The 71738-nt window shown below is 46.1% G+C and overlaps 3 protein-coding genes and 1 pseudogene across 4 annotated transcripts; 1 reads left to right on the forward strand and 3 right to left on the reverse strand.

Annotated features, from left to right (window-relative positions):
* Window positions 1-13957: 13957 nt before the first annotated feature.
* LOC133782499 (uncharacterized) lies at window positions 13958-38587 on the reverse strand. 2 transcript variants are annotated; one of them, XM_062221818.1, is made up of 2 exons: window positions 38428-38587; window positions 13958-37173 (listed from the first exon to the last, which is right to left on the reverse strand). In XM_062221818.1, the coding sequence occupies exon 2, from the start codon at window positions 30202-30204 to the stop codon at window positions 28804-28806; it is 1401 nt and encodes a 466-aa protein (XP_062077802.1). In that variant the 5' UTR covers window positions 30205-37173; window positions 38428-38587; the 3' UTR covers window positions 13958-28803. Both variants share the same exon structure in this region, with proteins under 2 accessions (XP_062077802.1, XP_062077803.1).
* On the reverse strand, window positions 38001-39666 carry LOC133785432 (uncharacterized protein At5g49945-like; annotated as a pseudogene).
* Window positions 39566-40514, forward strand: LOC133782502 (protein NDR1-like). The gene has a single exon (XM_062221821.1). It carries the CDS (start codon window positions 39754-39756, stop codon window positions 40396-40398), a length of 645 nt encoding a protein of 214 aa, XP_062077805.1. The 5' UTR covers window positions 39566-39753; the 3' UTR covers window positions 40399-40514.
* Window positions 40515-41131: 617 nt separating this feature from the next.
* LOC133782501 (putative multidrug resistance protein) lies at window positions 41132-46496 on the reverse strand. Its single transcript, XM_062221820.1, has 7 exons — window positions 46278-46496; window positions 46055-46109; window positions 45767-45954; window positions 45018-45475; window positions 44366-44906; window positions 42129-44104; window positions 41132-41776 (listed from the first exon to the last, which is right to left on the reverse strand). Exons 1-7 carry the CDS (start codon window positions 46458-46460, stop codon window positions 41404-41406), a joined length of 3774 nt encoding a protein of 1257 aa, XP_062077804.1. The 5' UTR covers window positions 46461-46496; the 3' UTR covers window positions 41132-41403.
* Between the last annotated feature and the right edge of the window lie 25242 nt (window positions 46497-71738).

Raw genomic sequence — 71738 nt, forward strand, 5'->3', positions numbered from 1 at the left:
CTGACTAGTAGTGACTAGAGAACGAGCCAAAGCAAGAGTGAGAGTTGGAGGATGTTATAGTAGACAATACTCTCGAAGTTTCTTGTTTAAAATCAGATACCACTCAACTTGGCCGAAATGAGTTTCTGAATCAGATTTCTACAGGTATTATAGCTTTATATTCTTCAGATTACATCATTGATGATTGGCTTTGTATTCCATTAATAATCAACTCATTTTGCATCATTTTTGTTTTGGGGTGAAAGATCCTATGAAACAAGCGCTAGGTAGGCTTGTTTTGGGTTGGAATGCAAGATTGCCTTCTATTTCTTTTAAAAAAGCCATCCATCTATTTTAAGCTTATACTATTAAGATTTCAAAATCAATAATCATGATCATTCATGTATGTTAGTATTATCTGCATTATCTGCATTTAAATTACACTGTTCTGATTTTTCTAATGAATGAGTTTTCTATATAATTGATTTCTTACTATTAACTAATCAAGCTTTGTGTGCATATAGTAGAGAAAAATAGTACTAGTGAAACAATTATATCATCAATGTTGCTTAGTTTATTCTTTATAAAAGGGATTTGATTTCTGTGTTCAATTAAATTGGGTCCTTGACCTTTTTTAGTTTGGAAATACATTATAAAGTTTGATAGAAATTTTTCTTTTTCTGGAAAAGAGAAATCAGAGGGAATTTCCATTGCTTTTGTATTCACATTTTTTATTGTCCTTGGATTTGCATTTGTGATTGTCTTTTGTATTTGGTGTCCTCTCTTGGAAATAATTTCTATAGCATTTTTCTTGAAGTAATTTGTGATGCTAGATAATAACAATAAAATATATCTTAGTTTATTTTGTAGATGTGACAAGGGAAATAGAAAATTATACTTAATTTTGAAGGCTTTACGTTGAGTAGCTGTAGAATATTTTGTGTTGAAAGTAGTAACTTTTCAATATGTTTGTTGAGGGTCAGAACTCGTCAACGAAGTTAAGTTGGAAAAATTATCAAATCAAAATCACTAGCGGGAACTAGGATATCACAACAATGGAGAAATTAATCTTTCATTCACACTTAAGGCTCTGCTACAGTAAAATTTCCAACCCCCTTTCAGGTGGTCTTAGAGTTCCTTTTATAATAGGCTCTAATGGCCTTAGGTACATGATGATCCAGGGGACCAAGTGGTACATACGTACTGTATTAGAGGAATGATTTCAGAGGTAGTGGTTGTACATCCCGTACAGGAGCTGGTGTCAGGGGGTGTCTCCACTACTTGTCTGTACCCCTGCCTGAGGCGTGGTGACAGGCGTATTGGCGCAGGAGGTAGTGGTGTCGGTTCTGACCTATGGCCGTAGACGTACGGACCATGATCCTTACCCCAGCAATCTTACTGGCACTGGTATCCGTACTTAGTACTTGGTCGTACAAATATGTCTCATTCGACTCGTACCGGATCTCCTAAGCATAGGGACTTCGAGGTGTGAAAAAGGGGATCCTTGGTGCCCGTACTGGCCGTGGCGATGAGTAGGGGTCTTGGACCCATACGCGTCAAGTCACGGGGTGTCGGCCTCCTGAGAAGATTGTGGGCTGATGGACCTCCCGGGGCGTGCGCGCGTGGGACCTTGCGCAGCCTCGCGCATGGGGCGCCATTGACAGCCTCGCAGCCTCCCTCGGCCTCGTGCGTGGGGCGCCATAGACGGCCTCGCAGCCTTCCTCGGCTCCGCACATGGGCATGGTGGGAGTGGCCCAAGGGCCTCGCGGATCGGTGGCCTCGCGGATCGGTGGCCTCGCGGAATGGGACGGCCTCGCCCATAGGATGGCCTCGCGGAATGATGGCGAGGGGACGGCCTTCGCCCATATGATGGCCTCGCCGGTTTGATGGCCTCGCGGAATGGTGGCCTCGCGAGAAAGGACGGCCTCGCCCATATGATGGCCTCGCGGAATGATGGCGAGGGGACGGCCTTCGCCCATATGATGGACTCGCCTGTTTGATGGCCTCGCGGAATGGTGGCCTCGCGAGAAGGGACGGCCTCGCCCATTTGATGGCCTCGCGGAATGGTGGCCTTGGGAGACGGTGGCCTTGGGGCTCTGCTTCGGCCTTATATTTTCTCTTGATGAGATTATGAGCATCAACACTTGCCCCCCTAGTCTAGGAGAGGGCCTTTAGGTGCTCTTGTAGACTATTCATCTTGGTTTCTATAAATAGGCCTTCATGCATGGCTTAATATTTACATCTTACCTCCTTGGCTTAGTGGTAGTTAGACCCTTGCTCCTTTCAAGAGGTAAAGGGTTCAATCCCCCACAACCACACTTTCTCTATAATTTCATCACTTTTCCATTTTTTCATCATTTTTTTTTTTTTTTTTTACATATAAGCTAGTTTCTTGGTGTGTATATTTTAGGACTAACACACATTTCTGGTTAATTCTTGCAGACGCGCATTTTCAACGCTTTGGTGCTTTTCGCCTCCCAACCTTCCTTGGACTCTGACCTCGTTCTTTCAATCGCTTGAGGTATATTTTCTTTTCTTCTCCCGTTTATTTACTTATTTTATCAGATTCAGACCAGCAACACTTGGGATGGGGTACATTAGTCCGAGCTTGTTTTGACCATATGCACGCCCCTCCTCTTTTTTTTTTATATATATATACCCTGTAGTAGTCCATTTAGGGCGTTTGCACCTAGAGGTATTAAGCCTATTCCTTTGTGTTTTGTAGTCTTCCCCTTGTTTATACGTGAGCCCCTTTTTGTTGTTGGGACGTGGTTTCATGGCCAGTGAGGGCCCGTCCGACATACCCTCGAGGGCTGAGTTTATCGACCTGTCTTCAGACCCCGAGTCCCCTGAGGGCAACCCTTATCAGGACTATGATTCTTTGAGGCAGGCCCGCATTCGCCACCTCGAGTGCATGGCTGATCTTAGGCATAAAATTTGGGTGGTAGAGAGCGAAATTGACTCGGTGTCGAGGGGAGACGGAGGACCTTCACCCCCGGGCCTTAGTGACCATATAGCGCGTCTTAGGACGGCCCTTTTTGAATTGCGGTGGGAGTTAGAATTTATGGAGGGACACATTCCGCCAGAACCTCCCACTCCCCCTTCGCCTGATGACGGTCACGGGGCTATTAGCTCCTCTCCTCAGCCCCTAGTCTCAGTTGACCCTGGCTTAGCGCTTCCGCCATCGCTCCCTCGATGGAAAACCCTTGCTAGGAAGAGAAAATGGAGGGTTAAGTGCTCTGCCTCTTCCTCACATGTTCCTTTTGATTTTGCAGATATGTCGAAAGCACGCAGACAGGTGTCCGTCCAGGAAGAGGACGACGCCCCCCTACTGGCGTCCAGCCTAGTGTCTCACATGTCTTCGAACAAACTGAAGGCCATCGTGAGGCGCTACCGAGCTCCTCCAGAATACGCCCTGCATGTTCCTCAGGAGACCTGCCGGGCCGACCGCCCTGAGAAGGGCTTCGTGGCTTTGAGTGAGCAGATTATGAAGGCGGGTGGCACCATTCCTCTGCACCCGTTCTTTGTGGCGGTTCTCAACTATTTTGATTTGGCCCCTCTCCAACTGTCGCCCAACAGTTTGTTGACTTTAAGTTGCCTCTTCGTTTGGTTCAAGGATAACGAGCTACGCGCCCCGACGGCACAGGAGGTGCATTCCTTGTATAACCTCATTGGAGTGCACAACTCCAAGGGCTTCTGTGAGCTTCCCTTAATAGATGGCTCGGTGTCCAACCCGGGCCCCTGGAAACAAGAGTTTTTCTGGGTACAGGGGCCTCTTTCAGTTCGTGAAGGCTTTCGCGCTGGACCTAGTAAGTATCCGGGTCTTTTTCTTTTTCTTATTAAAATTCACTGTTTTGCACTCTTGCTTGTACTGACATTGGCGCGATTCTTGCAGGGCAATTTGCTGATCCCTCGGTCATCGGGTCGGAGGCGGAGGCTATAAACAGACTCATTGATGCAGACCCCGCCCTGAAGAAGGCAGCAGTCCTATTTACCATGGCGAATCTTAACCGCCACCAATTTTCCCCGGTCTCTAACCCCAAGTTCCTCTGGTCAATTACTGGGGCTAAGAAGGCTATGGCTGTGCCGGCTGGGCCATCATTACACGATGGTGAGGCTGAGGTGGAGATGGAGGATGCCCCCCTGTCCCCAGGGGGATGTCCTCCTTATGACTCCCATGATCGGGACACGGCCTTTCACCCTCTGGACCCGCAGGCCGCGGCAGGATGCTACGCCCCTCCTGGCCGCGATGGCGGTGATGCCTTCCCTCCGATCCCTCATGATCTCGGCGTACCGGATGCTGATTACGTCGGGCTCGCGGAGCTCCCTGCTGATGCACCAGAGTCTCAATTTTTCTCTTTTGCTGCGCCTCCTCCTGCCTCGGCGAGTGGGTCGTCTGTTCCTGTCCAGCCAGATGTTCCTAGCGTGGAGGCAGAGGCTTGGGTGACCAGGATGGCCTCAGTTTATGGGCAGCGTTTCGTTCCAATAGCTGCGAGTCTCCCTGTCTCCGACTGGAGGGGCCTGGGGAACGTGACTCAATCAGACCTCGGGGAGATGCTAAGGCGTGCCGCGGCCTGGGAGAAGCTTTGCACCTTGCGTTGATTAGCATTATGCATAGATGCACCTGTGTTTTTCTTTTTGTTACTTATTGCTGATGCCATTGATTTTCTTGTGCAGGTCTATATCGTGTCTCTTCGACATGCTGACTCGTCTGGCGTCCTTTCCGCATCTACCACTGAGAGGGACGGCCTCATAGTCCAGGTCCAGGAGCTCGAAAATGAGCTTAGCGCAACCAAGGTCCAATTGTCAAAGGCCCGGACTAAGTATGCCAAGTCGGATTCGAGGAATGATAAGCTGAAGACTAAGATCAAGGAGCTGAAGGGCAAGGCTAAATGCTTGGAGCGCGAGCTCAAGGGGGCCAAGGCCGCTGCGTCCGGGTCGCATGAGATGGTTATTCGAATGGGGACTGAAGTTGAGGCCCTTAGGGCTGAACTACAGTCGGCTCAGGAGAAGGTCGCTTCCTTGGAGGCGGAGAAGGCTTCCTGGGAGGCGGCGAGAGCTTCCTTGGAAGCGGAGAGGGTCATAACCAAGCGCAAGTCTATAGACCGGGCTCTTTACAATGTGTGGAAGCAGGATCCCAACTTCGACTTCTCCTCTTTTGGCGAGCAAGCTGTTGCCCGAGCGGCCTGGTGGAGTGCCCACTACAGGAGGCCTTGAAATAGTCTCGCTCCTTTTTTTGTTTTTTATTTTGTAACGTCATCACCAGTGCTACTTTTCTGTTAGTAACCCTTGTATTATCTTGAGAACTCTTTTTTTTTTCTAATGTATGAATACATATGATGTTGCTATTTATTTCTTGTTCTACTGCATTTGAGGCCCTTTTATGCTGTATGACGGGGTTTGGTTGGTTCCCTTCTTTCATTTGTCAGGCTGGAGGTCCTTTGGATCCCATGTGAGAGGGTTCATTGGGACCTCTTTTGGTGCCTCTTGGTGGTTTCTATAAGGATATTTTGACCCCTTGGGTCTTAGCTATCCTTTTATGTTTTTCTTGCACGCGCTTATTATTTCTTTGCGAGAAGCGTCCCTCTCGTCATTTTGCATAGTACTATTTCGGCAAGGGTCTCTTTTGGGACCCTTTTTGGCTAGGCTGCTTGGTGGCCGCTCTAGACTTATTAGTGTTGTCACTATATATATATTTTTCTTTCGTAAGGCCTTTTGGCCTCCTTGATGTTCACGAGGGTAGCTAATCCTCGTAAACTCAGGGGAGGCCTTGCAAGGTCTTTTTACTACTTTCTGTGTTTAGGGACTTCGTCTAGGGCCCCGATATAAGGGGTCCTTCTAGGACCTCCCATTAAACGGTCCTTTTCAGGGCCATGGTCCCTCTCGAGTCCTCCTAATGCATAGGGGGTCGTTTTTAGGCTACTCCTAATTGAGGGCCCTTTGCAAGATCCCTTATCAGAAGGTCTTTTTTAGGAGCCTCTTTTTTAGGAGGGCGAGGGGTCCTTTCCAAGATCCTCCGTTAGAGGGTCCTTTTTAGGTTTCCCTTGCTAGCTGTGTTACCGCCCCCTGTCCTGCCCCCCAAGTGTTTGGTGAAATTTATTTCGGCGGACACTTTGGCTGATGCCCGGGTATTAAAGAAAAAATAACACACGAAGTGGCTAACATTTTTACTTATAATACGTGGTTTCATTCATCATATTCGTAACATAATGGTCTCATACACGTAGTTGCAACGGTACATAGGTGGTTTTCATATAAAACAAAATAAAAAGACTCACGCCTACTTAGGAGGTTATCTAGGTAACCTCTTTGATTTCTTCCTACCATATCAAGGCAGCGTGCTACACTTGTGCTTTTATCCGTGGGCATGGGCGCCTTACTGGTAGTACTTCCTCAGGTGTTCCGCGTTCCATGCCCGGGGTATGATGGTGTCGTCCATGCGAGCCAGCTTGTAAGTGTTCGGGGGGATGCACTGAGCAACCTGGTAGGGCCCCTCCCAATTTTCCCCCAGCACTCCTGCTCCTGGGTCTCGCGTGTTTGGGAGCACCTTCCTCAGCACCAGGTCGCCGACTCTGAAAGTTCTCTCTCGCACCCTCGATTTGTAGTACCTTGCAGCGCGTTGCTGGTATACCGCCACCCTCATTTGGGCTTTTTCTCTCTTTTCCTCCAGCATGTCTAAGCTTTCGGTCAGGGCTACGTGATTGGCTTCGTCTCCATATGCCTGTACCCTGTGGGACATGACTTGCATCTCAACTGGGAGCACAGCCTCGCACCCATAGGCCAAGGAGAATGGGGACTCCCCAGTAGTCGTGCGTGGGGTGGTTCTGTAAGCCCACAGCACATTTGGTAGCTCATCTGCCCAGGCTCCCTTCATCTTTTCCAGCTTTGTCTTTAGGTTCTTCTTTAGGACCCTGTTGATGGCCTCCACTTGCCCATTGGCCTGGGGGTGCACCACCGCGGAGAAGCTCCTCTTTATACCTCTTTCCTTACAGCATTCATCGAAGGCTCCTCCTTCGAATTGGGTACCATTGTCGGAAATAATCTTGTAGGGTACCCCATACCGACACACAATGAATTTGTTGAAAAAAGAGGTGATGTGCTTAGCGGTTATCTTCACAAGGGGTTCCGCTTCTACCCACTTAGTGAAATAATTCACTGCCACCACCGCATATTTCGCTCCACCCCTGCCTGTAGGAAGAGCGCCGATTAAGTCTATCCCCCAGATAGCGAAGAGCCAGGGGCTGGGCATGCTGGTGAGTTCGCTTGGGGGTCTTCGAGGGTAATTGGAGTGCCTCTGGCACTTGTCGCATTTCGTGGCAAAGTCATGCGCGTCTTTCTCCATGGAAGGCCAGTAGTATCCTTGTCTTATGGCCTTCCTAGCCGTGGAGGGTCCACTTTCGTGGTTGCCGCACTCTCCCTCGTGGATCTCTTGTAACACCTTCAACGCCTCCTCTTCTTCTACACACCGCAGGAGAGGCATGGAGAATCCTCTTTTGTAAAGGACCCCATCTATCAAGGCGTACCTCGCGGCCTTGTACACCAACCTCCGAGATTCGTTTTTATCCGCAGGCAAGGCTCCTTCCTTCAGGTACCTCTTGATTAGCTCGGTCCATGATTTCTTTGGGACGCTGATCATGTGCACGTCTGCGCCTTCGATGCTGGGCTTTGGTAAGTACTCCACGGGTATTGATTCCAAGACATCACCATCCTTGGTAGATGCCAGCTTTGCGAGTGCATCGGCATGGGTGTTCTTTTCTCTGGGGATTTGCTCTATAGTATATGCCATCATTCGTCCCAGGTAGCCCTTCACCTTCTCCAGATATGCTGCCATCTTGGGCCCCCTTGCCTGGTACTCCCCCTTTATTTGGCATACCACCAATTGCGAGTCACTGAAAATATGAAGGCGCGTTACTTTCAATTTCTGGGCTAGACGCAGGCCAGCTAAGAGCGCCTCGTACTCCGCCTCATTATTGGAGGCCTCGAACCCAAATCGGATTGCGCAGTACATTCTGTGTCCCTCGGGCCCGGTCATCATGATGCCCGCTCCCGATCCTCCTTCATTCGATGCCCCATCAACATGCAAACTCCACTCCTCTACACCTCCTAGTTCATCCTCCATAACAGGCTGCTCCCCTCCTTCACTCTGTCCTTCATTCGGCTGATGGGTGAACTCTACTATAAAATCTGCCAGCACCTGTCCGTTGATGGAGGCCCTTGGGGTGTAGACAATATCAAACTGACTTAGCTCAATTGACCATTTCATTAGTCTCCCTGAAGTCTCTGGCTTATGTAAGACTTGTCTCAAAGGACTATCTGTTAAGACATCAATTGTATGCGCATGGAAGTAAGGCTTCAACTTCCTCGACGCCACTACTAGCGCATAGGCCAGTTTTTCGATCTCTGGATACCGGCTCTCCGCGTCCACCAGACGCTTGCTGATATAGTATACGAGCTGTTGTTGCTTCTTCTCTCCCTTAACCAGGGCTGCACTGATGGCATGCTCAGACACTACCAAGTACAGGTACAGCCTCTCGCCCTTCTCTGGCTTTGCTAACAGGGGCGGCTTCCCCAGGTGCTCTTTTAGCTTGACAAATGCTTCCTCACACCTTTCATCCCAAGCGAACTTCTTGCTCCCTTTGAGGATGTCAAAGAATGGGAGGCACTTGTCGGTGGACCTTGATATGAACCTATTAAGGGCCGCCACCCTTCCTGTCAAGCACTGCATCTCCTTCTTGTTCTTTGGCGGGCTCATTTCTATGAGTGCCTTTATCTTGTCAGGATTGGCCTCGATGCCTCTGGAATTGACCATGAAGCCCAAGAATTTTCCTGAGGATACCCCGAAGGTGCACTTGGCTGGGTTCAACTTCATCCGGTATTTCCTGAGCGTGTCAAACATCTCACCAAGGTCTTTGTTGAGCTCTGCTGCTACTTTGGTTTTCACAAGCATGTCATCCACATACACCTCCATATTCCTTCCTATCTGATTGGCGAACATTTTATTCACCAGCCTTTGATAGGTGGCTCCCGCATTCTTGAGCCCGAAGGGCATCACCTTGTAACAGTATAGCCCTTTGTCTGTAATGAATGACGTGTGCTCTTCATCTGCCGGGTTCATTGGGATTTGGTTGTATCCTGAGTAGGCGTCCATAAAACTTAGTAACTCATGCCCCGCTGTTGCATCTACTAACTGATCTATCCTGGGAAGTGGGAAGCTGTCCTTAGGACAAGCTTTATTCAAATTCGTGAAATCGACGCAAGTTCTCCACTTTCCATTTGGCTTGGGCACGAGTACTGGGTTCGATACCCACACAGGGTAGAAAGACTCACGGATGAAACCGTTAGCCTTCAATTTGTCAACCTCCTCTTTTAACGTCGCGTATCTTGTTGGGTCTAGTGCCCGCCTTTTTTGCCTGACGGGCCTTGCTTCTGGGGAGATGTTCAAGTGGTGGCACATCACGCTGGGGTCTATGCCCACCATGTCCTCATGACTCCATGCAAATACGTCTAGATTTTCCTTCAAAAATTTCATCAACTCTTCCTTCACGTCACCTTGTAGGCTTCTCCCTATCTTTAATTTCCTTAAGGGTTCCTCTGTCACCGTAACCTCCTCCACTTCTTCTACTGGTTCTACTCTTGCCTCATCCACGACTCGAGGGTCCAGCTCCTGCGGACCCCCCGTGGGCATACATAGCGCCTCATGTACCACCATGGCCATTGGCTCACGCGGCTTTGCAGGCGTGCGGAGTGAGGTGTTGTAACACTCCCTTGCCTCCTTCTGTTCTCCTTTTATACTTGCGACCCCTCCTGGGGTCGGGAACTTGACAACTAAGTGATATATCGAAGTTATGGCTTTCAATTCTCTCAGGGAGGGCCTCCCTAATACCGCGTTGAAAGCTGATGCACAATTTACTACAACAAAGTTAGACATGACTGTAGTTTGACGGGGTTGCTCCCCCATGGTAAGTGTCAATTCGATCATCCCAAGGGGTTGCACTGAATCCCCTGTAAATCCATATAGGGACGACTGGCAGGGCTTCAGGTGACGAATGCCCAGTCCCATCTTTTCTAAAGCAGGGCGATATAAGATGTCCACTGAGCTTCCGTTGTCCACTAGGACTCGATGCACACGCATATTCGCCAATTGGACTGTCAACACCAGTGGATCATTATGGGGAAAGTGTACCCCCCGCGCGTCCTCCTCAGTGAATGTTATCGAGTCGTTTTCCCCCTTGAAACTCTTTGGGGGTCGCTGTTCTAAACTCATGACGCAGGGAGGCGGACTTCATCGAGCCTCTCTTGCATACCTATCTCGCCCCTTCCTGGAGTCTCCCCCAAATCCTGGGCCTCCAAAAATGGTGCGAACCTCCCCCTGTATTTCTGGGGCTCGCTCCTATGCCTGGGGCGCTGTGGGCTCGTTTTCTGGCCTTTGCCTTTCTCTCTTGACATAGCGGCCTAAGTGCCCCCGGCGGATAAGCTCCTCAATTTCCTCCTTCAAATGGATACACTCTGCCGTGGTGTGCCCAATGTCCTTATGGTATTGGCAGTATTTACTGGGGTCCCTCTTGGACCGATCCTTTCTCATTGGTGGGGGCTTTTTGAAGGGCACTTGATCTTCGTTGGTGACGTAAATATGCTCCCTGGTGTCAGTGAGGTTCGTGTAGTAAGTATAGGCTGTTGGTCTATTATCACCCCCTCGTTTGGTCTTCCTCTGCTGGTCATCTCTCGACCCCTCATACGTCCTCTTCTTCTTAGCTACATTCGGCCCGTCGTTAATTGGGGGCTTTGCGTGGGGCTCCTCCTTTCCGGCCTTCAGGTTTGCGTGGCCATCCTCCACACGGATGTACTTCTGTGCTCTTTCATAGAAGTCATCCAAGTCGGTGACTTCCCTCTTTAGCATGTTGTCCCACAACTTGCTCCCTGGGAGCACCCCAGCAGTAATGGCCATTTTTAACTCCCGGCGCGTTAGACTCCCCACTTTTGCGGCCTCCATATTGAACCGGTGAATGTAGCTTTTTAGGCTCTCCTTCTCCCCTTGCTTCACGTTAGCCAGACTGGTACCTGGCATTGTGTAGTCCCGCACGGCATGATGCTGTTCGAGGAATTCATCAGAGAACTGCTGCCAGGACCTGATGGATCCTGGCCTTAGTCTTTTGAACCATTTATAGGCGGGTCCCTTCAGCGTAACAGCGAAGCAATGGCACCTGGCACCACTCCCGATTCCCCTTAGTTTCATCAGATCATTAAACGCATCCAGGTGGTATTTTGGATCCGTGTTCCCTTCGTAAGGGGTCATGTTGGGCTCCTTAAAATTGGTGGGGAGTCGGATCGCCTGGATTTCTCTCACGAAGGGTGACTCATGGTCGAAGTCCTCCTCAAAGACCTGGCCACCTGATGCGGTGATGATCTTGCTGCGCAAGCTTCGCATCTCTGTGTCTAGATCCTGCCTCCTCTTGCTGAGAGTATCTCTTAAAGTGGATGGGCTAGGTCCTGCCTTTCCTTTGCCTTCTCGAGGCGCCACAGGGGGCATGGTCCCTTGGCCCGCCCTCTTCTTATTGAGTTCCTCCCGCAAGTCTGGGGGTGTTGTTTTGGAGGTGACCTCATCCTCATGGCGAGGGGCAGTGTTGGCTCTTGGCGTTGGCTTTTGGGCCTGCTTAGGCGGTTCAGGGTGATCATTTTGCTTTGTGCGAGGGGTGTTGCTAGTTGAATGTCGGGTTCTCCCATCATCTACCGGCACTGTGGTCTCCACCCTATCCTTGCCCTTCTCCTTCCCCTTAGGCAAGGTCACGCTAGACTTACCCTGCAATAGGCCGTTAAGGACCTCCTGCATGTTTTCTAAGGTGGTTTCTAATCTTTGGTTTTTGCGGTGGAGTTCACGTATCTCCTCTTTGTAAAACCGGGACATCGAACTCGAGCTCACGGAGTGGACCCAGGGGTGCTTGTCATGCCTACGGGTAGAAGGGCCCGGGTCTCGCCGGCCGGAGTTCGGTGCCTGCGGCAGTTTTGGAGGAGGGAACGCATCAGCGTTTACCGGCGGTGCTCTTGGAGGACTCCCTCCGGGTGGAGCGGCTGGCGATGAGGCCACCCTATCACCCCCGTGAACCTCAGGGTCTTGTGGGGGATCTACGTCTCTGGGCGAAGGAGCGTCCCTCATGGAGGCCTTCAGCTGGACTCCGTTCAGGTGAACTTCGACCTCCCGCGTCTCCCTCAGTCGCTTCGAGCGTCTCGGCATCTTCTTCTTGTCGGAAACAATGGTGGAACAGTAGCTTAAAACTAACGTTCCCACAGACGGCGCCAAACTGTTGACGGTCAGAACTCGTCAACGAAGTTAAGTTGGAAAAATTATCAAATCAAAATCACTAGTGGGAACTAGGATATCACAACAATGGAGAAATTAATCTTTCATTCACACTTAAGGCTCTGCTACAGTAAAATTTCCAACCCCCTTTCAGGTGGTCTTAGAGTTCCTTTTATAATAGGCTCTAATGGCCTTAGGTACATGATGATCCAGGGGACCAAGTGGTACATACGTACTGTATTAGAGGAATGATTTCAGAGGTAGTGGTTGTACATCCCGTACAGGAGCTGGTGTCAGGGGGTGTCTCCACTACTTGTCTGTACCCCTGCCTGAGGCGTGGTGACAGGCGTATTGGCGCAGGAGGTAGTGGTGTCGGTTCTGACCTATGGCCGTAGACGTACGGACCATGATCCTTACCCCAGCAATCTTACTGGCACTGGTATCCGTACTTAGTACTTGGTCGTACAAATATGTCTCATTCGACTCGTACCGGATCTCCTAAGCATAGGGACTTCGAGGTGTGAAAAAGGGGATCCTTGGTGCCCGTACTGGCCGTGGCGATGAGTAGGGGTCTTGGACCCATACGCGTCAAGTCACGGGGTGTCGGCCTCCTGAGAAGATGGTGGGCTGATGGACCTCCCGGGGCGTGCGCGCGTGGGACCTTGCGCGGCCTCGCGCATGGGGCGCCATTGACAGCCTCGCAGCCTCCCTCGGCCTCGTGCGTGGGGCGCCATAGACGGCCTCGCAGCCTTCCTCGGCTCCGTACATGGGCATGGTGGGAGTGGCCCAAGGGCCTCGCGGATCGGTGGCCTCGCGGAATGGGACGGCCTCGCCCATAGGATGGCCTCGCGGCATGATGGCGAGGGGACGGCCTTCGCCCATATGATGGCCTCGCCGGTTTGATGGCCTCGCGGAATGGTGGCCTCGCGAGAAAGGACGGCCTCGCCCATATGATGGCCTCGCGAAATGATGGCGAGGGGACGGCCTTCGCCCATATGATGGCCCGCCTGTTTGATGGCCTCGCAGAATGGTGGCCTCGCGAGAAGGGACGGCCTCGCCCATTTGATGGCCTCGCGGAATGGTGGCCTTGCGAGACGGTGGCCTTGGGGCTCTGCTTCGGCCTTATATTTTCTCTTGATGAGATTATGAGCATCAACAATGTTGAATATTTAAGACTACTTGAATACTTAAAGAACATTTTGTTGTTGATGACAGTGTTGAATATTTTAAGCTAATTTGTAGATTGTTAATACAATGTTAAATGTTTTTACTTTTTGTTATTTGAAAATCAAGTTCATTTGATGATGCTAGTATATATTAGAAAGTTAATTTTAATTATATAAATAAAAAATAAAAATATAATAGAATAAATTAGTGTTATATAAATGAATATATAATGAGAATTTAAACTTATCTAAATATTAAAATAATACAAAAAATGTGTTATAATATCTATTACAATAACACTTTTTATAAGTAAAGAATTTTGTTATGCAAACTTCATTGTATAACACAAATAATGTATTATACTAAAGTGTAGTATAACACAAAAAATGTGTTATACTAAAGTGTAGTATAACACAAATTTATAAGTATTGAAATGTGTTATATAATTGACTATAAATAATATAATTAAACACTTATCTATTTATTGAAATAACACAGAAAGTGGTTATCGTTGACAGTATAATAACACATCTGTATAACAATGATAAAGTGTTATGTAAAGTACCCTGACCTACGATAACATAGTCGGTCTTAACACATCAAAAAGTGTTATGGTATGTTTTGATAACACATTTTTTGTGTTATTAAAAGCATTTTTTCTTGTAGTGCGTAGATCGTTGGGGCTGCGAAAGTCATTCCGGGAGTACCCATCGACCCTGGCGCCACCGGGGGTGTTGAATAGTGAGGGGCCGGGTACTGCATCCTGTACCCGAGAAAAGTTTGGGCACTCGGCTGGGGAGACGGCTGCCATCCGAATGCCTGGATCCGGGCCTCCTCTCAGTTGATAAAGCCTTACTGCGCTACATGTCGTCCCAGAGAGGGGACGCGGCTCGGATCCCGGACTGTAGGGCCACCAGGCGCTGCCCATCATCCACCTTGGTTTTTGAGGCCTCTTCCGTGAAGCGCTGGATGTAGGCCCTCAGAGTCTCTGTGAGGAGTTGTTTAATGTTAGCAAGGGTGCTGATGTGGATGTCCATCCTCATGGCGGCCACAAACTACTTGCGGAACGCCGACTGTAATTCGGACCAGGATTGGATAGATTCTGGCTTGAGCCTTTTCCACAACTCTTCTGTGGGTCCATCTAGAGTGGTCGAAAAACGGAGGCATTTGCAGTTGTCACAGACATGGGCTACGGTCATTAACCGATTATAGCGGGACAAATGGTCCCTGGGGTCTGTGTTACCAGTATAGGCGGGCAAATTCAGCATTTTGAACCCTTTAGGGAGCACCACATCCAGGATGTGTTTGGCGCATGGTTCATTTTCCTCCTCTTCAGAATCGGAACCTTCTCCCTCTTGTTTACGGACCAGACGATCTGTGACTTTATTTAATGCGGCCAGCTGTTCCATGAACTGCCTAGCCATTCCGTCGTCCAAGGGAACCCTTTCATTCCTCCTATCATTGAGGTTATGCCTCAGATCTCCCCCTCGGGGGGAAAATATTCTCCTTGCAGGCCCGCTCCTTTCGGGCATTTAGACCGTCGCGCAAGTCTATCCGGGACGTGTCGTCCTCTGATCTAATGGCTTCCAGATCGTCAACATGTCGGCGCCCTCGGTGATCCTTATTCACGGAGACACTGTGGTGGAAACGTTGCTCCCATCTGGTCTGTCTAGGGACAGCCCGGGCTTATTACCCTACGGGCGCATCCCTTGCGGATTGATCAGATGATCCCGTCCTAGGACGGGATGAGTTTTCCTCTGGGGGTTTGCTTTTCCCATAGGGTCATCATCTTGGGCTTTCCCTTTTTCTTGAGCCGGGTTAGACGGGCCGACTCCGGGATGTTTTCCCGGAGGGGGGGATAGGCCTCGTATTCTCGGGCGTGTCGGTCCTAACTAGTGGAGTTGGCGGCCGTGTTCCTGGAGGATGTAACGACCCAAATTTGCTAATAGGGCTTAGGGCCTTGATTAGCGAGCCTGGAGGGCAATAAATGAATTAATATGCTAATATGTGAATTTATGTGAACATATGATAAAGATGCATGTTTAGTTGAGTTAAATGTGCATGTGGGCCCCATTTGGATAGTAGGGGTATAACTGTGATAAATGTGATAAATGCGATATGTATGTGATTTATCTATGTAGCACGGCCCGAGACAATCCTGGGGAGCGGTTAGCCAGAAAGTCACAACGAGGTTGAGAATCCGACTCAGGGCGAGTCGAGGGGTAATTTGGGCATTAGTTATTATATTGGGTTATCAAGGTATGGAAATAAATATTTGGAGATATATTTGAGGATAGAATGTCTAGGAGGGAATATTGGGGAAAATTTACCTTTTTGCCCTCGGGGACGTTTTGGTACCCCGAGCCTTAAGGTAACCTTAAAGCCTAAGTTAAATAAAACAAAGTTTAGGAAGCTAGTGGAGACTTAGAAACTGACATTCACCTTTCCTTCCTAGCTGAAGATAGTTTCTCATCTCTCTCTCTTTCACTCTCTGAGACAAACTCAAGGGAATTAAGCTTTGGGTGGCCATTAGCCAAGAACTAAGGATTGAAGCTGAGCTTGGGATTTAGAGAATATGCACAGAAGTATAATTCATCAAGGTAAGTTCTTAATACGTTGATGAGCCAATTTTGTAGCTGGTTTAAGGTTGTATATTGAAGTTGCATGTGGGCTAAGTTTGAATTGGGATTTGATTGTTAGGCTGAGTTTTGGGGGCTGGTTCTTGATAGGTTTTGATGTTAAAACTGGGCTAGAACCTTTGTGATAATTATCTAGGATTGCTAGTTTGGTTTTGGGTGAATTGGTTTGAAGAAAATGCAGGAAAAGGATGAAGATTTCTGGGTTGGAGGCTAGGGCCGCGACCCTAGGAGGGGCATGCCGCGGCCCATGTGCGCGGACGGCCATGGGAGGTCGAGTATGAAAGGGGAATGAAAGGGTAGCTTGTGCTAGCTAATGTTTACAGAGGATGCCCACATCTGGTGGGACGTGGTGGTTCAGAGAAGGGATGTATCAGTTATGACCTAGGAAGAGTTCAGAAACTTATTTAATGAGAAGTATTACAGTGTGGCAGTTCGAGCTGGGAAGGTTGATGAGTTTATCAACCTGACTCAGAACTGATCAACAGTAACAGAGTATGCTTTAAAGTTTGACAGATTGGCGAAGTTTGCGCCAGATTTAGTGCCGACTGATGCGGTAAGAAGGGACATGTTTGTGCGGGGGTTGAACGTTATGATCGCCCGCGATGTGAATATTACTTTGGAGCCAGAGACTACTACTTATGCCCAGGTAGTGGACAATGCCCTTTCTGCTGAGAGGGCCGAAGATCAGATCTGGAAGGAAAGCGTTGTTAGGTGCGATGCCAAGAGGACAGTGTCTCCTTTTGTGGGATCCAGTCGGGGTGTTGGTTTTAGTGAGCAGAAGAGGAAGACCCCAGATTCATTTGTTCCTCCCAGTTCAGATAGGAGGGCACGGGGTGCTTCCATTAGCCGTCAGGGTGGAAGTGACAACTGGAGGAGCTTTCCAGTGTGTCCGTGGTGCAGGCGACGACACCAGGGTGAGTGCAGGATCATGGCCTATTTTGTTTGTGGGAGTGCCAGTCATCTGAAGAGGGATTGCCCTCGAGTCAAGAAAGAGGAGAAGAAGCAGAGTGACAGTCTTGCTCCTGCCAGGGTATTTACCTTGACTCAGACCGGGGCAGAGGCTAGCCCCTCGATAGTGACAGGTCAGATCTCTAGTGCTGGTTCTCTGTATACTGCATTGTTTGATTCAGGGGTTACTCATTCATTTGTATCTACTAGAGTGATAGATCAACTTTGTAGACCTAGTGGTGTGTATGCTAGGGGATTTCAGACTTTGCTGCCAACGGGAGAACTGGTAGTCTCTAGGAAATGGATTAGAGCATTGCCAGTAGAGGTAGATGGTAGGGAACTGTCTGTTGATTTGATTGAGTTAGGGATGGATGACTTTGATATGATTCTAGGGATGGATTGGTTATCGAAGTATGGGACAACGATTGACTGCAAGCGCAGAATGGTGACTTTTGAACTGGAAGGGGAGGTACCCTTTGTGTTTGTGGGGACGGTTAGTGGATCGCGAGTACCAATGATTTCAGCATTAAGGGCTAGAGACCTGATGCAGGAAGGTTGCATGGGATTTCTAGCGAGCGTTGTGGATACCGCTAGGGTGGTGTCGGTTGGACCGGGTGAAACTAGATTGGTGTGTGAGTTTCCGGATTTGTTTCTGGCAGATTTGCCAGGGTTGCCGCCGCAGCGGGAGATTGACTTTGTTATAGAGTTGGTACCAAGAGCGGAGCCAGTATCTAGGACACCTTATAGAATGGCTCCAGCGGAGTTAAAGGAGTTGAAGATTCAGTTGCAGGAGTTACTTGATTTGGGGTTTATCGGACCGAGTTTCTCGCCATGGGGTGCTCCAGTATTGTTCGTTAAGAAGAATGATAGATCCCTTAGGATGTGTATCGATTACAGGGAACTAAACAAGTTAACCATTAAGAACAAGTATCCACTGCCTAGGATCGACGATTTGTTTAATCAGCTACAGGGAATAACAGTGTTTTCCAAGATAGACCTCCGATCAGGTTATCATCAGTTAAAGATTAAAGAGGAGGACATACCAAAGACCGCTTTCCGAACGAGGTATGGACACTATGAATTCCTGGTTATGCCCTTTGGATTAACCAATGCCCCAATAGCCTTCATGGACATGATGAATAGGGTTTTCAAGGATTATCTGGATAAGTTTGTAATTGTGTTCATCGACGACATCCTGGTGTATTCTCAGTCAGAGACAGAACATGAGCAGCATCTGCGGTTGGTTCTACAGTGGTTGAGAGAGCATAAGTTATATGCTAAGTTCAGTAAGTGTGAGTTCTGGTTATCACAAGTTACATTTCTGGGCCATATTGTCAGTAAGGAGGGGAGTCTGGTTAACCCAAGTAAGATTGAGGCAGTCAGAGATTGGCCTAGACCGAGCAATGTTCTTGAAGTGAGAAGTTTCTTAGGCTTAGCGGGGTACTATCGGCGGTTCGTAGAAGGGTTCTCCATAATAGCTACGCCATTGACAGAACTGACAAAGAAGAAGACAAGGTATGTTTGGACGGAAAAATGTGAGAACAGTTTCAAGGAGTTGAAGCGGCGATTGATCACCACACCGGTGCTAAGTTTGCCGACATACAATGAAAAGTTTGTGGTTTATTGTGATGCATCCAGACAGGGTTTAGGGTGCGTGCTGATGCAAGCTGGTAAGGTGATAGCCTATGCATCGAGACAGTTGAAGGAATATGACTAGAGGTATCCCACACATGATCTGGAGTTGGCAGCAATGGTGTTCGCACTTAAGATTTGGAGGCATTATCTTTATGGTGAGAAGTGCGAGATATACACCGACCATAAGAGCCTAAAGTATTTCTTTACTCAGAAGGACCTGAATATGCGTCAGAGGCGGTGGCTAGAATTGGTTAAGGATTATGATTGCGATATCCTATACCATTCTGGGAAGGCTAATGTGGTGGCTGATGCATTGAGTCGGAAGGGCCCAGGACAGTTGTTTAGTTCAAGGCAGATATCTGATAAGTTAGCTGAGGAGATGACCAGAGCAGGTATAGAGTTGGTGGTTGGTCAGTTGGCCAACATCACTCTTCAGTCTACACTTCTTGAGAGAATCAAGGAGGCACAGGGAAAAGATTCTGAGTTGAGAGGTCACAGAGAGAATGTCTTAGTCGGGGCGACTAAGGACTTTTCTATTTCAGAGATGGGATTACTAAAGTACAAGGGTCGGATCTGCGTTCTGATGGATTCTGATATTCGACGAGAGATCTTAGATGAATCGCATACCACTCCCTATTTTTTGCACCCGGGTACGACGAAGATGTACCAGGACTTGAGAGCTTTGTATTGGTGGTCAGGCATGAAGAGGGATGTGGTGGATTATGTGGCCAAGTGCTTAACGTGTCAGCAGGTCAAGGCTGAGCATCAGAGGCCAGCGGGGTTGCTGCAGCCTCTGGGGATCCCAGAATGGAAGTGGGAAGATATCACCATGGACTTTGTGGTTGGTTTGCCAAGGACCATGGGACAGCATGACTCGATGTGGGTAATTGTGGATAGGTATACCAAGTCCGCCCACTTTTTACCTGTTAGGATAACTTATACTGTGGAGCAGTATGTTGAGTTGTATGCGAAGGAGATTGTTCGACTTCATGGGGCTCCGAGGTCGATAGTATCCGACAGAGACCCCACCTTCACTTCCAAGTTTTGGGAGAGTCTGCAGAAGGCTATGGGCACGCAATTACGATTTAGTACCGCTTATCATCCTCAGACAGACGGACAGTCTAAGAGGACGATTCAGATACTGGAGAACATGTTGCGAGCCTGTGTGTTAGATTTTGGGGGATCGTGGAGTAAGTATCTCCCTTTGATTGAGTTCTCGTATAACAACAGTTATCAGGCGACCATCGGAGTGACTCCATACGAGATGCTTTATGGAAGGAAGTGTAGATCACCTGTTCATTGGGATGAGACAGGTGAGAGCAGGTATCTGGGTCCAGAGATGGTTCAGAGGACCAATCAGGCGATTGAGAAGATTAGAGCATGAATGCTCGCCTCCCAGAGTCGTCAGAAGAGCTATTCAGACCTGAAACGCAGGGGCGTGGAATTTTAGGTTGGTGATCATGTGTTTCTTAGGGTTTCACCTTTGAGGGGAGTGAAACGGTTCGGTGTTCGGGGCAAGTTGAGCCCTAGGTTTGTTGGCCCCTTCGTGGTTCTGGAACGGGTTGGAGAGGTAACTTACAGACTAGCGATGCCTCCAACTTTATCAGGGGTTCATAATGTTTTCCATGTATCCATGCTCCGGAAGTATGTGTCTGATTCGACGCATGTTCTAAGTTATGAGAATCTGGAGCTTGATCAGGATTTGTCCTATGAGAATAAGCCGGTTCAGGTTCTTGACCGGAAAGATAAGGTCTTGCGGAGCAAGACCATCGCCTTGGTGAAGGTGTTGTGGAGGAACAACAAGGTTGAGGAGGCGACGTGGGAACTTGAGTCAGAGATGAGGGAGCGGTATCCCGAGTTGTTCAGGTAATTTCGAGGACGAAATTTCTGTAAGGAGGGGATAGTTGTAACGACCCAAATTTGTTAATAGGGCTTAGGGCCTTGATTAGCGAGCCTAGAGGGCAATAAATGAATTAATATGCTAATATGTGAATTTATGTGAACATATGATAAAGATGCATGTTTAGTTGAGTTAAATGTGCATGTGGGCCCCGTTTGGATAGCAGGGGTATAACTGTGATAAATGTGATAAATGCGATATGTATGTGATTTATCTATGTAGCACGGTCGGAGACAGTCCTGGGGAGCGGTTAGCCAGAAAATCACAACGGGGTTGAGAATCCAACTCAGGGCGAGTCGAGGGGTAATTTGGGCATTAGTTATTATATTGGGTTATCAGGGTATGGAAATAAATATTTGGAGATATATTTGAGGATAGAATGTCTAGGAGGGAATATTGGGGAAAATTTACCATTTTTCCCTCGGGGACGTTTTGGTACCCCGAGCCTTGAGGTAACCTTAAAGCCTAAGTTAAATAAAACAAAGTTTAGGAAGCTAGTGGAGACTTAGAAACCGACATTCACCTTTCCTTCCTAGCTGAAGATAGTTTCTCATATTTCTCTCTTTCACTCTCTAAGACAAACTCAAGGGAATTAAGCTTTGGGTGGCCATTAGCCAAGAACTAATGATTGAAGCTGAGCTTGGGATTTAGAGAATATGCACAGAAGTATAATTCATCAAGGTAATTTCTTAATACGTTGATGAGCCAATTTTGCAGTTGGTTTAAGGTTGTATATTGAAGTTGCATGTGGGCTAAGTTTGAATTGGGATTTGATTGTTAGGCTGAGTTTTGGGGGCTGGTTCTTGATAGGTTTTGATGTTAAAACTGGGCTAGAACCTTTGTGATAATTATCTAGGATTGCTAGTTTGGTTTTGGGTGAATTGGTTTGAAGAAAATGCAGGAAAAGGATGAAGATTTCCGGGTTGGAGGCTAGGGCCGCGGCCCGTGTGCGCGCGTTGCCATGGGAGGCTCGAGATGGATTTTATCACCCGGATTGATAGAATTCAAGGTCCCGGAGGTTAGAGTTATGGCTCAAAGCTATTTTATGGATTAGAACTTGATGGATGGATATTGTTAATGTGTTGTGACTAGGGTTTCGGCGAGGCTCAAGTTAGAGGATTGTGCTCGGGATAGCGGTGCTCGGAGAGCTCGGGACTCAGGTAAGAAAACCCTTGTTCCCATAGAGCTTCTATGCAGGGCTAAGCCCAATATGTTTGAATTGCAGGGCGTAGCCCTTTGATTGAATTTGTTAGTGTTCAGTATGTGTTTATTATGCTATGAGTGCAATTATGTGAATGATCGGCAAGAACCGGGAACGGTGTAGGCCGAGGTCAGCAGGGACCGGGAACGACGTTGGGCACTTTGAGTGCAAGGCCGAGTACGGCAACGGGCCGGGAGCAGTATTGAGCACGTGGAGTGCGAACTGCCAGGGCGGGACCCTAAATGATACTTGGGATATCCTCACGGTGTGGACCGCAAACCCAGGGCCTGGTAAAGCACCTGGGTCGGCTTGGCCGTATGTGTTTAGCCTACTGATGGCTTGTTTATATGCTATGTGTTGATTTTTGCATATGTTATCTGTTTGTGGGTTTTCTTGCTGGGCTTCGGCTCACGGATGCTCTGTGGTGCAGGTAAGGACTAGGAGAAAGTCAACCAACCTTGAGTGTAGCAAGCATGAGGCGACGTGTACATGTTTGGTCTGTCTGGCTACCACAGCCAGTGGATTTTGGGAGATGAATGTAATAAAACCTAGTTTTTGTCGTTTTGCTGACTTGGTTGTATTTATATGTTGTAAATATTTCTTGTTTACCGAGATTTTCGGAAACTATACTAATGAATATCAGCTAAGACTAATGATATGAAATTTATAGGATTAACACAGGATTTTTACGTGGTTGGGGCGTTAATAAGCCTTAGTCCACGAGTCAGTTGTATTAGAGCTTAGAAAATCTTTTACAATGGAGTTTCTCTCTATGTTTATACAGAGTAACTATATATCAGTCGAAGAGAGGTCCCCTCCCCAGTGTTCTATTGCCCGTATTTATAGGCTCATGAGAACACTGGGTCTGGGCCGGGTACGACCCGGGCCCATCAGAGATATGGATATTCTTGGCCTCTCTGGTGGAAGCCCAATATGAAAGATAAAACATACATAAATTCCAGACCAATTAAGGCCCAATAAGTTGGCCTAAGAACTATATTTCGCCCGACAAAACGGTGCTTTTGGTCTGGACACTTCGAGTTACGAGGCAGATTCAGGGGACAAGACCAGTCAGAGTACTTGGTAGTGCAGATCTGAAACAACGGCGTGCAATCCCGAGGTGGCCTTCTCCGCAGGTGAAAAGTAGGGACAACATTCACGCGGAGTGGGGCGGCTTCAAGGTCCTAGACGCTTTTCCCACTAACGGGGGACGACGTGATCTGGGTCCGTTTACCTTTGTCGCTCTTCATTTACCATAGGCCCGGACCGTACCAGGCTCCGGGACAAGGCACGTATACCGTCGGGGGTCCGAGATGTCTGCAGGTCTCCCGGATGACTGTCCCAGATAACCATACCAGACCCCCATACGACCCAGAATTGCACTAGACCCCGTGCCCCCCCTTGGATATTCCCGTACCAAGAGGCCTTGGCCCGGGCCCACATTTTGAATGCCCTGACCATGGGCCTGGACGGCCGTTCCGGGCCCGCGCAGGAAATGGGGATAACATTTACCCCCCAAGCCTTCGCCTAGGCCCGCTAGGAGGAGGCTTGCATTGTTCCTGGACGCTTGCACGACTGCCTTCCCAATTCCTGCTTGGGATCGTGGGTCCGTGACAGAGGGCAGCGATGCTGGCCGTATGCTGGGCCCAGACCGTTTACCAGTGTCCGGGTACATTTACCTTAGTCCCACTTCGTGGCAAGGGCACACATGTCACCAGGTGATTGCTGCACGGATCTTGAAAGGTCGCCTAGCCATCTCAAGGGTCGCTAGGCCTAGGCTAGTGTGTCAGCACAGATCACGAAGCATCCCATCCGCACGGGGGTCCATCATTAATACTCTTGGGTTCAGGTGAACCGTAGGATGGGGCGACCTTTAGCATCCGCCCCTCCTGGGTCGTTAGATCTGAGATGGCGAGGATCCGACCTGAGAGGGCTCATAAATGTCTCTGCACGAGTCTAGACCATCCGATGGGGAGACACATGTCCGTTGGATCGGAGGGCAAGATTCAGGGCCTTTATAAATACCCCACGAACGCCAATTTGACAATTTTACACTCTCGAACCATTTCAAGAACCGATAAGCTTTGCCCAAGCGTTGCATGTCCGATATCGTCGACGGTATACATCATCTTCTGCTAACTCTGTGTTGTTGCCTATTCCCCAGAACCCCAGCGTCTGCCCTTCCACCTGAAGACGCATCCTATGCCTGTCCTGTCGACGAACTGCTGGACCGGCTGCACCATTTCAAGAACGAAGTTTTGTCGTTCTTACCGTCGGACAACCACCACCTTCTACGGCCAACAACTCACAGTAAGTCCTCTTGACCCTCTTGACGAATATACGAACTTATGTTGTTCGTTTAATTCGCATGTTTAGGCTGCTAGACCTTGATTACGTTTAGGAGTTGTTAGGGAGGCTGCCTGGTTCGGGTTGCTCCGTATCCGGATGCTTCCCGGACAGATGGTGGAGCCTTGGTAGCTCTTTTTCCGTTCCCGATCGGGATCCCGTGATTCCTTGGTAATCCCGGACCCGATCCGACGGGGCTCCAAGCAGTCCTTAGGAGACCCCTCGTACCTTAACCGACTTTCTTGGGTTTGGGTACTGACTGCTTGGCTTTCTTTCTTTGTTCCCAAATCACCAACTATGGCCACGGGCATTACTCTCCACTCCGAGGAAGAAGTCAACGCGGCCCCGATCGTCATCTCTGGATCCCGGACACCCGAGGGTAATAGGTGGGAAATGGACGTGGCGCCCAACCTGTTCCGGAACTACCGGATGATGTACCACCGGAGAAGAGTCTGGGCATAAAGTCCACTCCCGGACTCTTCCACAATCGCATGGCTAGGATCGAGGAGCGGGCGCACACGTCCGTCGAGGGATTCGGGGCCTGGAGTGCAGGCCACATCAGCGCGGGAGCCACGCTCCCGCTTCACGATTACTTTGTGCGGTTCATGACGTATGTGGGGATCGCGCCGTTTCAGCTCCTGCCTCAAGCGTACCGGCTACTCGCTGGATGGCAGGTGTTTTGTATGGCGAAGGAGATTGCGGAGCCGACCCCCGCGGAGATCATGTACTTCTACAAGATGGAGCCGCAGGTCAACGTTAAGGACAAAACCCTGGATGGCTTTTGTAGACTGAAGCCGCGAAGTAGCTACCCCGCTCCCACCAGCTTCTGGAAGCACCCCCCGAATGTTCGTCACTACTGGTTCATGATGTCCGGGTTCCTTGTGGAGAAGAACCCCACATTGTTGCTAGACTTCCAGCGAGTGGGTAAGTACTTTCCTGGCCCCCCTTTCTTTTTACTTCGTTTCATTCTTTTTCGTCGTTTCTCATCATGACTCCCGGGTGGCAAGGCCTTTCGCTCAAACTCCCCTCACCGATTTCATTATGGAAAGGAGGAAGTTTTACTCCAAACTGAGCGCGGACGAACTGGACATGGGCGGCTACGTCAGCACGGACAACCTTCGATTGGTCGGGATGCTCACGGCCACCCAAATAATCGTCATCCCGAACCATCGAGGCATCGCTTGCAAGAAGAACGTCGCCATCCGGGAGCAGTTGGCCTAGGACCACATTGCCAGAGTGGAGAAAGCAGCGCGAGCCGACGCAGCCCAGCGCAAGAAGGACCAGGACCCGACAAAGGCGGCCACCTCGGGGGAGCTGGAGGAGCTCTTTGAGGACGCCCTACCAAACACTGGGACTCCCGGGGCTAGCGTATCGGGGCGAGGTAACTCCCCTTTAATCTTAACTTATGCTCCCCGAGTCAGGGACTTAGCTAGGGATAGGCTAGTACCCTCGGGCCCCGCGTTCGGGGCCGCCGGGGAGATGAGACCTTCAACCCCCGTCCCCGTAGGCTCGGAGGTCCTTATGTTCTTATCCGGGTTCCTCCAGTATGGGAATTTCCTGAACCCGGAAAACATGGGGGATCGAGTCCATTCATTTGCTTTAGAGGAGTTGAGTCGCGCCCGGGGCATAGATGAGGGTTCGTCCCGGGTCGGCCAGGAAAAACAGCGAGGTGACAGGCCCGGAGCCCAGCCTCAACAAGGAAGCGTCCGGAACGGAGCTTCGTCCCGGTGGGGGAGCCTTGGCCGCGATCCCCATTCAAGCCGTGGAGCATGCTGCAGTCTCCGCCCCCGCCCAACACCCGGTAATTGACTTGGAGGCAGGTGCAGCGGTCAGCTGAAGCTCTGGGAAAAGGGGCCCGGACGCTGGCGCCGAAGAGGCCAACACCCGGAAGAGGCCCCGGACGAGGCGGGTTGGCTCGGCTGACGAGTCACACGGTGAGAGTCGGCTGGCCACGAAGGAGGTCCCCGCCTTGCCCGTTCTTCCCATATGCCCGACTCTTCTCGAGGAGGGGGAGTCCGCCTTGCGGGATGAGCAGTCCCGGCTGATCAACCGGACCTGGGAAAATGGTCGGGGCTGGAGGGATGAAACTTACAGGGCCCTGACGATCGGCCGTCAGGTGGAATTCGCGGAGCGTCCGACCGCGTTCAGCGCTCCTAAGCCGATCGTGGATCGGCCAGCTGCCGAAACGGGCTTCCGCCCTAAACTCGGACAGGACACGGCCCCCCTGGCGACTAACCTGCTAGACCAGGTGGGGAACACCATGTCCAACCTCCAGCTCAAGAGGTATGCCATGATAGCCAACCCGGACGTGTTGTTCATCTCCCAGGCGCTCCGCCACCAGGCCACTGCGGTAACTTTTCTTATCTCTTATTTTCCCCCTCTTACTTGTTGATGAGGATTTTTCCTAACTTTTCTTTGCTCAAGGTTGATCTGTTGTCCCATCAGAGTGCCGATCTGGTGGTCGAGCTGGCCATGAAGATGGAGACGGCCAAGTTGGAGCTAGAGGCGGCCATGAATCAGAGGGAGGCCGCCAAGGAGGCCCTTGGCTGGGAGATTGCCCGCGCCCAGACGGAGCGCGAGGAGTTCGACCGCGCTAAGGCTGGACTGGAAGAGGCGTTGTCCCGGAAGTCAAAGGAGGCCAATGAGTGGGCAACCCTTTTGGAGGCGGCCGCGGCTCAGTCCGACCTGGATAAGGAGGAGATCCAGACCTTGAAGGTCTAGGTCTGCGAACTGGGCGACTCTCTCCTTGAGGAGAAGGCGGCGCTCGAAATATCCCGCCGCAAAAAAGAGGAGGCCGAGGGCATGCTGGAGGTCACCTTCGATGAGGCCATTTACATGGCCTGGTGCAAGGACAAGAATATGAACCTCCTTGTCTTCCCTGATCCGGAGTCAAAGCGGGCCGAGTTCGAGGCCAAGGAGAAGAAGGACGCGGAGCTCCGGGCGGATGAAGTCTAGGCCTGAATCACGGCCTTATATATATATATTTTTTTTTGTAATTTTGACTTGTAACTAAGTTCAAAACACTGCAGTTTTCTCCGGTTTTTATATAGGTTTCTTTTCGTTATCTCGAGTAGAAATTTCATTTTGCCGCCGTGACTAATTGATTGTGAGGGTTTGGTCCCGGTTCCAATGGCCTGGACTAGACCGAACGACTTAACTTGCCATTTTTTAATCCTGGCTCCAAGGCCAGGGCCACTGGGCCTTAGTTTAACCTGGAACCTTGCTCTCCCTTTATCAATTACACGCCATGGCTTTGCCCTGGGGCATACCGGACGCTCCTTTCTCCCGGACACCACTCATCCGGAGCGACATGAGCCTTGGGCTCAGTTCCTTTTAACTTTATACCCCCAGACCTTGATCATCCGGGGTGGGACCGACCTCGGGCTCGGTCCTCTTAACTTTTTACCCCCAGACATTGTTCGTCCGGGGTGGGACCGGCCTTGGGCTCGGTCCTCTGAACTTTTTATACCCCCGGACCTTGTTCGTCCGGGGTGGGATCGGCCTTGGGCCCGGTCCTCTTAACTTTTTACCCCCGGACATTGTTCGTCCGGGGTGGGACCGGCCTTGGGCCCGGTCCTCTTAACTTTTTACCCCCGAACATTGTTCGTCTGGGGTGGGACTGGCCTTGGGCTCGGTCCTCTTAACTTTTTACCCCCGGACATTGTTCGTCCGGGGTGAGACCAGCCTTGGGCTCGGTCCTCTGAACTTTTATACCCCCGGACCTTGATCGTCCGGGGTGGGACCGGCCTTGGGCCCGGTCCTCTTAACTTTTTACCCCCGGACATTGTTCGTCCGGGGTGGGACCAGCCTTGGACCTGGTCCTCTTAACTTTTTACCCCCGGACATTGTTCGTCCAGGGTGGGACCAGCCTTGGGGTTTGCGTCACCCGAACCTCGTTGGTCCGAGTCGGGACTAGCCTGAGCTTGCGCCCCGTCTGGTATTTGCTTATACCTGGGACACCCCCCGCAAGTGAGCGGAGACGGGTCTGGGGTCACTTGAGAAAGATTATCATTGTTTTACAACATTTCTTTATGACGTTTTGTACACTCCATTTTTATTATTTAAAGGGGGTCGCCCTAAGGCGTACACGGTTTACAATGAAAATACTAAATTGGAACGCGCTCTCCCGACTACTGATAGTATTTACGGAGATGCTCCGCGTTCCAGGCTCGCGGGACTTCCGAGCCATCGAGCCACTTTAAGCGGTATGTCCCGGGGCACACCTCGTGTTGGACCTCGTACAGCCCCTCCCAATTTGGGCCCAGAACCCCCACTCCCGGATCTTGAGTAGCAGGGAAGACTCTTTGCAAGACCAAGTCGCCGGTTCCAAACTTTCGGCTTTTGACTTTGGAGTTGAAGTGTCGTGCAATCTTGCCTTGGTACATCTTTAGCTACACCTGCGATTCCTCCCGGATCTCTTCGATGAGATCTAGTGATTCTTGGAGTAAGGCATGGTTCTGGGCGGGGTCGTACGTGTCTCGTCGGTGGGACGGGACGATCGTTTCGATCAAGATGACGGCTTCGCATCCATAGACCATGGAGTAGGGGGTGTGGCTGGTTGATGTCCTCTCGGTCGTCCGGTAAGCCTATAGTACGCGGGGCAGTTCCTCGGGCCATTTGCTCTTGCAGGCCTGGAGTTTTTCTTCAGCGTCCCCTTTAGGATTTTGTTCACGGCCTCTGCCTGCCCATTTGCCTAGAGCCTGGCGACCACGGAGAAGCTCTTGACGATACCGTGCCTTTCGCAAAAATCCGTGAAGTGGGCACTGTCGAACTGCTTCCCGTTGTCGGACACAATTTTGTAGGGGAGATCGTACCAACACATTATGTTATTGATGACAAAATCTAAGGCCCTTTTGGAAGTGATTGTGTTCATGGGCTCTGCCTCAACCCACTTCGTGCAATAGTCCACGACCACGATGGCATACTTTACCCCTCCCTTCCCGGTTGGGAGGGATCCGACGAGATCGATCCCCCACACTGCGAAGGGCCAAGGGCTAGTAATCAAGGTTATTTCTGTCGGGGGGGCCCGCAGGACCTTCGCGTACCTCTGGCACTGTTCGCACTTGCGGACGTAGTCAATACAGTCTTTCTTCATGGTTGGCCAGAAGTATCCTTGGCGCAAGATCTTCTTGGATAGTCTGGGCCTGGCAGTGTGATCTCCGCAAAAACCTTCGTGCACTTCATGCATGATAGCACTCAATTCAATCCCGGACACACACCTGAGGTAAGGCATGGACAAACCCCGACGATAGAGCTTTCCATCCATCATGACATATCGGTGGACTTGATACTGGAGTTTCCTGGCTGCAGCCCGGTTGGCTGGAACCTTCCCGGCTGTTAGGTAGCAGATAAGCGGTCCCATCCAAGATGTGGAGTGATCAACGATGTGGACTGCGGGGGCCCTGATGCTTAGGACGGGGAGATGGTTGATGGGGACCAGCCCGGCCAGCTCCGCCTCGGTGTTAGTGGCCAGTTTCGCTAGTGTATCCGCGAAAACATTTTGCTCTCGGGGGATCTGGCGGATGGAGTGCTTTGTGAATGCCTGTAGCATTTCTCTCGTCTGGGTCACATAGGCCACCATTCTCTCTCCTTTAGTTTGATATTCCCCCGAGATTTGTCTGACAACTAGCTGAGAATCGCTGTAGATTTCTAGGTTCGTTGCCCCTACCTCCCGGGCCAAACGCAGCCCGGCTAACACAGCTTCATGCTCCGCCTCGTTATTCGACGCCTTGAATTGGAAATGGAGAGCATTTTGTAACTGGTGCCCCTGTGGCGATACCAAGATGATCCCGGCCCCGGCCCCGTTTTCATTCGAGGTGCCGTCCACGAAGACTTTCCATACGGGTGCCGCGGGGGTCCCGGGAATACTTCCTTCCTGAGACACCCCGGAACACTCAACGATGAAATCGGCCAGAGCTTGCACCTTGATAGACACCCTAGGGACGTAGGATATATCAAACTGACTGAGCTCCATGGCCCACTTCAGGAGTCTTCCCGATGACTCGGGCTTCTGTAATACTTGCCGCAGGGGATGGTTGGTCAGAACCTTTATGGCGTGGGCCTGAAAATAAGGTCGAAGCTTTCGGGATGCCATCAGCAGGCAGAATGTCAGCTTTTCGATCAATGGATACCGAGACTCAGCGTCGAGCAATCGCTTGCTTACATAGTATACCGGGAGCTGTGCCCTTTCTTCCTCCCGTACTAACGCGGCACTGATCGCGTGCTCGGTCACGGCCAGGTATAGATATAGAGGCTCCCCGTCTACCGGTTTCGCCAGGATTGGGGCTTGGGCCAAGTGCTCTTTCAGCTTACGAAAGGCCTCTTCGCATTCGGCTGACCATTCGAAACGCTGGCTTCCTCGAAGGACGTTGAAGAACGGGATGCACTGTCCGTGGCTTTGGAAACGAAGCGGCTCAAGGCGGCTATTCGCCTCGTCAGGCTTTGGACGTCCTTGTGCTTCCGGGGAGAGGCCATATCAATCAGTGCCTTGATCTTATCTGGATTGGCTTCTATTCCTCGGAAACTCACTATGAAGCCCAGGAACTTCCCGGAGGCCACGAAACAAGTGCACTTTTTGGGGTTCAGCTTCATCCTGTACTTCCGAATGACTGCGAAGGCCTCCGCCAGGTCATTCGAATGGTTCCCGGACGTCTTGGACTTGACCAGCATGTCATCGATGTAGACCTCCATGTTTCGCCCTAACTGGGCCCGGAAGATTCGATTGACGAGCCTTTGGTAAGTCGCTCCGGTGTTCTTCAGTCCGAAGGGCATGACTATGTAGCAGTAGATTCCCTTGTCGGTTTGGAAGCTGGTGTAGTCCTGATCTGCCACGTGCATAGAGATTTGATTGTAGCCGGAGTAAGCATCCATGAAGCTCAAGATCTCGTACCCAGACGTAGCATCTACCATTTGGTCGATCCGGGGTAGCGGGAAACAGTCTTTCGGGTAGGCTTTGTTGAGGTCCGTGAAGTCGATGCACATTCTCCATGTCCCGTTTGGTTTCGACACCAAGACGGGATTGGCCAGCCACACGGGGTACACAGCCTCGCATGTGAAGTTGATAGAAGACAGCTTCTCAACCTCCAGCTTAAGGGTCTCGGCCCTCTGTCCCCAAAGGCCTGCGTTTCTGGCAGATCGGGGTCGCGTTTGGGTCAATACTTAACGCGTGGCAGATGATGTTGCGGTCGATCCCAGTCATGTCTGAGTGAGACCAGGCCAGGATATCCTGGTTTCCCTTAAATTGGGCGATGATGGCGGCCCGAACGTCTGCCGGCAGACTTTTTCTAACTTGGATGATCCGGGTCGGATCGGTGTCGCTGATGCACACCTCTTCTATCTCTTCCATTGGTTCCAGGACGCTGTCATCCCCTATCCGCGGGTCCAGGTCATCTTCTTCCTGGACCATCCTCTCAGCAGGTGGGAGGGGAATCGGTTCGACGAAGTCCTCAACGGGTTCTTCCCGGATCATGTATATGGGCCGGGCCAACACATGGTAGCACTTCCGGGCGCTCTTCTGGTCTCCCCGGACAGTCCCTACCCCTCCGTTGTCGGATGGGAACTTCATGCAAAGATGACGGGTGGAGGTGATGGCTCCGAACTCGACTAATGCGGGCCAGCCAAAGATGACGTTGTAAGCGGTGGGGCAGTCCACCACTACAAAGGTGCAGAACTTGAACGAGTGCTGCAATTCACTCCCGAGCGTAACGGGCAGCTGGATCTTTCCCATGGGGAGAAGTGCATCTCCGTTGAAGCCGTAAATCTAGGTCGGGCACGATGCCAGATCCGCTTCAGTCAAGCCAATGGCGGTGAAAGCGGGCTTGAACAACAGGTTGACGGAGCTCCCATCGTCCACCAACACGCGGGATACCAACTTGTTGGCGATTTGAGCATCTATGACCAGCGGGTCGTGGTGCAGAAAGTGGACACTGTGGGCGTGTCCTCCGTGAAGGTGATGGGGAGGTTCATCAATTTAGGGCGCTGAGCCGGGGCCTGGACGAGGGCGTACACCTCCTGATCGTGGTCTAGCTCGCTTAAGTAGCGCTTTTGGTCATTCCTGGACGGTCCTCCCAGGTGAGGCCCGCCCGAGATGGTGGCCACATGCCCGTCAACTCGAGGGGGTGCCATCCCGGAGGGGTAAGGCGCTCCGGGGCCGGGAACCTGGGCGATAGGGGCCCCCTGAGGGGCCTGCGCCGTGGGTCCCTGTGCGTACCCTCCCTGAGGGGGGTATGCCCGGGGCGTTCCCAGGACTGTGGGTTGTCCGGGGCCTGCTGACAGGCCCGGGACTCCCACGGGCATCCTAACCCACTAATGGAGGTGCCCCAGCTTGATGAGATTTTCGATCTCATCCTTGAGCTGCCGACATTCTTCGGTGGTGTGGCCCACGTCCTTATGATAGGCGCACCTTTTGCTGGTGTCCCTCGGGTTCCTTCCCCGTTTGAACATGAGGCTAGGGTTCTGGTAGTGAACCGCCCTTTCTGTGGCCAAGTAGATGTTCTCCCTGGTGCCCACCAGATTGGTGTATTCTAAATATTGGGGTTCGTAGCCCCTCTTTCCCTTTTTGACCAACTCGGGCCGGTTCTGGCTTTTGCCAGATCGCTTCCCCTGGGAGGGGTTCACGCTCGCCTCAGTTGCTCCTGCTTGCGACTGCTGGGACCCGACGGGGGCGATTCTGTGTCTTGCCGACGCGACACCATACCCGGAGAAGTGGGTGGATTGGGCCAGGGCATACCCTGAAGAGGCAGGGCCATACAACGTAGGAGTGTAGCTGATCTCAAGCGCGACGGGCGGTCCCGGGGCAATGGGGGGCGTGGTATAAGACTGCGCCGGGAACTGCCCCCCATATCCCGGGAATTCCTGAGGGATGGGCTGCAGAGCCGGAGGCCATCCGAAAGCCTGGATCTGAGCTTCCTCCCAGTTGATGAATCCTTGGGCCCTCCTGATGAACTCTTCCAGGGTAGCGGCCTTGCTATGCTGCATGTCATCCCAAAGGGGGGACCCGGCCCGGATTCCGGACTAAAGCGCCACCAGGCGCTGTCCGTCGTCCACTTTCGTCTTGGAGGCTTCCTCAGCGAAGCGCTGGATGTAGGCTCTCAGTGTCTCCGTGGGGAGTTGTTTGATATTTGTGAGGGCGCTGATCTACATGTCCATCCTCATGGCGACCACGAACTGCTTGCGAAACGCTGACTGCAGCCCAGACCAGGATTGGATGGATCCCGGCTTAAGTCTTTTCCACCACTCTTCGGCGGGGCCGCCCAAGGTGATCGAGAAGCAGAGGCACTTGCCGTCGTCACTGAGGTGGGCCACTGTCATGAGCCGGTTGTACCGGGATAGATGGTCCCTGGGGTCGGTGTTTCCAGTATAGGCGGTGAGGCTTGACATCTTGAACCCCTTGGGGAGCATGACGTCCAGGATGTGCCTCGCGCAGGGCTCTTTATCCTCTTCATCGGAGTCAGTGTCTGCGCCTTCTTGCTTGCGGACCAAACGATCCGTGACCTTTTTCAGAGCGGCCAGCTGCTCCATGAGCTGCCTGGCCGTGCCATCCTCCAGGGGGATTCTTTCATTCCTCCTGTCGTTGATGTTGTTTCTGAGGTCGCCACCTCGAGGGAGGATCTTTTCCTTGCGAGCCCGCTCTTTCAGAGCGTTCAGTCCGTCGCGTAAGTCTATCCGGGACGTATCGTCCCCTGAACTGAGGGCATGATGTTCCTCGTTGCGAGGCCGTTCTCGACGGTTCTTGTTAACCGAGGCACTCGGGTGCAATGATCTTTCCCGCCCGTCTCGCCCTGGGGCATGCCGGGGCTGCGCGTTTCGCGGCCGTGTCCCCTGCGGATCGATCGGGTGGCCTCGTCCTGGGATGGGGCGCACCTTTTCTTTCCTAGGGAGCAGCCAGGAACGGGCCCCAGCCTTTGCGACGGGGGTGGTCTTTTCTCGGGTCTTTCCTCCGACATTCGTTTTCTCCCTGTCCGAGTTTCCTAGAGTTGGCTCAGGAAACGGTTCCGGGGGAGGGGCCGGGCTTACTCCTTCGGGGACCCCGGCTCGCGCTTGTGGAGTGGGCTGCTGCACCCCTGGAAGTGGGCCAGTTGCGTGATTGGCTGCCGGACCCTGCGCGGCTATGAATGCCTGTAGGGCCTGAAGGGACTCTTGCATCCGCCGATGCGCCTCCGCTTGCTCAGCAATCCTGGCCTCCTAGTCCAGGACTTGCTGCCTCAGTCTGGTCACCTCCATATCCTGTTGGTTGGGCTCTTCTTCAGGGATCTCGGGATCTGCAGCTTCGCCGTGGTACTCATCTTCCTCTTCGTAATACTCCTCATTCTCTTCTTCGTTCTCTGTCCCACCTTCGTAGTCTTGTGACTCCTCATGGTGAGATGTTTGAGGAGGTGCGTTCTCGGGCGGATCCTGAGGGGGATGTTGTGAAGGTCGCGGGTCTCCGTTGCCCTGTTCGGGATTGTTAGGGTCGAAAGTGGTGTGCCATGTGTTCACCATTGTAGTAAAGGCTTGACTTTAGCACTGGCTTTCTTCAGCTCTCAATGAAAGCACCAAACTGTTTACCGAGATTTTTGGAAATTATACTAATGAATATCAGCTAAGACTAATGATATTGAATTTATAGGATTAACAAATGATTTTTACGTGGTTGGGGCGTTAATAAGCCTTAGTCCACGAGTTAGTTGTATTAGAGCTTGGAAAGTCTTTTACAATGGAGCTTCTCTCTATGTTTTTACAGAGTAACTGTATATCAGTCGAAGAGAGGTCCCCTCCCCAGTGTTCTATTGCCCGTATTTATAGGCTCATGAGAACACTGGGTCTGGGCCGGGTATGACCCGGGCCCATCAGAGATATGGATATTCTTGGCCTCTCTGGTGGAAGCCCAATATAAAAGATAAAACATACATAAATTCCAGACCAATTAAGGCCCAATAAGTTGGCCCAAGAACTATATTTCGCTCGACAAAACGGTGCTTTTGGTCTGGACACTTCGAGTTACGAGGCAGATTCAGGGACAAGACCAGTCAGAGTACTTGGCAGTGCAGATCTGAAACAACGGCGTGCAATCCCGATGTGGCCTTCTTCGCAGGTGAAAAGTAGGGACAACATCCACGCGGAGTGGGGCGGCTTCAGGGTCCTGGACGCTTTTCCCATTAACGAGGGATGACATGATCCGGGTTCGTTTACCTTTGTCCCTCTTCATTTACCACAGGCCCGGACCGTACCACGCTCCGAGACAAGGCACGTATACCGCGGGGGGTCCGAGATGTCTGCAGGTCTCCCACATGACTGTCCTGGATAACCATACCGGACCCTCGTACGGCCCAGAATTGCACTAGGCCCCGTGCCCTCCCTTGGATATTCCCGTACCAAGAGGCCTTGGCCCGGACCCACATTTTGAATGCCCTGACCATGGGCCTGGACGGCCGTTCCGGGCCCACGCAGGAAATGGGGATAACATTTCTAAACAGTATTTTGGGATCCCAAGTGTTAAACTTTTATGATTTTCAATGGTATAGAGTTATTTCTAAAGTTTTTACTCTGATTATGGCTTAATTACACTTTTTCTTTAAAAACCTTGATTAGCGAGTGATTGCACGTTTTAAACTCACTTAGTAAAGACTCTAAGGTAGTAGAGCGTTACAGAGGAGGTACAACTAGAGGATTGGCCGCCAATTCTTGGGCAGCAATGAAAGCCTGCAGGGCCAGGAGGGATTCTTGCATCTGGCGGGTGGCTTCTTTCTGTTAAGATATTCTGGTCTCTTGATCCAGGACTTGTTGTCTCAGTTTAACCACCTTTGGGTCCTCTTGATCGGGGTCTACTTCTTCTTCAGGGATCGCCAAATCCTCAACTTCGTGATCATGGTATCCCCCTTCATTTTCCTCATCTTCCTCATTGTAACCTTCCTCGTAATCTGTCACGTCTTCATAGTTCTGGGCGTCAGGCTGGGGCATTTGATAAGATGTATCCTCAGGTTGATTTTGAGGGAGAGATTGATTGGGCAGTGACTCTCCATTGCCTTGTTCTTGGTGAGCATGATCGAATGTAGTATGTCTCGTGTTCACCATAGTTGCAGATATTTGATATCTTCCTTTTTTTTTTTAAAAAAAAAACTTTCTTCGGCTCTCAATGAAAGCACCAAAATGTTTACCGAGCTTTTCGAAAACTAGAAATATAAAAGATAAGAGAGCTTAAGAAGAAAGGATTAGAGATAATCACACAAGGGATTTTACGTGGTTGAGGCGTTAAAGAGCCTTAGTCCACGAGTCAATTGTATTAGAACTTAAAGAGCTTTAGTAATGGAATTTTTCTCTGAATTTGAGCAAAGTGTATGCTTACAAGAGAAAAATCAGATCATTTCCACATTGCACAGCTGTTCATATTTATAGGCAGTTGAGTGCTCGGGATTTGGGCTGGACTAATCCGGGCCCAATAAGGGTATAAACTCTATTTTCTCACTGATGGAGGCTTAATACAAAGGATTTTAATAAAATAAAATGCACTTATCAGGGCCCATTGGGCTGCCCTGAGTGTAACCACGCTATAAGACTGACAATAGTATGCAGCTTCAGTCTGATTTGCGTGGGCTTCTAAGGAGATCCGGGGGACAGGATCTGTCAAAGTGGTGGTAGTATAGTTCTGAAATAACGGCGTACATTCCGTATGTAACCTCTTCTGGAGGTTAGTTATGGGGACAAAACTTTGTGTATCTCGCGGCAATGTCAGCACTGGGGACAACTTATCACGCCCAACCTGGTCGCCCGGTTCGGGTTTGTTTACTAACATCCCTCTTCATTTACCAAGGCCATAGTTTGTTTACCAGAGCCCGGGTTCATCTGCTACCGTCTCCGCCCATTTTTAGATTTGGAGGAAATAATATCCTTATTGCACCTTGGACAACACGACACAAGGGGTCCGCGAAGATGAATCATGACAACTTCATGGTCCCGACTTTCATTCCGGGATAACGTTTGGGTTTTACTGATATTTGGGTCGGCGGGACTCACTCCTTCCTCGTCTATTGGGCTTGATTTGGGTCTTAAGTCCATTCAGGGTGGCCCATGGACTCAATGTGCGGAGCTGCGAATGGAGGGAGAAAACGGGGATAACAACTGTTAATATTGGTGCAATTCGTAAAACAAATATATCTGATCTTATCTACTTTGCTAATGTTCTGGAAAGAACATAACACTATAATGTGTAAGTAGATCATATCGTAGACTGGCAAGTCAATGTAAATCTTGTGTACGGACTAATCTTAGGACTAACTTATTTTTTATCATATAATCATATTTATATTCTACTGTGATTACGTCCCTATAAGTATAATTAGCTATATGCTCAGGATTTAATAGAAGTTTATATTAAACAAATAATCATGAAAATAAAACATGTGAGCAAAGTGATTGATCAAGTCAAAAATAATTTATATTCTTTTATTGATAATAAAATAAAATTACAAATAAATTGAGTTTTAATTAGGGCATAAAACCCATCAATAACTACAAAGTAAAATACCTCAAAATAAACCATTGCCGGAAAAGCATTAAGACTAAAAGAAATACCGAGAGAACTAAATATACCAAAAATAAATGTTATTATTTCTACAAATAGTTCGAACATATCAATATACTACAAAAAGACCAAAAGTTTAATATAAATCATATAGAAATAAATAATGGAAGAACCTCGATTATGACTTCAATGTGATGAATCATTTCCTCTTCAATTCAAACGAACCCCACATCACCAGAAAAATGTAGACACTTTCTAAATAAAATAACTTGATTCGACTAACCATTTAGTATAAATACACACTTACCTAAATCAAATTGATGAGATTGTGGATAATATAAAACATAGACTTAAAACAAAGAATTAATATATATTGTGAGAATAGCAAAATATTAACAAAGTTGCTGGAAATAATAACAATTCAGAAATTACAAATAGTTAAATCAGTTATACATATGAGACCAAGAAGACAAGTGATACACAAAAGATGTATCATAGATTAAGTAGTAGAATTAGGTAAAAATTATATAAAAACATATATCTAAATGAATAAGTCATGTTGAAGAGATTGTGCAAAACTGGTATGGGAAAGATATAGGCAAATAGCCAATAACCAAAATCTGATTACCAAATAAATCGTATGTAACTGCTCCAATATCATAATAGATTTTAGAAATTAGGTTCGATCGCTAAAACAAGAATCCCATCCATGGTTGCCGAGAACGATTCAAACACCATGCTAAATATTAAATTTTATATAATATAAATCTATATATATGTATGTATATAAATTGAACATGGGTTTCTCAAATCCCTCACCTCCTTATGCGTCGTTTTCGCCGCCTTCTTCTTTGCCAAAGCAAAAACCACATGATCCATGGCATCATCATTCATATAAACCTCGAAGGTGATCGTCCTTACAGGGCACCGCCATGTACATCCTTGCAATTAAATCATGCCTACTCTTCAACTCCATCGTCGCCAAAAGCCCCTGGCAATACCTCCTTCCACTAGCGTAGAACTTGAACACATTTTGACCCTCTTTGAGCAACAACGGCGCGTCCTCACCCTCATTGATCCCAAGAAGATTGAAATTCTTATAAAAAATCAAGACCTTAACAACAAATTTCAGGAATGAGCGATGTTCTCATTCTCACGTTCACGGTGAAATAATTAAGCACGAACACAACCAAGAAGCTTCCGCACACAATCTCGATCATGTAATTCTTCGTACCAGCGAAAGTCTTGGTCTCCAGTGAGGCTTTGGGATCTGAAGTGTGATCGGAAGCGGTGTCTTGCTCCGTACTCTTCGGGGTCTCCGACGACAGTTGTTCGATGGGCAGACCCTCAAATTCTAAGAAGGCTTCTAAGAATATACACTACTGTACAAATAATATTATTGTGTAATAGAAAATAACTCTTTTTTTAGGAAGAATATATAAATTTTTTCTTAAATCACCCCACTATAAATAATATTATGAATATTTTATATTTTATAATATTATTTTATTTTAAAAAAATATACAAAATATTTTGATTTAATTTTTTTTTAATAAAAATATATAATTCTTCTATATATAATTTTTTAAAATTTATTTAGCAATCATAATAATATAATAAAAATAATTAATAAATTTTTTAAATTAAAAAAAAAGAAGCAAAATGCAACTTAGGAAAGTATATAATTGTCACATGCCGTGTTGAAAAATAAAAAGTCAAAATTGTAAATTTTGAGAATTTTCTCGGACGGAATCTAGTAAAAACTTTCGTGGAAACGTCACTGCACCCACACACGGTTTGGCTCTCATTTAGTCATTTTTTTAATCACCATCTCAAATTCTCATTGGGTCGAAACTATTCCTTAATAATAACACGGACACACTATATAATAAAGACACATAACTAATAAATAAAACCAATACTATATTAGAATAAAAGAAGAAAAAAAGAATAGCTTTATAAAAAGATAGATAGGACATTGACCCAAACAATTATCAAGTCTTTGCTTACCGAAAAATAATAAAAAAGCAGAGATTTTTCGTCTTTTTCTATGCTCATTCACCAGTTTTTGATTTGAACTTTGAGATTTTGAGCACATCCCACTTGAAAAGCCAAAAAAGAAACCATTACCCTTCAGTGGAAAACATGGATTCCGGCCGCGGAAGCTGCTGCCGGTGCTGCTTCAGCTTCATCTTTACCATGGGTCTTACGGCTCTGTTCATGTGGCTAAGTCTACGCACATCAAGACCCTCTTGCTCAATCAAATATATCTACATACCAGCACTGAACATGACCTTGAACAACACCAAAAACACCACCGTTTACATGGACTTGAGGCTCGACAATGGGAACAAAGACAAGGGTATTTACTACGACGCTGTTTCTCTCAACCTGTCTTACGTTCCCAACATCAGTGACCCTAAAACTAGATCTCTCATAGACAACAGTACGATCCCTGCTTTTTATCAGGGTCACAAGAAAAAGGCCACCAAACCAGTTAATTTCACTACTGAGAAACTTAACTGGACTGAGGTTCGGAGTGCTATTTTGATCAATAAGAATGTGACCTTCAGGTTGGATTTGGCCACGACTGTGAGGTTTAAGATCATGGCGTGGAACACCAAGAGGCACCAGTTGACTGTAGGGGCAAATGTGCTAGTCACTGACTTGGGTGCGAAAGTCGGTAAGAAGAATATTAAGCTCTCCAACAAAGCAACAAAAAATGGGTGGTGCTCTTTGCAGGTTGGGATTTTAGTCAATTTGTTCATCTGTATAATGCTTAGTATTTAGTGAGGTTTTCACTTTTCTTCTTTTGTTTAAGATTTTTTAATTGCAATGGAGAGATTTTGTCAATTTATAAAGGAAAAATCTTTGGAATGGAAAATTTGGTGAATGACTTGTGCTGATTTCTGTGGTCCATTGTTACAGTTAGCTTGAAGTAGTCCATAGTTGTTCTTATTGCATTTCTTTAGTTATAATTATAAATAACCGAACCAATTTTAGAAATGAGGATTTTTGTGAAATTTATGATGGCTGCAGCTTAGATTTTGTTGTTAAATTTGGTCTGTGTGGAATTTCGGATTTAGTGAAACTAATAATTATCATGCCAATGAGTTACAGGGTTCTTGTCCTACTTGAATATTGTAAATTTGGAAATTTTCAAACTTCTTCTTTGGCAAGTTTTCGAGAACATGTTGGTCCCACGTGGTAACGAGTTTTGGACATGTATAAGCTTGTGATAATTCTGCATGAGCTCTACCTACCAACATAATCTCAGTTAGATCGGCCTGCTCTTCATTCACAACCTCCCTTCCCTTTAAAGGATTGTGTGTATAACTGTATAGTACTTGCAAATACATGTTTATATGAAATGGGTTTCTCTGTGTGTTTCAGTCATATTACCATTGCCGTTTCTCTTTCTCAATTTTTGTATATTTGTGTTAACATCAGCAAAAAAGACTATAGGGAATAATCCAGCTTACTACCATGGTAGACATCTGCTATAATCACTAAAACTGTAGTAGAAGCAGAACATAGCAGTGTTCTACTGCCTTTTGGTATGCAAATATTCAAATTAATTAAAAAATATCTATTACAAAGAAAAACTCGTCTTTTTCTTGACCATTCTCAGCCAAAAAGATAACATGGATATAGCAGATAACTACAAAATTTGTGATTATATTATTACATCAAAACCTATCCAGATTCATTGTCATATTCACAAGAGGTAATCATGCTTGATATTTCCCAACAGACTGTATAAGCAAAATCCATAATTTTTAGGCCCTCTCTGGTTTACTGAGGTAAGGCCCCATTTTGTAGTTTGATCAGGGAACAATATGCACCATTACGTCCTAAAGAAATCAGTTCATTGTGTGAACCTTGTTCTGCAACTCTTCCATGCTTGATAACTGCAATGGAGTTTGACTTCTGTATAGTAGATAGTCGGTGAGCTATGACTATGCAGGTTCTGCCAACCATCATCGTCTCAAGTGCTGCTTGAACCAAGTTTTCAGAAACACTATCAAGGGCACTGGTCGCCTCATCCAGCAGGAGGATTGATGGGTTCCTCAAAATTGCACGAGCTAGGGCAATCCTTTGTTTTTGACCTCCTGAGAGCTGCACTCCTCTCTCTCCACAGTAAGTATCATACCCATCTTTCATTCCACTGAAAGAAAATATCAAAACCAGGAAACGAAATGGAATATTAGTACTAGAATATCTGGTTTCATGTTCTACTGTTTCATTCAGTAAAATAAGACACGGTTAGATAATTAAGTTCTTTCCTGTCATCATAATTTCTCCTTAAAAGTTGATTTAAATTTTCTAGCCACTCTGCCAGAGTTGGGCATCAGCATGCTCTGACTATGCAAACTGTTTAACTTTGGATCACATCTTTGTGCATAAATCAATACAACAATTTCTAACGAGTTTAGTATAGAAACTATTTTTTATATATATATTTTTGTGAACTATTTTATTATTATTATTTTAAAACTAATCAGACCCTTTCTACATACCTTATGAACTCATGAGCATTGGCAAGTTTTGAAGCCTTCCTTATCTCAGATTCTGAAGCCTTCTCTGTTCCATAGGTAATGTTTTCACGGATTGTTCCAGCAAAAAGAGTCGGCTCCTGGCTAACAAGTGCAATATGGGACCTCAAAGTCCTCAGATTATAGTTCTTAATGTCTTGTTCGTCTATATGTATTGATCCCTTCATAGGATCATAAAACCTTTCGATAAGCCCGATGATCGTAGATTTTCCAGAACCACTCTGACCTACTAGCGCCACTGTTCTGCCCGCTTCAATCTTAAGGCTTAGTCCCTTAAGGATCATTTGATCAGGTCTTGTTGGGTAAGAAAAGAAGACATTTTTGAATTCCACACGACCCTTTATCTTCTTCTTTAAGTCAAGCCCCCATTTGGTTTCCGGATCAATCTCACTTCTCCTGTCTAAAATTGCAAGAACTGAATGGATGGCACTGCCTCCTTTAGATATGTCCGAGGTCATACTTCCAGCATCTGCAATGATATAAGCAGTGAAAAGCAATATCAAAAATGCTTGAAAAAGGTGCCTTGCAGTTATCAGGCCCTGCACCAGCAGCCTCCCACCATACCAGTAGGCCAAAGCTGTAGCAGCTGTGTTAAAGAATTGGGAGCTAAACAAGCCAAATCCCGAAACATATGACTGCTTAATACTCTCCTTCTTAGGACCATTCAAGGTGGCACTGAAGAGTGCCAGCATTTTTTTCTGAGAAGAGAAGGCAGTGATAGTTCTGTGGTTAATGACAGCTTCACTTGCTAGTTGGCTTCCTTCCTTCTGAGCTTTTCGGGCCTTTCCAGCCATACTTTTCATTAAGACACTTCTTGCATAAAAGCTTCCTACAACTATTGGCTGCACTGTTATCATGACAAGAGTCAGCCTCCATGTGAGTGCTAGTCCAAGCCCATATGCAAAGACAGATCCAAAAATCGCCTGGACAAGCAATGACATCCTGTCTCCGACGAGGGATCTTACCATGTTGGCTTCAGTAGCTAACCTTGCACAGATGGCTGCACTTGTGTTCTCATCCTCGTCAAACCACCCAATCTCAAAAGTCATTAATTTTTCAAGTAGTTTCTCCCTTACCCTTTTAGTCAATTTTTCTCCCATCATGGAGAAATTGTAATGTTGCAGGATGTTGGTGAAGAAGTTGAAAACACCAATGCCTAGGAAAATGAGAGATAGGACTCTGGATTTGGACTTCATTTCAGATTCATCCTTAAGAAAGTAAACAGATATAAGTGATCCAACACAATATGCGTTTATAGGCTGTACTGCCCCGGAACCAATAGCCCCCAAGCATCCAAGTAAGGCTGGTCCCCACTCAGGTGCATTCATTTTCAGCAAACGCATCTGAGAAGGAGGTTGGGATGGATACTTCGAGTATTCTTCATCACTTTCCTCACCAGGATCATATTGGACAGAGTAAGAGTAGGGGGTTCCCATGGAGGCAGACATTGCTGTGCTAAAGGGAAATAACGCCGGAGTGCCTGGAGCACTTGATCTAACACTGTAAGGACTTCTGAGTGGGCTTGGTGTGACACTTCTTCTACGCCGAGGTGTTTCATCTATTTGTGTACTCAAATCATTTTGGGTTTCATTTTGTGCTGCTGCCAATTGCTGCAAGTTTACCATCTTGAGGTATTTACCCCCTCGTCCCCCATTCAATTGCATCAGCTCATTGTGTGTACCTGATTCAACTACTCTCCCTGCCTGAAGAACCATAATAGTATTTGCTGTCCGAATTGTGGATAGGCGGTGGGCTATTGTAATTGTTGTTCTTCCTTTTGATGCTTGATCAATTGCCTCCTGTACAACTCTTTCAGACTGTGCATCCAATGCACTAGTGGCTTCATCAAGCAGCAGAATCTTTGGATCCCTCAGTAGAGCTCTTGCGATGGCAATGCGCTGCTTTTGGCCACCAGACATTTGGAATCCAAATTGACCAACCTGGATAAAACCACAGAGATTGGAGTTGCAAAAGATCATGAGCCAAACACAGCAAAATAAACGAAAGATTTCAAAACTAAACTTTTAATTGGAGGTCAAAAGTAATGCTGATTAGCGTTGCATTAAAGATGAAAAAAGTAGTCATAGACAATCCTAGTTTGAGCACCGACTTTGATGTTTTTAAGTTCCTACACGTCTACCAAACATGGAAACCAAGATGGTGTTGAAAAATGAAAAGGGAAGATCTCAAAGTTTGCTTACTTGAGTTTCATATCCATCTGACAACTTAACAATGAAATCGTGTGCATTCGCAGCTTTAGCAGCAATAATTACTTGTTCCATTGAGGCACCTTCTTTGCCCAAAATTATGTTCTCTTTTATAGATGTTGCAAACAGAACTGGTTCCTGGTTAACTAAACCCATTTGGGACCTCCACCATTTGAGCTGAAGTCTACTTATTCTGTATCCATCCAAGAGTATTTCTCCATCTGTGGGATCATAAAACCTTTCAAGCAATGCAATGATGGTAGACTTGCCAGAACCACTGCCACCAACAAGACCTACCCTCTTACCAGCTGGAGCAGTCAGAGTTAAACCTTGTAAGACCAGTGTATCCGGTCTTGATGGGTAACTAAAGTAAATGTCCTTGAATTCTATTTCTCCTCTAACATGTGATAAAGCCTTCCCTTTTTTATCTTCAGAGTCTATAGCTGGAACTCGATTGATCATTTCATGAATCCGAGTGGTTGCGGCTAATGCTTCTGTTATGGCAGTTAAATTTGGGAGTGCACTCAATATACTCCTAAAGTAACAAAACAAAGTTGTCAGTTCCAAATTGAAACAGGGAAATGAAGCTTGTCAATGTTGTATCAGATAGAACTGGAGAAGGATTGGAAGAAGGAAAATAACTCACAAGCCTCCCATGAGAACGTTGAATCCAGCTATGAAAACATGGCCGCCCTCTTCTCCTTTTTGAGTAATCAAATAAGTTCCAACCCAGGCTTGGAAACCCCAACCTATGTAAATGACTCCCATGGTTCCCAACATCAATCCCTTTGTGAGACCAAGCTTTATTCCAAGTTCCTGAACTTTCTGAAGTTCAGTGCTGAATCTACTTAGTGTTTGGTTCTCTCCTACGTAAGAATATACTGTTCTTATAGAAGAAAGTGATTGTTCTGCTATCCCACCAGCAACTCCATAAGCTTCAATTGACTTCAAGACATACCCCATCATGATACTCCCGAAAAAGAGTCCTGGAGCTATGAACATAACTGAAAGCGGTATCGCTGCTAATGTTAGTCTCCATGACAGTACAAAGGCAAATATGTGGCAGAAAAGGAAGGTTGACATGTAAGCCAGACAGTCAGGAATCTACAACAGGCAAGAATTAGATTTCATTAGATTCTTAAAATTTAACTGTTGATAAACAGAGATAACTCCCATTTATTGGTTTTAACAGGTTGTAAACTCATAGTAGGAACTTATTTTTGTATTCAAACACAAGTCAGTGTTATCCTCAATAGGAGTTGTTTTTGGCTTTCCATTTGGCTGAGATACTGCTTAATTTCACACCAGCACCTCTCTATGATCATAAGACATATAAAGTCTTTGACATTTTTAACTAGATTTGAGTAATAAAAGGTGTTCGATAAAAGAACAAACCTTTTCGCACAAGGCAACTTGAACTGCATTAGCATCAGAGGAGATAATAGACACGACTTGGGAAGTTGTTGAAGAACCAGCGATCTGCGTATCAAAGAAACCGACTTCTTGTCTGAGAACAGATTTCAGATACTCTTTTCTCATCTTAGAAGTCTGCCTCTCAGCAGTTCTTGACCAACAAACTCCTTCTGTGGAAGCAAACATCAAGAATAGATAGTCTCAGGTCATTGTTTTAACTGGGCCTTCCTCTTCACAAGTGAAAAGTGCACTAAATTTGCACTAACTTACCAACAAATGCAGCAGCTCCAACTCCAATGGCAGCATATAGAAGTCTAAGTGCAAACTGCAAATGAAAAACCACAAGACACCGAATGCATCAATTCAACAATTAAAATATTCAGATCAAAGAAACGCTCACAAAATAGTTTACCTGTCCCAATCATCATAAAAAACAAGACAATTACATGTGTATTTTAAGCTTGGAATTATTTCATGCAGTTCATATGCTTACCTTGTCTACATCATCATTGGTTAGAGAGCCATTAGAACTTCCATATGAATTGATAACATCGCTAAGAATGTACATCATGAGAGGGTTCTGTAACCCATCACCCAAGCTACCCAAAATCCCAAAGAACATCAACCACTTGTCCACCCAATCTGCATACCTAAACATACCATCTTTCATTCCCATTTCTAATAGTTCTCTTTCTTGCTAGAAGAGCTGTTCCAAACTCCTCAATGCTAATTATGAAATCTCCTAAATTCATTACCCTTTGAATCCAATATAATTGATAGTTATATATAGAAGATTTTCTTACAACACAGTCTATATCTATTGTTTTGTCCTTTTCACTCACTGGCAGAGCAAATTCCAATGCCAACTTGCCAGGTGGAAAAAAAAGAAAAGGGCTTCATTACAAAATACAAATATATATATATTTATTAATAAAAGCCGGCACTAGGCCTAACCTATGATTGTTTTTATACATGATACAAACTAGTTAATTTGCCGTGTTAAAGGATCTTTCTTTGGTTCCTTGTTACTTTTATTTTGTCTTTAGGTACCTCATACTACTTGAATGGAATGATTCCCATGTCTTACTGTTGGAAAATTATGCTTATGCGTATAATTAATTCTGTAACATCAAGTAATATGACTTGGTCTGATCTTGGTTCAAGCCAACTATATGATTGGCACCAGCTTTCGTGTCTTTTGCTTTGTTGAATGAGAGCATACTTTCTTTATTCGGCCATATTATTAGTTTCCAGCTTTATTTGTTGTCTTCGTATATAAATATAAATATATATATTTATATATATCTTCCGTATAAAAATTGCTGAAATTTTCAATTTGATTTGTTAACTTTAATTAAATATTCTAAATATTTTACAGAATGTATATTTAAAATTAATTAAAAATATATTTATTAATTATATTAATATAAATTCAAATATTATAAAATATTACTATTATAATAATACTTAATATGGAATTTATTCATTTAGTACTTTATATTTTTGCAAAGTATCATTTTGTACCCTCTATTTTCAATAATGCTCATAGATACCCTATATTTTAAAATTATACATATTTGATACCCTAGACTCAAATTTGATAAATAAAATTTTGTCAATATGATCAAACTGTTATCAGTTGTATGTAATTAAGTAATTCAATTTAAATTTGGAACTTACATAATTGACAACAGTTTGATTAAATTGGTAAAATTTTATTAATTAAATTTGAGTTTAGGGTACCAAATATGTACGATTTTAAAATATATGATACCATATGAGCATTATTGAAAATAGAGGGTAACAAAATGATACTTTGCAAAAGCACATGGTACCAAATGGTTACCTGCTCTATTTAATATAAGATTACATATATAATATATAAATTCAAATTCAAATGTTATAAAATATTATTATTATAATAATATATAATATAAAACTAAATATTTAATAATTATATTAATATAAATTTAAATTTAAATGTTATAAAATATTATTATAATAATAATATATAATCCTAATTTTTTTATTAATTATATTAATATGAATTCAAATATTATAAAATATTAATATTATAATATTTAATACAAGTCTAGATATTTAATACTTATATTAATATAAATTTAAATATTATAATAATATATAATATATAATCTTAATTTTTATTAAAAAAATTATATATATTTTAAAAAATCATAAAGAATATTTTGGTTTAATTTTTCATTTAATATGTTTATGTCATTCTTTTATATATAATATTGCTTATTTATTTGAAATTCATATGATAATAATACAAATTTAATAAAAATAATTAATAAATTCTATAAATAAAACTAAGCAAATGTGCATTGGATGTTGCTTGTATCTAATATATATATATGGTGGAAGACTTCTCAATAGTTATTACCCATGGATGGTTACCATAAATCACTAAACAAGTTTTTTTATGAGGAATAATTATAATAATAATGAAAATAAATAAATAAAATAAATATTTTCAAAAAATTTAGATTAATTAGGCAATAAACATTAGTTGGAAAGATAATGGTCACATTAATTATTCCCATTAATTCCAAAATGATTTTTTTTCTCATGGAATGGATAAAAAGAATGTCTAACGCCCTGAATAGTCAAGACCATTACGCAATGTATTTTAAATATTGCTAGACTTGCTAATCAAGTCATTTGGATATAAACATGTAACTAAGGATAATTACTCTATTAAGGTTTAAAATTTTTGATCATAGGAATAGTTGTTTTCATTAAAAAGGTTGAGTTTGTACAGGGGATCCCAAATATAAGTGTTTACAAGGCATTTACAACTCCCAAAAATAATTACAACGTAAGTTGGCCTAAGTGGAAAAATCAAAGTTTTGGCTCTAGTCCTTGTTGATCCATCAGTCATGGTGGTCGAGCAGCTGCAAATGTACACACTGATCGTAAAGCTCTCCAACTCACGGCTGGTCCAGCTTCCCATTTCCCTTACCTGCACCACATAGCACTCGTGAGGTAAGGCTCAACAAGAAAACTCAAATAAACAAATTCAATAAGCAATAAGCTTAGCAGTAATAATATGCTTAATCAAACACATAATTAAATTTAGCAATCAATGAGTTAGACAAGTGCTATCGACCCTTCTGAATATTTAGGTGACGTTCAGGCCCAACTATCTTAGGTCGAGCTTTCAGATCTTATCGCCGACCCCGACTCTCTTAGGACTGCGTTCCGCACGCTTGATGTCGGCCCCGACTCCCTTAGGCCGAGCTTTCAGATTAAATATAATCAAACATATAGATTGCATAATACACAATTAGATGCAGCATATACAAGCATGCCTAATCGAATAATCACATTTATAACCACAATCATATCCATTTACAGGGGTCCAAGCCCCCATTAAAACCCGGGTGAAGTTTTCTTACCTCGAGTCCCGAGAAAATAAGGTATGGCGATCCCGAGCACGATCCCTAATCCCGAGCACTAGTGGTATAACCTAGTCACAATGCAATAACGGTAATCATCAAGATCTAAAATAATTAAAAGCTTTGAAATTACATACAAGCCTCTGGGAGCTCGAATTCTACTAAACAGGGTAGTAGAATCATTCCCGAGCCTTTAGATTTGAATTCTTGAGCTTGAAAACCCTATTTGGCCAAAATTCCCTATTTGAGTCGTGGCGCTCTTCAAAAGCGTCGCGACCCTCTACAAGTCAGAGAGTCTCCCAAGTCCATTTCTTGGCACGCGCTACGACGCAACCTACCTAGCACCGCGGCACTAAGGCGGTTCAACGAACCCCCCCTAAGGCTTCTGAGTTCATGCGGGTTGCGACACTCCAAGAACAGCGCCGTGGCGCGACCCTACGAACTTAGAAATTCCAACGTTTTTCCTGCGTTTTCCCCAAGCCAAAATCACAAAATTTCACCCTAAACATGAACCAAAGCCAAAATTGAGTCTAGAACTCTCAACAACACAACATAGGAAACATTTACACCCCAAAAACCAACCACAATCTTACCCCAACTCAACAACCAAAGCTAAAATTAAAAACTAAGTCAAAACTTGAACTAATCAGAGAATTCACAGCAAAATCAGGTTATAAATCTTACCTCAATAGTGACTCCGACCCCAAACTATCTCTTAATCCCTATCCCAGCTTCATCTTCCTAGATTTCCTGGCCAATTCCTCAAGGATTCCACAAACCTCCCAAGTGCCCCAAGAGAGAGTGATGAATGAGAGAAAGAATGGCTGAGAGTTTTGGTTCTGCTTCCCTTAGTTTCTAAGGTCTTCTAGTCTAACTAAGCCCAGCCAAGGCTAGAAAAGGACCATAATGCCCCTCATCCAAGAGTTTCCCTTCAATGCCCTTAAGGGGAAGATGGTCATTGGCCGCATTTCCTGCTAATCCTCAAATTGCACTATAAATCCCTGATTAATCTCGACATACCCAAAAGATCACCTAATAACTACCCCATCACCTGATAAATCCCAACTACGCACTAAGTTTCCCAAAATAACCCTAGGCTCACCCCGAGCCGGGTATTTAACCCCGTTGTGACTTTTATGCTAACCCGCTCACTAGGATTACCTCGAGGCGAATATCACAAATACATCCACATAATAATGTGGTCTTACTCACATAACACATATAATTACATTTATACCCTCAACAGATCAAAATTACAAATATGCCCTTATTAATAAAAACGGGCCCACATGTATATTTCATACACATAACACATGCATATATATATATATTCATATTACCATATAATTCATATATGTCACATAATCACACATATATTCAATTAATCTCATGTATAAATCTAATTATGCCCTCCCGACACACTAATCAAGGCACTAAGTCTTATTAGTAAATTTAGGATGTTACAGAATGAAGAAGGAATGAAGAATGAATATTAAGTAAGATTATTTTTTTATTCTTTAATTAATAAATATGTGATCACCATGTCATCAGGTAGCCCTTCCAAAAGTGTGAAAAAGTCAAAGTTTATTTTTAGAAATATTAATTAACAATTATAAATATGAATCATTAATCTTAATCCAATAATTAATATTAAAGTAATCTTCCATGAGTAGTAACCATTAAGAAGTGCCCCCATTTGTATATATTTATACTAGGTGCAAGCAACGTGCAATGCACATTTGCTTAGTTTTATTTAGAACATTAATTAATTTTTTTATTAAGTTTTTATGATGGTTATGTAAAATTTAAATAAATAAATAATATTATATATAAAAGAATGACATAGACATATTAAAAGAAAAATTAAACCAAAACATTGTTTATGATTTTTTTGAATAATACGATAACCTTTTAGATCACAAACTACCATATTTAAGGTACAAAACATTCATGATATTATTCAAATCACATCTCAATGATTGGAGAAGAAACTTCTTTTTTCTTGATAGAAGACAAATATTATTCTAGTTTCTTATTTAATTACACAGTTGTTCTACTTGTACACACATGACACTTATATATAATGTATTTATTATGTATTATATATTATTGTGTACGCCCTAATTCTCCACGGGCTATTAGCGAGCTGAGGTATGGCATAATTATATCAGCCACGTGGATATCACGTACCCGGAGCTGCTGTCGTCAACTCCCACCTCTTTAGCTCGAGGTAACCAAAGGCTTACTAAGGTTACTAAGGAGCCGGGTTAGAGGTATGGACACTGCGGGTTAAGAAGACATCCAACTCGAGGTACGAGCTTGAGTTGGAAGCTATGACCCTTTATAAAGTCAACCACACAATGTAAACGTGCATATATCAGACATCATGTGTCTGATATATCCTTACATTCTCGGACACGCAGCATAAATGTGCGTGTTCAGGCACCCACAACTGGGTTGGGCCGTGCAGCCCATTATCCCCCTTACCTGACCACACTTCATTTGTCAGGTTTTAGGAATTAATCATGAATGTCACAGAAGTGACATGATGGGTAAGAAGGTCACGGGATGACCCCCCTTGCCAACCCCCAGGTACCCTCTCCTATAAATATGGAGATCCTGGGAGTTGCAAAGGGTTGGATTCTATTGTGTAAAGAAATACCCTGTAAAGAATACCAGAAAACTAGCAATAATTTTGGCTGGTGGAGTAGAAGGATTTTAACCTTTGAACCACCTAAAAAAATATTGGTATCACCATTTTATTTTAAGATCATTCATCTGTTATGGTTCGTTACTTAGCACTAATCCCATTCTCTTATTCTATTAATTACCTGTTGGCGAAGAACCACGTCAATAGTTTTGTGCTTTCATTGAGAGCTTGTTAGATTGGTGCTATCGCAAATACCCAGCCATGGTGGTCACTCGCTCAAGATACGATAACGAGGCGGACCAACGTGATGGGCAGGAGGCCCATCATGCCGCCATCTCCGATGATCAGAACCTTGAGATTCAACAACGGCCGGGCAAGTAGCCAATAGGCCAAGATGACACTGGAAGTTCCGCTCCCCAGCCACCTAATCCGAACCCAAATTTCTACATGTCAGTGGAGATGGAGAATGCACAGCTAAGGAGTTAGCTGGCGAAAGCTAACCAGCAGATTCAGGAGGTGTTGGCCCGATTACCCCCTCTTACAACCGACGCTAACGTCAGAAAGAGGCAAGGCGAGACTCATAAGTCCCGCCGGGGTAATCGGTCCAGGCCTAGCCGGTCGGTCAGACCCCCGACGTAAAACCCTACCCCCTCATCGCACAATCGAGAGACCACTTTCGAAGAGCTACCTAGGGCCGAGCAACAGTACAGCCGATCGGTCTGAACTTCAACTCCCAGCTCACTTCCCCCCTCGAGTGCGCCTAGGAGGGCTCGAGGGAATTCGCGAAGGAGATCCAGGGAGGGCTCACAGCGACAACCCGTCCCGACTAGCCGTCTTGCACCTTACTCAGACCGCCGAGCGCAGGACCTGAAGGTTGGCAGAGCCGAGCGGCCCCGACCTAACCTAATCTGCCCTGACGGGACCAAGATTGCATCTCCAGTCAGGCATCCTCCTTCACCCATAAGATATCTGTCTCCTCCTCAGCTAGTCCGAGATATTCCAACTCATGGGAGCAATAGGAGAAATCCACCTTTTGCAGAACCTTCCCATCGTAGCAGGGCGCCCAAAGAAGTCCCGGATCCTCACCCCCAGAGGCGGGCTCCAAGCTTCTCAAACGGGAGCTATTGGACTGGAAGTCGCCGAAGTAACCTTTCTGGCGGAGACCTGCGCCAACGCCTGTGTTCGGCGCAATGTCCTCAAGCCACCCCAGGGGCGACCTCCGAGATCTCGTCTTAACTCTCAAAGGGAAGACCCAGTGGGAAACGGCAACTGTGCTCGCCAGAGGGAAGACCTGTCCGAGGTACGCGACAGCGGGAATGTCCCATATAACCTATCTCAAGAAAGGAGGGACAATAACCCGCCAAACGTGAACAATGGATCCGGAGCTGTTGAACAGCCCCGGAACAACCAAGGTAATCAGGACAAAACCCTTGAGCGCCTGGCTCAGATGGAGGAGCTGATGAGGAAGCTCCTATCAGAAAAAGAAAAAGAAGAATATGATTCCGGGGACGAACTCGAGCTCTTCGCCCCTAGCATAGCAGCAACGGCATATCTGTCCAGTTTCTGTATGCCACACTTGTCCAAATTCAACAAAGACGGAGATCCGTCAGATCACCTGGATATGTTTAATACTCTGATGATGGCCCACAACATTGGCCCCGAGCAGAGGTGCCCAGAAGAGGTACGTCAACGAACTTAAGGCTCATAATGGAGTGGAGTTCGTCCCCAAGCAGCACCTACCAAAGAAGCAAAGATTGGAGAGGCAACCAATCATTTTTACTGAAGAAGATGCCAGTCACGTCCAGTTCCCTCATAACGACCCTCTGGTCGTAGCAGTGCAGCTCGCTAATCGGAGGGTTAGGAGAGTGCTGGTCGACAATGGGAGCTCGGTAAACCTACTACTCTGGTCCACACTGGAGAAGATGGGTTTTGTGGACGCCCAAATTCCACCAAGGTAAAACATGAGGGTTATGCCAAGACGCCATGGCCACGCACGGCCCCGCTCGGACGCCCAGGCGCGATGCTGCTAGCCTCGCTCGGCCACCTTGGCGCGAGGCGCCATGGCCTCGCTCGGCCACCTCGGCGCGACGCCCCCTGGCCTCGCTCGACCACCTCGGCGCGATGCCCCCTAGCCTCGCTCGGCCATCGCGTGCGACGTCCCTTGTCATGGCCCAGCTGGGAAGCCCGTGCCACCATCTCGCACCAGCCGCCTCGCGTCGAGGGGCCTCGCCATAGGCCCAAGTGGCCTCGCCTCCCTTCATAGGCCGAAGTGACCTCGCCTCGCCATAGGCCGAAGTGGCCTCGCCTCGCCTCATAGGCCGAAGTGGCCTCGCCTTGCCATAGGCCGAAATGACCAAGTGGCCTCGCCTCGCCATAGGCCCAAGTGGCCTCACCTCGCCGTAGGCCAAAGTGACCAAGTGGCCTCGTAGGCCGAGTGGTCTTGCCATGGGCCCGAGTGGCCTCGCCGCAGTAGCCCCGTCATCGGGCCTCGGCGCCCATGGCCTCATGGGGGCCACATCCACAACACACTCAACCTCAGGGACAGCCAAAGAGCCGCGCCATCAATAGGTCTTCCAAGGAGGCCTCGCGAAGGAACGTGAGCCATGCCGCTTGGTGGCAACGTAAGTGGAGCCATACACCAAGGGTCCCATTCCTTACATCTTGAGACCCCTATGCTTAGAGACTCCAGTACAAGTCAAATGGGACATACTTGTACGATCTAATGATGGGTACGGATACCAGTGCCAGTGGAACTTCTGGGATAAGAGTCATGGTCCGTACGTCTACGGCCAAAGGTCAGAGCTGACACCACTACCTCCTGCGCCACTACGCCTGCCACCACTCATCAGATATGGGTACAGACAAGTAGTGGAGGCATTCTCCTGATATCTGCTCCTGTGCTGGATCTACGACCACAACCTCTGAAGCCACTCCCCTGACATAGTACTTATGTACCCCATGGTCTCCTGGACCACTATGTATCTAAGGCCATTAGAGCCTACTATAAAAGGAACTCTAAGACCACTTGAAAAGGGGTTGGAAGTTTTACTGTAGCAAAGGCTTGAGAGTTAATGAAAGATTGATTGATTTCTCCATTGTTATTTTGTCATAATTCTTGAGTTATTGCTTTGATTTCTATAGCTTTTTTATTGACGATCCTGACTTGATAATTTCTTCCAACTCAACTTAGTTGACGAGTTCTCACCGTCAACAGGTTTGTCTGTCGCCGAGCTGAAAGCAACCTCCATGATGCTTTATGGTTTCTCTGGAGAAGGATCGGTGGCAATAGGGACGATCGAGCTGGTGATCACCTTAGAAGAGGGACCACGGATAGTCTCAAAACTCCTCAAGTTCGTGGTCATCAACTGTTTTGCCGCGTACAATGCCATTTTGGGTCGACCTACACTTATAGCTTTTGAAGCCATTACCTCCATCCACCACCTCGCGCTAAAACTCCCCTCTTCCATGGGGATATGCACGGTCCGTGGTGATCAACTTGCTGCCAGGGAATGCTACAACATTTCCATGAAGGGAAAATTAAAACCCGGGAAGTTAACGATGACCGTCCAGGATGGAAATGAGAATCTCAGGAACCTTTGCCTAATCCTGAGATTGAAAAACCTCAAAGTACCGAAGGGGAAAATATCGTCCTAAGTGATGATATTGACCCCAGAATAGGCGAGGATAAGTCTGAGCTCCAAGCTATCGAAGAGCTCGAGGAGGTAAAAGTCGATACACAGAATCCCTCACAGATGGTTAAGCTCAGGAAAAACCTCTGTGGCAAGAGGAAGGCGGAGCTGATCAAGTTTTGCAGGAGAACCTGGATGTGTTCGCATGGTCACATGAGGACATGGTGGGAATCAGTCCAAGCATCATCATGCACACCCCCATTTGGATAAGAGCGTGCCTACGAAGTCCTAGAAACAGAGTCGCCTGGGAACAACTCGAGCTGAAGCCCTAGAAGAGGAAGTAGCCCGGCTCAAAAAGTGCGGCTTTATCCACGAAGCTAAGTTCCCGGCCTGGGTCGCCAATCTCGTGTTGGTCTCGAAGCCCAACGGGAAATGGCGGACCTACATCGACTTCTCCGATCTGAACAAGGCTTGCCCCAAAGACTGTTTTCCCTTGCCAAGGATCGAACAATTGGTAGACGCCACGGTGGGGCACGAGCTCATGTCCTTTATGGATGCGTACTCGGGCTATAATCAGATCGCCATGAATCCAGCGGACCAGGAGCACACTAGCTTCATGACCCCAACTAACGTCTATTGTTACAAGGTCATGTCGTTCGGGCTGAAGAACGCTGGAGCTACATAACAGAGATTGGTGAACATAATGTTTGCCAACCAGATCGGGAAGAACATGGAAGTGTACGTTGACGACATGCTGGTCAAGTCGAAAACTGCCGATAACCATGTTTCCGACCTGGGAGAATGCTTCAATATACTAGGAGAATACGGCATGAGGCTTAACCTGCAGAAGTGCACTTTCGGGGTCGCATCTGGAAAATTCCTGGGTTTCATTGTCAACACTAGAGGAATCGAGGCGAATCTCGATAAGATCAGGTCATTGCTCGAGCTACCCTTACCTCGGTCGCGAAAGGACGTTCAAGGCCTGACAGGAAGGGTGGCAGCCCTTAATCGGTTTATTTCTAAGTACACCAACAAGTGCCTTGTAACGCCCTACCACCTTATAGTCGTTACTAAGTGAGTTTAAAACGGAAAATTGTGCAACTAACTGACTCTACGAGGTTTCTAAAACCAAAAGTGTGACTAAACCAGAGGTTAAGGCTGTAATCTTTGAAAATGCTTAGTTTCTTTGAAAACATTAAGTATCAAACATCTGGGATCCCAAAATAAGGTTTACAAAATATTTACAACTCAAAAATAGATTTACACTTGATTAACTATCAAAAGAATGGGTTAATACAGCCATATTCAAAACACCCCCAACCAAAGTAGTCGGGCAAGCCGAACATGTACGCACCGCCCCCACGCTCTCCATACTCATGGCCGGTAGACTGACTCTTTGCTTTTACCTGCAACACAGAGCACCCGTGAGCCGAAGCCCAGCAAGAAAACTCATACAATATATAACATATGCATAAAATATAGCTGACATATAATCCACTGATAAATAGGAAAACCATCAGACTGAACAAACACGGCCTTGCCGCCCCAGAGGCCTTACCAAAGCCTGGGGTCTTGGTACTTACCGTAAGGATAACTCATGTATCCATTGGGTCCCACCCTGGTTATAAGCACTCCATGTTCTAAGTGTTACTTCTGGCCCCAAGGTCGTTCTCAGCCTTCGCCGCTCTCGGCCTTAGCCGTTCATTTCATTATAAACACACATATAATACATTTCGAAATAATCATTCAAACATATAATAATTCATCTAAGGTTATACATTCGCACGTAATACAATCTAGGGCCATGCCCTGCAATAGCACTGTGGGCCCATGCCCTGTTCTCGGGTACTGCGGTTTTCTTACCTTTCAATTCGATAGCTTTGATCACCTGACTCCTCGAGCACGATCCCACTCGAGCCCTAGCGCTCACCTAAAAAAAAATCCATAAGTCAAAGTCATTACCAAACCTCAAGTCCAAAACCTAGCCTCGGGACCAATCTCGAGCCCCCTGGGAAGTCCTAGATCCACAAAACAAAGTGGTGAAATCGAGCCCCGAACCCTAGGTCAAAATCCCTCAAAAATAGCCCAAAAACCCCTTTCTGGGAACAGTGCAGCGCTACAGCGCTCTAAAGAGGGTGCTATAGCGCTACAAGCAGAACCAAACATCCCCAGAAACAGGGCCTAGCGCTACAGCGCCCAAAGACTAGCGCTGTAACGCTAGTTGCAGACTGGCAACACCCAAATTCGTTTTCTGCGATTTCTTTCAACCATTTCAACCCCAAACTTGTCCAAATCTTTCCCAAACCTAAAAACAAACTTATCAACACCCCACACTCATCCCAAGCATCCCAAGAACTCATAACCCTAGCTCAAGCAACCCAAAACTCAAGATCTACCATAATGAACCCTAAACCCAGAAATTCAGTCAAACATCAAAGTTAAAGACTTAGAAATCATACCGTGGATGGAAATTCGACCTTGAGTTAAACCCTAGACCTCCTTAGCTTGCTCCTTCTCAACCTTAGCCTGAATTCCCCTGAAATACCCATCAATTCAGCTTAGATACACAGCTCAAACCAGTCAAACCCTAAAACTGAAACTTCTAAAAACTTACCTCAATGTTTGATATGCTCTTGCTAATCCCTTGCCAATCTTCAAGTCTAGCTTAGGATCCTTGATGCTCAGCCTATCCTAGCTCACCACTGAGCTTAGCTCCAAGAAAAATGAAGGGAAATGGTGGGAGAACCACAAACCGATCCTTTGAAGAAAACCCACACTGTTTTCTCTCTTTTCTTTTTCTCAGCCTTGTAACTCTATTCTACCAATCCCACTAAATATAAAGCTTCATTTAACTTATCTCTAAAAAGCCTAAAGACCAAAATGCCCTCCCTATTAATTCTAAACCTTTTTGTCCATGTAGGGCCATTTTAGTCATTTTACCCAATTCCCACTAATTCCTCGAGTGTCTCTAATAATTTCCTGCTTGCTACCCAATACCTGATTAATCACCAAATATACATTCCTCATCATCAAGATTAACCTCAATATATTTTCAAAATTCCCATTTAAACTCCCTAGGCTTGACCCAAGCCGGGTGTAAATTCCCGCTTTGACTTTTCCGCTAACCCGCTCATTCTAGGATCGTCTCGAGTCACAGATCACAGATATCAACACAGTCATGCCCAAAATGGCCAAATTACAATTATGCTCTTTCTAACACAATCAGGTCTACATGCATACTAACACATAGTCATGCATCTCAAATAGTCAAATAGTCATATAACAGCTTTAAATCATAATCATGCATTTTACTCATTAAAGGCACACACACAAATCCCATTATGCCCTCCAGGCACACTAATCAAGGCCCTTAAGCCTTATTAGCAAATTTGGATCGTTACATGCCTGCCATTCTACAACCTGCTCTGGGGGAATAAGAAGTTCGAATGGACAGAGGAGTGCAAATGTACCTTACTTGACCTGAAAGCACATCTAGCCGAGCCACCCGTATTATCCAAACCAACGGCAGGAGAGCCTCTTTTCCTTTACCTAGCTGTCACAGAAGATGTAGCTAGTGTCGTATTGGTCCGAGAAGAAGACCGGGTTCAAAAACCAGTCTATTACACCAACAAGAGGCTTCTCAGAGCTAAGTCCCGATATCCATTGATGGAAAAGATGGCATTCTGTCTCATCACGGCCTCCCAAAAGCTCAGGCCGTATTTCCAATCCCACTCAATACATGTCATAACCGATCAACCTTTAAGGAAGGTTTTGCAAAAACCTGAAGCATCGAGATGTTTGTTGAAGTGGGCTATTGAGCTCAGCCAGTTCGAGATTCTGTACACTCCGTGAACTGCAATAATCAGCCAGGCCTTGGCTGATTTTGTGGCGGAGTGCACAAGATTCCGAGAACATCCTGTGGAAGATTCGCCCTAGGCCACCTAGGTCCAGGCGTCATGGAAGGTCTTCGTAGATGGCTCATCTAACGAGAATGGCTCCGGGGCTAGAATCATTTTGATATCCCCAGAAGGACATATATTCCACTCAGCGTTGAGATTTGGATTCAAGGCTTCCAACAATGAGGCTGAATACGAAGCTTTACTAGCCGAGCTAAGGGTGGCCCGGGAGCTGAAGGCCAGCTCCGTTCAGTGTTTCAGCGATTCCCAGCTCGTGGAAAACCAAGTACTAGGTGAGTACCAAGCACGGGGAACCAAGATGGATGCTTACCTGACCAAGGTAAAATTCGAGCTGTCTTCATTTGAACGGGGCTCAATCGAGCAGATACCTCTGGAGCATAACGCCAACCCAGACGCCCTCGCCAAGCTTGCTACCTTCGGGGAGACGGAGACGTTGGGGTTAGTACCAGTAGAGTTCTTGGAGAAAGCAAGCATAGAAGAAGTCGGGGTGAAGGTCGAGATGATGGACGCCCGACCGACCTGGATGACCCCCATCCTCGAATATCTCACCGAAGGAAAGTTACCTGAAGAGCGCAATGACACAAGGCGGGTACTTTACCAGGCTCCAAGGTATACGGTGGTAGATGGTCTATTATATCGGCGTGGGCACTCCCTGCCTCTTCTGCGATGTGTTCTGCCAGGCGAAGCAAAGACCATTTTGCAAGAAGTGCACGAGGGTTTTTGTGGGGACCACACTGGGGGGCAAAGCTTGGCCCTTAAGGTCTTAAGGCAAGGATATTACTGGCCCACTCTGTCGAAGGACTCGATCTCTTATGTCAAGAAATGTGACAAGTGCTAGCGATTCGCCACAGTTGCCCGAGCTCCCCCAGTCGAGCTGAAGATGATCTCATCCCCGTGGCCATTCGCGGTCTGGGGAATCGACTTGGTTGGCGCCCTCCGTACTGGAAAGGGAGGGGTCCGTTACGCAGTGGTGGCTATCGAATACTTCACCAAGTGGGCTGAGGCAGAACCCTTGGCAACAATCACTTCCAAGAGAGTCCTCGACTTCATGGTCAAAAGCATTATCTGCCGGTTTGGGCTGCCGAAGAAAATCGTATCAAACAATGGAATGCAGTTTGACAGCGACCTCTTCACTGAATTCTGTGAGAGGTACGGCATTGTGAAAAGCTTCTCCTCCATGGCCTATCCCCAGGCAAATGGGCAAGTCGAGGCCGTCAATAAGACACTAAAGGTGAACCTTAAGAAGAGGCTGGACGAAGCCAAGGGAGTCTGGCCAGAACAGCTCCCCCAGGTACTGTGGGCATACCGGACCTCGCATCGAACTCCGACAGGTCATACTCCTTTCTCCTTAGCTTTCGGGAGTGAGGCAGTCCTTCCTGTCGAGATAAAGGTATCTTCGCATAGAGTCCAGGCGTATGACCAGGACCGCAATAACGAACTGCTCTGCGCATCGCTCGACCTGATTGATGAAAGACGAGAAGAGTCACAGCTCCAGCTCGCGCATTATCAGCAACAAATCACTCGTTATTTCAACTCAAAGGTCAAAAAGCGTGCCTTTAGCATTGGCGATCTGGTCCTCAGGAGAGTCTTTTTAGCCAGTAAAGATCCCAAAGATGGAGTATTGGGATCGAACTGGGAAGGGCCATATCAAATAACCGAGGTCATAAAGGAAGGAACCTACAAGTTAGCTCGACTTAATGGAGAAGCAGTCCCACAAACTTGGAACACAATCCATCTGAAGAAATATTATCAGTGATACCTTTGTAAGGCTTAGTCAGAAAGGCCATTTTGTATTTATTAAGTAATGAGAATTAAATCTTTTTTCATTAGTGTATATTTGCGGATGTAATCTCAAGTAACCACGAAAGACCCTTTCCTAATTACTTGGGGGGCATATGGTGCCTGGATACAACCAGGTCACCCTAAAAGACTTAGAAGTTGATTCAAATCGATTGATCGATGTTTTTCTTAAAAAGCACGAGATATTGATAAAGGATTAACGTGAACTAAGTCGTGTCCTGGATATAACCAGGTCGTCCTAAAACTTAGAAGTTAATTCAAATTGATTGATCGTTGTTTTTCTTAAAAAGCACGAGATATTGATAAAAATTAACGCCAACTAAGTTTTCAAATTAACGTCCTGGATGTAACCAGGTCCTAAAACTTAGAAGTTAATTCAAATTGATTGATCGTTGTTTTTCTTAAAAAGCATGAGATATTGATAAAAATTAACGCCAACTAAGTTTTCAAATTAACGTCCTGGATGTAACCAGGTCCTAAAACTTAGAAGTTAATTCAAATTGATTGAGCGGTGTTTTTCTTAAAAAGCACAAGATATTAATCAAGAATTAACGCGAACTAACTTTTCAAATTAACGTCCTGGATGTAACCAGGTCCTAAAACTTAGAAGTTAATTCAAATTGATTGATCATTGTTTTTCTTAAAAAGCACGAGATATTAATCGAAAATTAACGCGAACTAAGTTTTTTAAATTAATGTCCAGGATGCAACCAGGACTTGTCTTAGAAGTTTGTTCAAAATTGATTAACATGTTTTTTCCTAGAAAAGCATAAAATTTCAATCACAGCACCAACAAAAACTAAGACTATTACCAAAGTGCATAGAGGCAAAAGAATGTAAATCAATTAAGAACAAAAAGTTGATAAAACCAATTGTCTCGAGGTTAGAAAACCTCATACAAAGTTACAAAAAAAAAATGTTCGAATGGTAAAAAGAAAAGAGAAGTCCTAGGCCCCGCCAGGCTGCTCCAATGAGGTTACCACCTCGCCCTTCTGCTCGGCGGCTATGGAAGTCTCCCCAGTCTCGGAGGGTGCCTCTTGCTGAAGGCGAGCTTTGAACTTCTCCAGGAAGCTATCCCATGCGTCCGCCCCCAGAAAGGAGAAGTCACCATCTGGGTTGAAGACCCAGCAGTGGTACAGCATAGCCTCCATGGAGGAGATGGAGGCTGCCCTCTCCGTCGCCAGGGCGGCCTTGGCCTCCTCGGCCTCAGCTTTCGCAGCGTCCAGTGCAACCCGAGTGGCCCTGGCCTCCTCGAGCTCAGTCCTCGCAGTGGCTAGGGCGGCCTTGGTAGCCTCGGCCTCCTGCAGCTTAGGTTGAGATACGTCCAGCTCAGCCTGCATAGTCGCCAGGGCATCCTTGGCATCTTGTTCCTGCTTTTGGGCAGTCTTAAGGGCGGCCAAAGCAGTCTGATGCTCGCCCCTCATATCCTCGAGCCGAGCCCTAGATCTGGATATGCTCCGGTGGAGAGCCAAGGCACCCTGCAAGACCAAAAGATAATAAGGCAAATGCCTTAGAGAAAAAAACAAACATGTGATACATACGAGCAAGGAATACAAATGGCAATGCCAACTTACTGTGAGAGCCATCCTCAGCGAAGACTCCATCACGTTCTCCGGGCTCCTTGTCTCGATCGCCCGCAGGTCCCTCTCAGCGGCATTGTAATAATGGTCCACGGTGTAGCTCACCGTCTCGTAGACCGTTCCCAGAAAGACGTCGGGGATCTTCTCCAAAGCCTGAGGATTCACTGGAATGTGCACCTCGGGCGTTGTGGTCGAAAAGGTCCCGGGGGGTACCTCTGTTTCCCAAGCAGAGTCGGGAACTCACAGGGGAGGTGGAGGCATCTTCATTGCAGGAGGGGGCGGAGGCACTTTCTCCTGTGCTGCCGGAGCCTGGTTTTTCCCCTTTGCACGGGACTTGGAGGTACTCCCGATGGTCTTCTTCGCCAGCCAAAGCTTTTTCACCATGGGCCCGGAGGCCCCAGAGTAAGGGTTCCCTCCAGGGAACATAACTCGCAAATCGTTGCTCCCGGGCTGAGACATCTCCTCTGGTAAAACAAAGACAAAGTATAAATATACAAGTAAAAATATTTATGCAAAACAACAAAAATAAAAGGGAAAACATATCTCAAGTATATATTGAAAGGGATCCTACCCTCCGAGCTAGAGGAGGAATCTATGGTCACGACCACCGGCCCCGGAGCTGCAACGGGGGAATCTAGGATAACGACTTCGCGGGCTGAAAGAGGCTCTAGGTCCGAATCTGGCTCAGGGCTAGACTCTTCTACGTACTACCTAAGACCCGGAGCTACTATACCCTCTCGAAGGGAAGGCCACGACCGAAGATTGGTCCCGTACTTCTCAAAAAAGGTCGACCTAAAGGCTAGGGTATTATCTACGACTACAGTACCCCTAGGGCGGCTCATGTCATATCCCAGCACGAGCTGGTCAACGCATTGGAGTAAGGTTACGTCGCGGTCTGGGTCACTTCGATGGCGATGAACGGGCTGGATGGGATTGAACCTAGCTAACCATAGGTTTGCAGTGGCCCTATCTAAGTCCCTAAACATATAAGGATTACCTTGTCGGGATGGGCCGGCTACTGCTTCGGCGCCCGCTTCCGCCGCACGAGGGGCACCTCGTCCTCTTCTTCTCCCTCGGCCTCCTCCTCGGGGATGGGCGCCATCTCGCGAGCTGGAGGGAGGCCTCGTGGCCTCCTCAAGGCTAAAGTCTGGCCTGGGGAGATTAGCTTGCACGCCAGCATCATCTCATCGGACACGAGCTGGTGATAGTCCTTTTCGCTGGGGGCAGCCTCGCCAATGTTTCGTATTAACCCCCGAGGGTCACAGACTTAGCCGTTGTAACGACCCAAATTTGCTATTAAGGCTTAAGGGCCTTGATTAGCGTGCCAGGAGGGCATGATGGGATTTATGTGTGACTTTAATGAGTAAAAAGCATGGTTATGATTTAAAGCATGTTATATGACTATTTGACTATTTGAGATGCATGACTATGTGTATTAGTATGCATGAAGGCCCTGATTGTGTTAGAAGGGCATAATTGTAATTTTGGCCATTTTGGGCATAACTGTATCGTTATGTGATAATTGTTTTATGTGATTTGTACCACGTGGGTGTGGTGATATTATTGTGATGCACGTGCCAAGACGGTCTTAGAGAGCAAGTTAACTTAAAATTCACAACGGGATTTTATATCCGGCTCGGGAGGAGCCTAGGGGTACTTTGGGAATTTTATGGTTAGGTAGAGAATTAGCGGTTATTGGTGATTGAGTAACCTGGGTAACCATTAGTTACTGCTGAGAGTAACAAGTTTAGGTGAAAGAAATGGTAGAATTGCAATTATAGGAGAAATGACTAGTGTGCCCTTGAGGTTTAGTTAGCAAAGGGTTTTGATGAAGGGGTAGAATGGTCATTTGGCATGAGTTTAGGTAACTTTCAGCTGGGATATAAGGGGGTACACGGTTTAGGCTTAGACATATTATGGGTTTTAAAAAAAAATTGAAAGAAGAAGAAGAAGAAGGAGAAGAAGAAGAAGAAGAAGAAGAAGAAGAAGAAGAAGAAGAAGAAGAAGAAGAAGAAGAAGAAGAAGATGAGGAGAATGAGCTGAAATTGGAGACTTAGGAGATGAATCAAGGAAGCTTAGGGTTGGATTCTTCATTCAAGGTAAGGATTCTAAGTAAATTTAAAGCTTGTTTCTGTTTTGATTTGGGAAATTTAGGTGCATGAGTTAAGTTTTCTTTTGGTTTTGGTTGAGTTTGCTGAAATTAGAAATCAAAGAGTGGATTTTGGGTGTGATTGTGTCTTGAGCTTGATACTAGTGTTTATGGGTTGTTAGATGGTTCATTTGAAGTTTTAAATTGGTTTTGGGGCTTAGTTGTGAGTTTGGGATGATTTGGAGAGGTTGAAGCTCGGGAAAAACGCATGAGAAAACCCAGAATTCTGGGTTCGCGTAGGAGCGCCGCGGCCCTTGAATGGTGTGCCGCGACCCTAGGCCAATTTTGACAGCCAAAAATTGGGTTTTTAGGGCTTTTGCCCGGGGACTCGGGGGATGGTTCCAATGTATTGTTTTAAGGAATTAGAGGTCCCGAGAGTACGGGATTGGTCCCGGGAAGTGGTTTTGGGTTGGTTAGTATTAAAAAGTGTTTTATGTGTGTTGTGACTAGGATTTCGGAGAGGCTCGTGCTAGAGGACCGTGCTTGTGGCCTTGGTGCATCGGAAAGCTCGGGATATAGGTAAGAAAACTATAGCACCCATAGGGCAGGGCATGGACCCATAGTGTGATTGCAGGGCACGGCCCTATGTTGCATTACATGTTAGGGTGTAGACTTGATTGAATTGATATATGTTCAAATGTTATTTCGAGATGTACTATATCTGTGATTATAGTGGAATGATATGGTAAGGAGCCGAGAACGGCGAAAGGCCGAGAACGGCAGTGGGGCCGGAAGTACCACTTAGCACATGGGATGCTTACAGTCAGGGTAGGACCCAATGGATACATGAGATATCCTTACGGTGAGGACCGAGACCCCAGGCTTTGGTAAGGCTTCTGGGGCGGCATGGCCGTGTTTGCTTAGTCTAATGGTTGACCTGTTTATCTATGGACTATCTGATATGATTAACTGTATAATTTTCATATGTTATGAGCTGCATGAGTTTTCTTGCTGGGCTTCGGCTCACGGGTGCTCTGTGTTGCAGGTAAGGGCAAAGATTGAGTCAACCAGCCATGAGTACAGAGAGCGTGAAGCGACGCGTACATGTTTGGCCTGCTCGACTGCTTTGGTTGGGGGTTTATTTGAGAAATGGCTGTAATAATATGTGATTTTAATAATTATTGACTGTAAACTTATTTTAAGTTGTAAATAGTTTTCAAACCTTATTTTGGGATCCCAAATGTTAAATACTTGAAGTTTTCAATAAAGTAAAGCATTTTCAAAGATTACAGCCTCAACTTCTGCTCAGTCACACTTTTGTTTTAAAAATCTCGGTTAGCGAGCTAATTGCACAAAGTCTTCTTTCGAAACTCACTTAGTAACGACTCTAAGGTAGTAGGGCGTTACAACTTGGTATCAGAGCGAGCCAAGGTTTATTTGTTCTGGAGATCGACCGAACATGTACGCTCGCTGTCAGTGACAAGCTCAACTCAGGGTTGGTTGGTATGAATGATTGACATGTTTGAACATATGTTTGAATGCCCTGTTTGCCTGCTTATCTATATGGAGCATGAGGAATGAGTTGGCATATGCATGAGATACTGTTGGGGCTGGGCCCTTGGCTATTGCATGTTGAGATTAAAGCGTGCTGAATAATATTGTTATACATGTAGATGAATATTGGGATAATGATTCGCATATTGAGTTTGTGTGGTTAATTGTTTAAATTGGATTCATATGTAATATATGTTTATTGGCTTGTATGAAGCATGTTGAGACCTGAGTATACTTGGTGAGGTTAAAATCTGGTAGCTAAATGTATATCGTTGTGAACTTGGCCTATATATGCTTTATGTGTGCATGATAACTGTGGTTATTTGGACCTAGTTGTGGATTGGTTCGGGGTGTGAACCACAGGGCGGAAGAGTTTGGTCAGTTTTGGCAGATGAACTCGAACTGTTTGTTCCTAGAAGGGTTATGTGGACTTGATATTGTGTTGAAAAGGGGGATTCTAGATATAAGTTGGAGTTTGAGATCTCCATTTATCCCTGAAAGCAGCAGCAGAGGGTCACTAGTGGGTGAGTAAGCTGTGGAGTTTATTCGTTGAGATGGAACAGAAGAACAGCAGATTTCTCTGGGAAAATAGCTGGTTTTGATGTTTTAACAGTAAGGTTGCCGATGTTGGTTTATTGTGAGGGTATGAACAGATAAGGGTATCATATGAAAGGCTTAAAGGGTGTTATCCTCTGGTTTTGAGGAGAGTCCGGGTTGACCAGGGATTTATCAATGGATGGGCAAAGTTAATTCCACCCTTGGTTAAGAGGATGAGAGATCCTGATTAGAGGGTTGTGTTATATATATTGAGGCAGAGAGATGCCTGGAGATGGTACTCGGGCTGAGGTACTGGCTTAATGGGCTGGAAAGAACTCAGATGTGAATTGATGGAAGAGGTTATAAAGACATGGTTTGGACTATGGAGACTGGTGGGCTCATAAGCTTGGTTTGGAGTGATAGGGTAACAACAGTGTAAATCAATGGGTTTGGTGAATTGGGTAATTCATTTTGGAAATTGATACTGACGGATGTATTTGCAAATGATGGCGACCCATTTAAGGATTGAACTCTGGAATAGTCCAAGGTATTTGGGCCGCTCTGGAATAGTCCAAGGTATTTGGGCCGCCAGCGTGGAGACCTCCCATTCCTGCTTCAGGAATAAGTATCTCATCCCCGCTAACAAACGGTATGAGTTAGGGGGGTGCTGGAAAGGAGCCAGCTTCACGTAATTAAGAAAATCCGTGAAGTACTGGTCCAGCGGAAGGAAAGCCCCAGCCTTGAAGTGCTCGTCGCTCCAGGCCGCGTATTCCTCGTCGAGCAGCGCGCAGCTCCGCTCGCCTTCTAGGGGAGGTCGGGCGTCTAGGGCGCCCCTCCCAATCTCAATATTGTGGGAAAGGAATATCTTATTCACTTTCCCCTGGTTGGTGATCTTTGAGATGATCCTCTCGGCCTCGAAGAAAGTGTCGGGCCCCACCTTGAGCTCCTGCTCCACGGCTGGACCGAAAACGGGGATTGGAGAGTCCGTGACGACCTCTTTTCCTTTGGCAACTGAGAAGACGAGCTGCCAGCAATCTTCTTAGGGGCATTCTTCTTTGGTCCCATCTGGTCGCCTAACGAACAAAAGAAGAAAATTTAGAAAAGGCGACCTAAGCATAAGAAAGAATCTGACGCGAAGTGTTTCCTTTACACGGGCTGAGGGAATCTTAGCCCGTGGAGAGTGAGGCCACGCGGTTCTATGAACACACGCCTGTGCTCCCAACGGGTCCTCGATTACTCGGAATCCGTGTGTCAGGAGGGTCAAAATAAAAAAGTTTTCCTTGGAAGGAAAGTTTCAGTAGGCAAACAGTGTAAAACCGCCTGTGAGGCGTGTCCCCTAAGCTACCCGGTTTTTCCACCCTAAAAGCTAGTTATTTCAAACAGGCATACAAAAATTCTACCCATAAAATTTCCCCAGAAAGTGTACCCTTTGAGTCGTACTCCTAAGTGGTTTTTTCTACGATCGATGCCCTAGAATAAAAACCTACGCCTATCATACCCACAAAAACCAGCAGAATACTGCATGCGGCTACAGAAACAATTTACCTAAGCAACAGTGAAGAGGAAATTTAAAGCATGCATAAGCGGAGAACTTACAGAATGTTTTGCTGTGATGAGGCTGAAAGGGTCGTCTAGGTTGGAGTCCTACTGAAATCGCTGGTGCCAAAGCCTCAAAGGAACTCTCATGCCTGAACTTGTGGAACGCTGGGAACAATAACCGGAAGAAAGAGAGGGTTTTTTGAGACTGAGAAGAAAGGAGAAAATAAGAAAATTTCCAAATGAACGGGTGGCCCATGCGAAAGGTGGCCACCCCTTTTATATACGTAAGAGGCCAAGTGAGGATGGCTGTTGGATTGCCTTGATGTAGGATATGAGGATCACTACTCGAAAGGCGAAACAGCGGCCGAGTATAGACTAGGCCATTTAATGCGGTTCTCGAAAGACGTACCGTCACCAACCACGATGCTCCACGTACTCGACGCCTGCGTAATGAGCAGAATGTGAAGAGGCCACAAGGAAGCCTAAAATCCGCCACTGTGGCCCCGGGTGACATCATGTGCCATGAGCAGGGGCTTGGGGGGAAAATGCACGCCCTAATTCTCCACGAGCTATTAGCGAGCTGAGGTGTGGCATAATTATATCAGCCACGTGGATATCACGTACTTGGAGCTGTTGTCGCCAGCTCCCACCTCTTTAGCTCGAGCTAACCAAAGGATTACTAAGGTTACTAAGGAGCCGGGTCAGAGGTATGGACACCGCGGGTTAAGAAGACATCCAGCTCGAGGTACGAGCTTGAGTTGGAAGTTGTGACTCTTTATAAAGTCAACCACGCAATGTAAACGTGCATATATTAGACATCACGTGTCTGATATATCCCTGAATTCTCGGACACGCAGCATAAACGTGCGTGTTCAGGCACCCACGACTGGGTTGGGCTGTGCGGCCCATTATCCCCCTTACCTATTGATTAGACCACACTTCATTTGTCAGGTTTTAGGAATTAATCATGAATGTCATAGAAGTGACATGATGGGTAAGAAGGTCACGAAATGACCCCCCTTGCCAACCCCCAGGTGCCCTCTCCTATAAATATGGAGACCCTGGGAGTTGCAAAGGGTTGGATTCTATTGTGTAAAGAAATACCCTGTAAAGAATATCAGAAAACTAGCAATAATATTGGCTGGTGGAGTAGAAGGATTTTAACCTTTGAACCACCTAAAAAAGTATTGGTATCACAATTTTATTTTAAGATCATTCATCTGTTACGGTTCGTTACTTAGCACTAATCTCATTCTCTTATTCTATTAATTACCTGTTGGCGAAGAACCACGTAAACATATTGTAATAATAATATTTTATTATAACATGTAAATTTATATTAATATAATTCTAAAATATCTAGTTTTGTATTAAATATTACTATAACAATAATATTTTATAATATTTGAATTTATATTAATATAATTACTAAATATTTATTACAGAATTTTTTTATAAAAATTAGGATTATACATTATATGCTATATATAATAATAATAATAATAATAATTTATAACATTTGAATATATGTTGATATAATTATTAAATATCTAGTCTTGTATTTATATCATTATAATGATGATATTTTATAACATTTAAATTTATATTAATATAATTAATAAATATCTAGTCTAGTATTAACTATTATTATAATAATGATATTTTTATAACATTTGTGTTTATATTAATATAATGAACAAATATCTAATGATATTTTATAATATTTGAATTTATATTAATAAACTTAATAAATATGTATTTTTAATTGATTTTAAAAGTATATTCTGTAAAATATTTAGAATATTCCATTAAAGATAACAAAAGAAATCGTTAAAACAACAATTTATGTTATCTACACACTTTTTATATAGAGGATATATATGTATATATATATATAAATTACCATTTTGGCCACTATGTTTTGGCAAAATACACATTTGGACCCCCATGTTTTGCTAAATGACATTTCAGACACCGTGTTTTACGAAATGGATCAAAACAGTATCCTGGGTCCGATTTTGGTCAAAATAATTTCAAATATAATTTTTTATCCTTTGATCTTCTGCCACTTTTTTCGCTTCTCTAAACCCATCCGAAAACCCAATAATTGATCTTATATTTAAAATTATTTTGACCAAAATAATGTCAATGATACTATTTTGATATCTTTTGTAAAACACAAGGTCTGAATTATAATTTAACAAAACATAGGATCTAAATGGGAAATCACGCAAAATATAAGAGCCAAAATTGTAGTTTCTCTATATATAATATTACAATTTTTGTAGTGTATGTATCTGTTATCCCCATTTCTTCCCACATGTACGGATCCACATTGTAAGTCCATGGGCCGCTTTCTTGGGAGTTAAGGCCCAGACCAGGCCCATTAGGCGAAGGGAAAACGGGTATTGGCAGCCCATGTCTCGGCAAGGCCCAAAGGGCTACTGGGAGAATAAGTCGGGACCATCGTCAGGGCAGGTTGTATAAACTCGGGACTGCATACCAGGATGTTCCCTGAGGTACAGTAAAGGAGGTCGCGGCTCCCAAATCCAAGATTGGGCTGGGATCGCTGTGGATGAACCCAAGTCTTGGAAAATGAAACGGGGCCCTGGTAAACAGAGGGGGACCTTGGTAAACGGACCTGGATGGGTTGTCCGAGTTTGGCGCGATAATGTATCCAAGGTACTGACACCATCCCATGAAGCGTGGAGTGTTGTCCCCATGATTAAATTGCAGAAGATACTACCTCGGGATTGCACGCCATTGGTTCAGAACTGCGTCGTCACTGCTCTAACCGATCTTGTCCCCCGAATCTTCCTCTTTGCCCCTAACACCAAGATTGAAACTCCAGTTTGTCACATGTCTTAGAATAAGATATTATTTGGGTTGGCCCAAAGGGCTTTGATTAATGTATGTTTCATATTTCAATCATTTGTATTTGGCTCCCATGAGAGAAGCCAATGGTATTTACACCCTTATTGGGCTCGGGTTAACCTGGCCCAAGCCTAGCGCACTCATGTTCCTATAAATATGAACAATGGTGCATTGAGGAGGGGATCTGAGACTTTGATTATAAGCAGTTACTCTACTCAAACTTGTAAAAAACTCCATTGTTGAAAGTTCTCTAAGCTCTAATACAACTGTCTCGTGGATTAAGGCTCATTAACGCCCCAACCATGTAAAAACCTCATTTACTTTTCTTAAATCCTTTCTTTTACGCTCTCCAATCTTTCATAA

This window comes from Humulus lupulus, chromosome 6, assembly GCF_963169125.1.
Source record: "Humulus lupulus chromosome 6, drHumLupu1.1, whole genome shotgun sequence".
Taxonomy (NCBI): Eukaryota; Viridiplantae; Streptophyta; class Magnoliopsida; order Rosales; family Cannabaceae; genus Humulus; species Humulus lupulus.

Excerpts from the sequence above, each read along its gene's own strand:
- LOC133782499 (XM_062221818.1), bottom strand. The coding sequence starts at position 30,204 with ATGGCATCCCGAAAGCTTCGACCTTATTTTCAGGCCCACGCCATAAAG.
- LOC133782502 (XM_062221821.1), top strand. The coding sequence starts at position 39,754 with ATGGATTCCGGCCGCGGAAGCTGCTGCCGGTGCTGCTTCAGCTTCATC.
- LOC133782501 (XM_062221820.1), bottom strand. The coding sequence starts at position 46,460 with ATGGGAATGAAAGATGGTATGTTTAGGTATGCAGATTGGGTGGACAAG. Across the intron at positions 45,476-45,766 it reads AAGTTGCCTTGTGCGAAAAG|ATTCCTGACTGTCTGGCTTA; the intron begins GTTTGTTCTTTT and ends TGCCTGTTGTAG. Across the intron at positions 44,907-45,017 it reads AACGTTCTCATGGGAGGCTT|GAGTATATTGAGTGCACTCC; the intron begins GTGAGTTATTTT and ends TTGTTACTTTAG.